Raw genomic sequence first — 64,511 nt, 5'->3', positions numbered from 1 at the left:
GGGATGAATATAACTCAAAATTTATCTGAAGGGAAAATTACTATAAATCAGACAAACTATTTAAGAGGTGTTCTTGAAAAATTTGGAATGTTAAATTGTAAACCATCTAAAACACCTATGAATAACAATTTTCATCATGATTATTTAAAAAGAGTAAAATCTGAAAATTTAGAGATAGAAAAGAGATGTCGAATGGCTATTGGGTCGCTTATGTATGCAATGCTTTGCTCAAGACCCGATATATGTGTATCTATTAGTATACTAAGCAGATATCAAACTTGTGCAAGTTATGATCTTTGGAAAGAGATTAAAAGAGTGTTAAGGTACATTCAAGGCACTATTGATATGAGCTTGGTATATCAAAAGAATAATAATTGTGAATATTTAATTGTAGGCTATTCAGATTCGGATTGGGCAGGTGATTGTACTGACAGAAAGTCTACAACAGGATATGTTTTTAAAGTTTTCAATTGTACAGTATCGTGGGCTTGTCGGAAACAGTCATCTGTTAGTCTGTCTTCAACTGAAGCTGAATATATAGCCTTAAGCCAATCTGTTAGTGAGGCTTGTTGGCTTAGATATTTATTTTATGATTTAAACATATGTGAAAACTATGTTACAGTGTTAGTTTTTGCTGACAATCAAAGTGCTATTAAAGTTTGTAAGAACCCTGAGTTCCATAAGAGACTGAAACACGTGGACATTAGATATCATTTTGTTAGGAATAAAATCAAAGATAATGTAGTGATGTTAAAATATATTAGTACTCATGATCAACAGGCGGATTTGTTTACAAAACCATTAGGTTTTACACAGTTTAAAAAACTTAGAGAAAAGTTAGGTTTAGATTGTGTAGAATAGTTTAAAAATTAAGAAAAAATTTGTTATGTATTTAAAGGAAAATATTGTTAGTCAAATGTTTAGTAAATTTACCATTGAGGGGGGGTGTTGTATACGCCATCTATTGGGGCAATGGTAAATTAACATAACCCATGTATTTACGGTTGGTAGCACTAAGAATAGGTTAGTAAGTTTGTTTTTATAAGGTTCCTAGTAACAAAAAAGAGAGTAAGAAGAATATGGCGGCAGCATATTCAGTTTGTTCGTTTTAGTTTTTGTTCTTGTAATTGTTAACAGAAATAAAACTCGTGAAGAGTAAAAAGACCTGGTTTAATTAAAAAGTAAATTCACGGACCTCAAAACAACACTTTATGTTTTATCTTTTTCTCTTTAGAACGGAGATGGTTTGTGTCGTAGAATACATTACTGTATTTAATATCGTGTACTTTGATATTCTTTTCTTAATTTACTGTAATTTCTTGTTTCCTATAATGCCAAATCTTGACAATATGGTGAAGGTTGAGTTTTGATCTTATTAGTTTTATTCTTTTATCAAAGATAATTCTACTACTTGTGTTAACTAACTTGTGTATATTCTTTGGTTTTATACCTATGTTTATACAAGACCAAATTAAGACTTAGTTAGTTTGTGATTTATATTAAGATCTTTCTTATAATATTTGTTATGTCTTAATCTTAATACTATATTATGCTTTTGTCTGGAAAATAAATGTTAAAATATCTTAATTTTGCATATCCTATTCCATATCCTTCCATTAGAAAAAATATGGTTTATAAATCATATATGCTAAGAAAATCACATAAATTACTTGTAAGGTAAGAATAGAGAAATCTTAAGGTAGCAGAAAAATAAATAATAAGCAGAATTAAACAAGGTAACTGTTAATTAATGTTGCTGAAGCTGATTGTACAATTTTAATTACGGAGGCTAAAAGGTCTTTTAAGGCCTCCGTAGTTTTGATGTAATGTTAAAAAAACCTATTATGAACATGACATGGAGCTACAGCATTTAAAAATTAAAAAAATAAGAAAAAACTTGGACACGTCCTTTTTAATTTCCCGAATTTTTAATAAAACACTTTTTAAACGTAGCATAATAATCTAGAGCAATTAGATTAATTATGGGAATCTAGAGTTTTATTTCTATATAATTTTATTGACTATGAAAATACATAATAAGCGTTCACGTGTTGTGCGAAATATTAAAATAATATACCGCGTACTATGATTGAAAAAAAAATAGCGTCAGCAATGACTATGAAATGAAGATCGCTGTCATTTTATGGAAATGTCCTCAATCGTCATTTCCCAGCCAACTGGACGCCGTTTTTTCGATCATACGGTATATATTGACAAAAAAAACACTAAAAAGCACATATTTGTTTTCTACTGAAAATAATTCCAAAACAACTCGCAATCTGGCAACATCGAAGATGTGCGCATGCGTAGTGTCTGTGACTATATGCAGCAAAAACTCGTTTCAAGGTCAGCCACCGGATCCACACCATTACCCAAAAAAATATTAACTAAAAAAACATTCAATTTCCAGGAGTGCACTAAAATCGAAAAATCTGAGCGCCAAAATATAGAAATGGATATTTTCGAACATGCGTCGGTTAAGTAGAGCTGTAGCATCGTAGAGACTAAAATATTCAACAAAGTAACTTAGAAATTAATTCAACTGTATCTGTACAATATTTTATTGAGTTAAATTGTTTTTGCGGTCAGGTTTCCCGGACGCTTTTCCAAATTCGGGCCTGACCGCCCTGGACACTTTAAAGATCCGGGTAAATCCGGACGTATGGAAACTCATAACTATGTCATCTCTGTGATATAACTATTTATTTACTTCATAGATTTACCTTCAATCTACTAATATACCTATAATACCTATACATACAGTACGGCTGCCGGATCTGTGTCTACGAAAGAAATGCAGACAAAAAACATTTAAATAAGCAGCAACATATTTTATACGTCGACTTGACGAGTACATCATCGCAAATCGCTCCGCCCACTCATTTTATTCGCTACTTGCAAATTTGTCGAATTTTTATTGATGGGACGCGTCGCCGAATTTTTTACGAAAAACATCGATAGAAGATTGTTTCCCCTCTCACGGATACCCCGTAGCTACAGAACGGACAGACGTACCACGTACCGTACTTTATTTATTATTTAATAAGGTTTATATAATATTCAATGTTATTTTTTTTCAGGTTCACATAAACCTGTATATGCTCACAATTTTTTCCAATACAAATTGTGGTTCTCCATGAAGAGCCCGTGTAGATGAGATGCCACCCCCCGTCTAGGGTAAATCAAACTAAGACCCTCAGCTAGGACCGTTGATTGAAAGCAATGCTAGGGGCCTAGGCTAGGACCCTTAAATTTTCTAGGTTACTTTTCTTTTCACTGTCAAAGTGTACTTGGATTCTAGGGAAATATAAAATTAATAATATTTATAATATAAACATTGTTCAACATTAATGTCTAAAACTAATTCAATTGTTAAAAATTATAAAGAAATGAACACTAAAATATAATGTTTAAAATATTTTATTATAATAATTACAATGAAAACGGTCGATAATTATTTAGCTTATTGGAAATTACAAATAAAACTATAGATATAACTACATTATACATACTATACTTATATGTTTCTACTTATATACAAAATCTATATTAAAATAATTTTAAAACTATTTCAAAATATCACCATGCAATTATCATCAACAAATTATTATGTAAAATGAGTACTATTAATTGTTGATAAAAATCGCATTAATTTATAACTTATAAAGCATTCCACGATTATTTAATATTGGGCACATAATTTAGACTAGTATTTTTGTATGAAAATTTTAGAATAGCAAAATAAAGCTCTAATACACCACAAATAAAAATGATGCCTCACAAGGAATGTAAACATTTGTATGATAATTCCCACACAAAAAAATAATAGTTTGTCATGGTCTCAAGTCTATAATAATAAACACAAATTCTGACTTAATAGAAATTATTTTGAAAGTTAAATACACAAGGAAATTTAAAACACTATATGTAAAACATTACGAAATTCACCAAAATCCAGATTTTGGTGATATATTTCCATATTTCCTTTTATACAGGGTGGTCCAAATTGTATTCGGGATACTTCGGCAGCATATTCTGGAGATAAAAATAAGTAAAAAGGTTCGTATAAATTTATGTCCTAAAATGCTTCGTTTCGGAGATACAGAGTGTAGAATATTCATTTTTATTTCTCCTTTTTCCAAATAGTTTCTGACTAACGTCGATATATGGATAAATATGGTGGGAGTTTTTTACATGAGAAATTTTATTTCAATATCAATATGACTCCTACTTGTAGTTTACCTACCTATTGTTTAATTAGTTGGAAGAGTAAAAACTTTTTTGTCCGTACCTGTATAAAACTACTGAGTGAAGAAATATACAATTCCGCCATTTTTACCTAAAACAGGTCTCTTGGTAAAAATTGCTACAAGTTATTTGGAATCTCCTACTTGTAGTTTACCTACCTATTGTTTAATTAGTTTGAAGAGTAAAAACTTTTTTGTCCGTACCTGTATAAAACTACTGAGTGAAGAAATATAGAATTCCGCCATTTTTACCTAAAACAGGTCTCTTGGTAAAAATTGCTACGAGTTATTTGGAATCGAAATAATCAATACATCTTTGACAAAAATTGAACATGTTGACTGGATAGTTATTAGACCGAAATCATAAATCAGATTTTTTTGTACCAAAGGTTCAACAGAAACTGTTTCATTATAATTTTTTCTAGAAAAATTATGATTAATTTAAAAAAATAATAAGTTCCCAGATTTATCATTTCATTCAAATAACTATCTAGTCAACATGTGGCATGTATTGATAATTCACATTCCAAATATCTGGGGAACAATTACTTATACCGATATTTACCAAGAGACCTTTTTTACGTAAAAACGGCGAAAATGTATATTTTTTCACTCAGTAGTTTATCATGTCAAAAAACACTCAGACACCAATGTTCATCCAAATATATACGTTAGTTCAGAAATTATTTGGAAAGCATCGAAATAAAAAAGGAACTTCTACACCCTGTATCTCCGAAACGAAGCGTTTTAGGACATAAATTTATACAAACTTTTTTACTTATTTTTATCGGTAGAATATGCTGCCAAAGTTTCCCGAATGTAATTCAGACCACCCTGTATTATAGTAATTTTAAAGATGATTTTTTAATTTTTATTCGCGCACATTCAATTTAGTACTTAAAATGGGTCTAAAAAATTAATTGAAACAATATTCAAATTTATAATTAATTCTTAAAAACTTTCATACATTTCAATAATCATTATAGCGGTCGGTCATGTCTATGTTTTATGACAAAAGAAATAAAAATTATTCACTAGCGTTACCTAAAAATGCCTTTTAATAAATCATTATTAAATTAATATTCAACGCATAAATCGCATTTCAACTTATCTAGAATTTTTGATTTGACATTTCTAAGAAGATTTCTATTTGAAAGAAAAACAAACAATTTTTTAAGCCCTATTTCACTTACAAAAATAATTTCGAAAAAATCAATATTTGATTAGCACGTTGAATTCACCTAGCGCGTTACATTGGTCCCTCGATGATACTCACCTTCATACAATAATAATAGCAACTGCGTATGAGGAATATAATGGTGAATAGGAAGGCCCCTATATATGCGACGTACATGCCGCCGTGCGTTTTAGCGTATCCGTATGTGCCTACCGTTACTCCAATTCCAATGGCGAGGCATATAATAGTCAGGAAAAAGAAGATGTTACCACGACCTCGGGAATAATCCGGACCGACGGATGACACGTTGCGACAGTGGGGACAACGGGCCAGAGCGTTATTCAACGTGTTGAACTGTAAACGGAATAAATGAGTTAAATAAATATAAGAAACAAAATGGTTTCAAACTAATAAATATGAATTAAGAACAAAATAACTAACAGTAAGCAAGATATAAAGATTGACAAAGCACGGTTCAGACGTTCCTCTTAGGACGTAATGCAGAAATTTACTTGTGTTTTTCACACAATGGATTGTGTCACAATCACGTCACAATCCGTTGGATAAAACCAGTGACTAAAGAATTGAAGGATAAATAACACCCGAGAGCAAATTGTTACGATGTCACCAAACAGTGCCGTGGCATATATTTTTCTTAATTTAGCTGTTTGAAGAGATATTTATATTTTTTGATAATTGTTTTAACTACGCCTATACGGTGGTATCATACTAATCAATTACGAAAAAACGTACTAAAATTGTCGCTGATGACTCATTCGTCGCCATCAAAAAAATGGCGTCTAATGTCACAAATTCTGCTGCAGCCCGTATATGGGCGTTACATGTCCTTATATTCTTTAGCCATTGGATAAAACCGTTTTAGGGAGAAATTTAGACACAAATACAAATGTTTTAGGTTAGGGATACTTCGAGATGTAATTTATACTAAACACATTTTGTGTTTATGTTCTATTATACCGGGTGCCGGCTGTGTTTTAAAAGTGGCGCACCCCCTATAACTTTTTTATTTTTTCAGATAAAAAAACGAGATTTGGTATGTTAGTATATGACATAAATTAGGATTTGATTGACGTATTCGATTGTTTTCGGTCACTTCCTGTTTCACCAAAAATGACTACAACTTTTGATTTTTAAATGGCACGGTATTCGATATTATACGGTATTTTTTACTTTAATCAATAGAAAATGACACTCTGAATAGAAAGACATATCATATGTCAGCTTTTGACATTAATAATAGTCAGGAAAGGAGTGCCATTTAAAAATGAAAAGTTGTAGTCAGTTCTGGTGAAACAGAAAGTGACCGTAAACAATTGAATATGTCAATCAAACCTAATTTATGTCATATAGTAACATACCAAATCTCGTTTTTTAATCTGAAAAAATAAAAAAGTTACAGGGGTTTGAGACGCACTCGGTATAAACCTACATTTAAAAAAAAAACTGAAACTCGAAATTTTGACAACGTTTCGTGCGCTACGAAACCCAATCATCAATGAAACAAATAAAAAATCGTCCGATTTAAATGTAATTTGCTATTCGATAGATTGGACCAAGGCCAACTTGATCGTTTAAGACACGTGTCACTGTAACAGTTAGTTTTGACGTAAGAAACGTCAAAAGTTGATGTCGTCCAATCGCGACCAAATTTGGTAAATAGGCTATGTGAGCCACGGTGCTCACGGTTCCACCCTGCAAAGTTCGATACGAGGTTTCGTTTGCATCTTCATCAGGGTGGGACTAACGATTTGATATTGAAGAAAAATGATGGTCGATTTCGGCATAATTAGGAACGGGCTACAGGATGACGCGCTCGACGTTTCAAACCGATGACTCTAAATGGACGAAACCATCAGGATTTTTCCTAATTATGTATCAATTGGAACCAAACTCGGAACGCGAATAGAGGTAACCTAACCTAACCCGAATGGAGTCCTCAGACGGACAGACAGACAGACGAAAGTAACTTCAAATATGCGCACATAGTGTACACCCAATTTTTTTTCAATCATACGGTATATGTATATAAAATGGACCTTTAACATCTCTACCCCACACTATATTACATATTTTAAAATGTGGATCAACCTGCTCTCACTACCGGTTTCGGGGCCCTACTCCATCATCAGGTGAGCTTGGATCGATTCCACAAAACGACAAACACAGCGCAGAGTACCTAATTCCGAACTTGTCGGAAAGTAGCGGTTAGATATTAAGTGCCGCACGGGAGATAGAGGCCTGCGTGCAATGGTAGTACTTTCGTACCACCGAGGCGCAACTATCGATAGTAAGAAGATGGTAAAAAGGCTTTTTTTCAGGCAAGCCAAATTATAAAATGGAAAATAAATTTCTTGCAGTATAGGTATATAATAAAATTATATAAGAATTCTTGCCATTCATGCCAGGTTGATCCACATTATGACAAACACAGCGTGGAATTAAATTTCTATATCAGCAGTTAAGTGGCAAAAATTCTTATATAATTTTATTACATATTTTAGTAATATTCATAAAGTAACATTCATAAGGTCAGTATTACAAAATCTTTTCTTATTTTTTTTTCAATATTGACTGTCCTTGATGATATACACATAAAATAATTTATTTGCATTTGATGAATAATCTTGCATATGTGTAAAATTTAAACAAATACAGTAGATTCCCTTATCTTAACTTGTTCTACTTACATATAAATAAATGCATAATCATTTTATTAATAATATTATTTTTAGAGTGGCAATTTTAATTGGAAATTTGAACTGAGCGAGAAAATACAACATACCTACCATTTAAAATTTAACTTATAATGTAAATATAAGCTTGAGGGTGCATCCACACTATCCTAAAAACGGCGTATCCTAAAAACGGCGTATTTGAATGGCGAAAGCCTCATGGACTGGTCAGACGAGCACAACCTATACCTCGTATTTAACGCTAAAGATCCCGGTACTTTTAAGTCTGCAGCATGGAAACAGGATCATAACCCAGATTTGTGTTTCGTTTCTTCAGATAGCAATGAACATCCGCTTCCAACTATACGAACTGTCCTGGATGATTTTCCACATAGCCAACATCGCCCTGTGTTAATAGAAATTGGGTTGAGTATCCCTTTAGTAAAATCTTTTCCCCGCCCGAGATGGAACTTCAATAAAGCAAATTGGGAAACATTCTCCAATAATCTCGACAAATGCATAGGTTGGATCCCCCTCTAGGGAGAAATTATGAAAGGTTTGTTGGTGCTATTATTAGCACCGCCAAGAAAACCATACCTAGGGGTTATAGAAAGGAGTACATCCCGGGATGGGGCGAGACTAGCGAAAGGCTATACAGGGAATTTCTAGAATCAGGTGACCGCGAAATAGCTGACGAACTTCTGCACAGTTTAAACTCTGCGAGACGCCAGAAGTGGACTTAACTTAGTGGAAAGTCTAAACTGTTGAAAGTTTAGACTTTAGAAAATCCAGCAGAAAAGCTTGGGCATTATTACGAAAACTGGGTGGAGATAATCAAAGAACAAGAGTGGACACTCCTGTGACTCCAAACGAAATCGCCTCTAATATTGTTAATACCTCAAGAGCACCAAGGGACCGTGCAGACACAATCGAAATCAAGCGACAATTAAAACAGCTTAAATCATCCTGTGCTGAGGAGACAGCATACTCCCAGCCTTTTACCTTCGAAGAAATATTAGCTGCATTATAACATATTAAGGCTGGCAAAGCTCCGGGATTTGAGGGCTTCCATTCGGAATTCCTTCTGAATTGTGGTGAATTTACAAAGCGATGGTTGATGCACTTTTTGACTGACATAATTAAAACAGGCACTATTCCACAGTCACTAAAAAGCGCTAAAATCATTGCCATCTTAAAGCCTGGTAAGCCTAACGACCAGCCACAAAGTTATCGCCCAATCGCACTGCTGAGCACAATCTACAAGCTTCTGGAGAGACTAATCTACAACAGAGTAAGCCCAAAGATAATAGAGAGTATACCGATTGAACAGGCTGGCTTTCGTCCTGGACGTAGCTGCGTGGATTAGGTTCTGTCCCTAACAACTTACATCGAAGCAGGATTTCAACGCCAAGAAAAAACATCAGTTGCTTTTATTGACTTGACCGCGGCGTACGATACAGTTTGGAGACAGGGACTGATCTGTAAGCTAGCTAAAGAAATCCCCTGCCGAAGGACCGTCAGCCTGGTCGACGATATGCTCCGAAATAGACTCTTTCAGGTAAAACTGGGAGAGAAAGAGAGCAAAAAGATGAAACTTAATAACGGATTGCCACAAGGTTCTGTCTTAGCTCTATTGCTGTTTAATTTATATATCGCTGAGATGTCTGCTACTTCAGCTAGAAAATTTGGGTATGCGGACGATTGGGCGATAGCTACAAGACATAAAAACCTCGAGGAGACAGAGGCTGTTCTTGCGGAAGACCTGTATTCCCTGGGAAACTACTTCCGCCAGTGGAGGTTGCAACCGAGTGCGGTAAAGACGGAAGTTAGTTGTTTCCATCTTAACAATAAATTAGCAAACCAAGAACTTAACATAAGGTTTGAAGGTAACTGGCTGTCCCACAACAACACCCCAAAATATTTAGGCATTACACTAGATAGGACCTTGTCCTTTAAGAAGCACCTCACACAAACTGCAGCTAAGCTCAACACTCGGAATAATATCCTCCATAAATTATGCAGCACCACGTGGGGGTCATCCGCGAGTACCTTGCGCTCCTCTGCCTGGGTTTGGTTTACTCTACTGCTGAGTACTGTGCCCCGGTGTGGCTCAATAGTTCTCACACAGGAAAGGTGGACGTCCAATTGAACAACACAATGCGTATTATATCAGGAACAATAAAATCAACTCCCACCCAATGGCTTCCTATTCTAAGTAATATTCCTCCACCACATATACGCAGGCAGTATGCACTTTTTAGAGAATACACTAAAATTACTAACATGCCGCAACTGCCGATACATTTGGATGTCCATGACCTGGATAGGAACAGACTTCGTTCAAGACGTCCAACATTAACAACCGCAAGCAGCTTACTCCGGGACGGTTTTAAATTAACGGAGAATCAGAGTTACCAGACCACGCCGGGAACATGCCGGCTATAACTCAGAACCCACCAGGCTTTGACATGCCACGTAAAACATGGTCTGCATTAAACCAGATAAGGACAAATCATGGGAGGTGTGCCGATTCTATGTTTAAATGGGGAAAGTCAGCTTCCCCAGAATGCGACTGCAACACCGGCAGACAAACTATCCGGCACATAGTAGAAGCATGCCCGTTAAGATCCTATTCCGGTTCCTTTGATGATTTCCTGGAAGCTACAGACAGTGCAATCGAATACATCCGTAATTTAGATGTTTGTTTGTAATACTTGTTATATGTATATTCGTTTGTACATTTTAGACTCTTGTCAGACTATTATTATTGTTTGCACACATACTTGTTTCCTGCTCTTTACTTCTACAGTGATTGTAATTCTGTTTTGTTGTGATGTTTAGCCATACGATAGATAGATAGAACGGCTTATCGGCGTAACGACGTAACGACCTTGAATAGATTTCCAGTAATTCTATTGGCTGAAAAATTCATCTGTCAGAAATTTTATCTGTCAAATTCATCTGTCAAAAATTTCAGCCAATAGAATTACTGGAAATCAATTCAAGGTCGTTACGCAGTTATTCCGATACGCCATTTTTAGGATAGTGTGGATGCACCCTGAATCAACCTGTACGATTTCCTAATTTTACGTCTCTATTACACATAAATTGTATACTTTCTTGAAGAACTGAAATAAATATCTTAAACAGAAAGGTATTATATTTTTTTGGAAGCAACCAGTTACACAGTATAGTAAATATTGTGCATTATAATAAAATGAGTAAAAAATTTTGTTTCACCTATTTTTTAAGCCATAACAGAGCAAAAAATCTGTATTCACAGTAACTTAATTAAAGGTTGAGTCATAAAATGTATTGGGATTTATTGAAGCACAATAATTTAAAACATAAATTCTTTATGTTTGTAAACTATATATAATCTTACCAAAAATGTATCTCGACAATGTCCACATGTCACTCTACACATTCCAGGCATAGATGGAACGGGCGGTGTTACAGGACTGGGGGCCAAATTGATAATGCGCTTACAATTTGGCCTAGGACAAGCAATGCGCTGAGATGAACTCTTGCAAATGAGAAGACAATTGCAAGGACATCGAACATATTTCTTACCAGGTGGAGCATTTCTAATTGGCTAAAAATGTATAACATTAAGACAAGTTCAAAAATATTAGATAAAATAAGATATTTAATTATTTATATATGCTTGCCTCAGATTACTAAAGAATAATCACAGAAAACACTTGTCTGGCTTATGCATATATTTATTAGTACCTATTACTTATAATTACTACATATTACCATCCAATTTAAGAATACATATTATATAGTTAATTAATATAAACAGATATTAATAAACAATAAAACTGTTCTCATAATCTTGATAAAAAACTTGACAACTCTGCAAGATCTAATTACTGTCTCTATGTAATTATGAGATTTAAAATTTCTGTCTCTCTGATTTTACAGTAATAAGATATAATACACATATTACCAAGATTTCAGAGACTTAAGCCACAAGTTAATATACTGAGCATCATAGAAATGTATCATCATTGGCAAAACTTTAATGAAAATGAAGAATTGTTTTATTAAATAATCTTATCTAAATAACAAAAAATGTTGAAATAATATCAGTGTGTATGGTGTATGTATGTAAAATAGTTTATACTTACAGTGGCTTCATTGCATTGGGCACATTTCACCACATGCTGGTCTCTTTTGCCAGAGATATCAATCATAGCTTGACAAACTCTGCAAGTTACCATAGGGACACCGCCACTCTCTGAGGGCTGGTAAAATGGTGGCGGCAACTCATCGGGCCCAATTGGGCTAACGGTTGCTTGTTGACCAGCTTAAACATATATTAAATTATTTAAATTTATGTAAACAAACCATCTTAAACAGTACAATTAAAAAGATATTTAACAATTTGATATACAGATATTAAACCAACTTAGAAGGTTCTTTAAAACATGAAGAAAAACATTCAATGAATACCTACTTAAGTAAGATTACCCACACATAAAACTAGAAATAAATGTTCGAGAAGGCTAAATATTAAATTTATAATTTTATTTGTGTTGTCTACAAATAAATGAGTAATGCAACTTTAACAAAAAACAAATAAAATAAAAATTATAACAATAATATGAATGGAATAATTATTCATTCAAAAGAAATATATTTAATATATTTCGGGACCCATATTTCGAATTTGAAAAATCTGACATAGTAGGTTTATTTACAAAAAATAGTACTTGACAAAAACATTCATAAGATGAAACCACTCCTAACAAAGAGATTATTATTAGACAATTTAGTTTACTTTAAAGAATGTAAATATGCAGGTCTTTAGCTCGTTTACATTTTCAATGTAAGGGTTTTAATTTAAGGTAACAAAGAGTGAGTGTAACAAGTATATTATTATTATCAAAATATTTTCTTTAATTACGAAGATCAAATATTTATAGGAAAACAAATCAAAAAACTATATACATTAGAAATATGACGCATACCTGTAACTTCCCCATTATATGTAGTATTTTCCTGGCTAAGGAGAGGCTGTTTTTCATTGTCGTTATTGTCTCCCATCGCAAAAGAAACTTGTTAATAATCTTTTTTTTACCGATAATTGCTAGAATTGGTAAACTATTGACAACAAAATACCTATGCAAAATACTGACAAGGACAAGTGGTAAGTAGTGACAGGTGACAGCCACAAAACACATACACAAGGAGAAGTGCGAGCGCCTTGCTAAATATTGGAAAGTGAAATTGACGTTTAAATTTGACACTGTTGACAAGTCTACTGCTACTAGCGCCCCCAATATCGCTTGTAGGAACTACGGACTAGACTGTCACGCATGGCGGGAAGTTTTAAAAAATAAAAAATTTTAACTCTTCATTTATTTTTAATTATGACATAGATAAAAACACAAAAAATACACCATTTTTTAAAAATATGTTTAATATCAATATCAAATATACAACAGAAATTAATTTCACCACAATAAATTAATAAAATTAAAAAATAATGTTACAAGTAGATCAAGAGACAAAATTAATTCAATTCAATAACAAAACTGAAAAAAATGGCGTCATAGATGGCTTAGAAATGACGATATATATCATAATTTTGAAAGTAAAATTATATAGGAAATGTCATCGATCATCATTTTGAAGCCAACTGGACGATTATTTCAAACATACAAGCTGAGTTCGTTCATAGTGCTCTGAGAAATCTAGATAAACAAAGAATAATAAATTAAAAGTATTCCAGGGAAAACGAGAGGAAAAACCTGTATCGTCTCTGATATCTGTCAGGGTTTTGTTGAAAGTGTCATCTTTTTGCTCGAAGTTTTCAGGTCGATTAAAAAGATGACATTTACACCAATACTTTGCCGTAACTTTCACAAATATCAGAGAGAGAGTACAGGTATTGCCTCTCTTTTCCTCTGGGATGCTTTATATCTGTTCTTCTTTGTTTACCTATATTTCTAAGAGCATAATGCCAAACACGACTACAGTATATAATAATTTCAATATCCTAAGTGGAAAGAAAAAGATCACCTTTCTGTTTTGTACTATGGTCCCTTTCTTCCGATGGCTCATCTCGTTGATATTTAGGAAGGTATCCATAAAATATATATTTTATTATCGGTCCTGGGATGAAAAAATATAAAATTCAATTTCATTTGATGATCCTTTTCTGTCACCTAAATCAGGAGAATGACAATGAGCATGTTAAGATGAAAAAAAAACTTATTTATCAACACTTACCTACACGTTAGTCCAAGGAGTTTTATCAAAAACCTATATTTGCCTAAATAATTTATGTATTCAATTTACAAAGCAAACTGCAGCGTGTAAACAAAAGAAATAAAATGGCGACAAGTCAACGTCAACGACCCGACAAGGAGAAAAGTGGTGTTCGAATAACAATTTATGGGTTGCAAAAAATTGTTTTTGTCTCCTTTCAACGCACACTTTAGAAAGAAAAAGAGATGAACAGTTATACTGAAAGAATGTCAAGGTTTTATCTGTCACTCTTGTCAATAATTTATCGGTAAGGAAGATTCCTAGAAAATCGCTTGTAGTCAAGTTTTCAACCATTTCCAGTTCTCCCATAAGAAGTGTCATCCACCTGGTGACAGCTGCCAATGGGCGCATTCAGTAAACACACTGGTTAGTCCACCGGTGCAGAAAATTAAATTGAATGCCAATGGTAACTCACCGGTTGATTCACCGATCACTTGAGAGCATCTTGAGAGCCTACTGTATTTTGTTTCCGGTTTATTTACGTACCGGTAACCTTCAAAAACTACGTCTTTTCCCGTTCATTAACTACATTAAAAAAATACGTTAATAAACTATAGGTTTGTTTTCACATGCAGTCAGAAACATGTTTCTGATAGTTTTCAAACTACTTATACTGCGCATGTCATGGAGACAACAAATCCATAACAAGTTTGTGATTTTTGTGGAAACACTGGACTAGAACGTATTACTGGTTGCATAGGCATTCTTCTTCTTTTCATTTGTAAAACTAACCTTACTTATTATTTAAATTTTCGTCTTTTGCTTTTTTGTGTTTATTTTCTTACACAAAATGGATAAAAACAGTAAGTTTATTATAGAAACATCTTTTATATAAAATGATTTATTAACATATTACATTATTTTTTAAGGTAACGTACCTCAAGAATTAAATGAATTTATTATTATTAACGTTGAGTCTGACGATTCATCTGTTTCAAAACAATCAGACTTATGGACCTGGACAACTAAAAATACAAAAAGAATGATTGATACTTATGCTGAACTAAAGCCGAAGTTAGGTACTCATGCAATAAAAAATATGAAAAGATTGTGGGAACTTATAGCTGAAAAAATGAATGGGCCAGTTACACCAGCTCAGTGTGAAAATAAGTGGAGAGTATTAGAAAGAGCTTACAAAAAATATATAGATAATCAAAAAAGTACTGGTCGTGCTAGAAAGTTTTTTGAATATGCAGAAGAGATGGACTTGATATTTAAGGGAAAAAAAAATGTGCAGCCTATTTTATTACTCTCTGACACCACAAAAGATGATCTTTCAAATTTAGTAGAGGATGATTTAGACAGTTTTTGTGAAACTAATGTAGTTAAACCATCATCTTCTATACAAGCTGAACCTGAAGTAAAACAAAAAGAAACACTTTCTCCAATCAAGCACAATCGGGCTAGGCAAAGAAGCAATCCCGTGTTAAATTGGAATATTACTTTGGAGAAAATGAGACAGGATAGAAAAGAATATTACAATGCACGCATTCTACAAGAAGGCGAAAAGATAAATCTCTTGAAAGAAAGAAATGCTTTGCTATCAGAAAAAAATCAAATTTTGAAGAAGGCAAATGTCTAGAACATAAAACTGAGTTTAATGTACCTGTGTAGGTAATACCATGGTACAAAAAAAAACAAGGTATGATTGATAGAAGCAATTACGTCATGCGCTGACCATGTTTCCATAAAAATGATTAGTTTTTAACCAATCAAATAACAGAACGAGAGGAAGTTTCTATGGAAATGTGGTCACCACATGACATTATTGCTTCTATCAATCATACCTTGTTTTTTTTTGTACCACGAGGTAATACCAGTTTGTTGTTATTTGTTACTTTAATTATTGTAATACCTATACTTACATACTTATAGACTTTTTTGTTTTGTTTGTATGTTTTATAATAAAAATTGTTAAAACAAACAGTTAAAAATAACCTTTATTTCAAAAACGTGTAAAAATATGTAATAATAACAAAATAATAATGATTATTATATTATTGCAAATAATAATCTAAGTAAGAATACATTGTGTAGGTTGCACAGGCTTCGAAAAGGCAATTTTTCTTTTCATAACTGATTTTGGCTAAGCGAAAATTTAAATTTACCCGCATTTTCTTATATCTCCTAAAATACTCCTGGGTGGTTTAATAATATAGAAAGACCCTGTACTAGGCCTATCACTTGAATTATTCTAAAGTATTTACAATCATGTTTCTTTTTTGTACAGCATCCTGATTTGCGTGTTCTGCAGCATCTTGGATATCAAATAAATTTACATTATTTTCATTTGCTTCTAAATTATTATCACCTTCTATGTACAGAAAATTATCATTCAGTCCTAAGTTATGAAGTACACAACATGCCCTAATAAAATGAACTATTGTACGTATATCTCTTAACTTAATATGATATAATTGGCGCCATTTTTGTTTTAATAAGCCATTGCAGTGTTCGATACAAATCCTATTGGACGAGTGTTGGACATTATAGTTAATTTGGTTTCTAGTTAACATTCCCCTGTCTGGAAAAGGAGTCATAAGATTGTACATTAAAGGATAGGCACTGTCTCCTAAAATATGGAATTCATTACACTTCTCTTGGAGTGAATTAAATAGGTCTGATGTTCTGAAAACACGTGCATCGTGTACCGAACCTGGATATCCAACAAATAAATTTGTTATTTTTAATTGATGGTCACAGACAAGTTGTGCCTAAAAAAAACTGAATGTACTTTTATAAATTAAGTCTATCTAATAATTTTAATATGCTTACCTGTATTGAGTAATACCCTTTCCTATTTATATAAGAGTCTGGATCCTCCAGAGGCTTGTCTATTCTGATGTGGGTTCCATCTATAGCTCCTATAATTCCTGGATACCCATTTTTTTGGCGAAAATATCTTTCAATATCAGCTTGCCTTTCATTGTTAGGCCATATTATTATTTCAGGCGCTAAATTGCTTAGAAAATATGTCATTCGTTTTACTACTTTATGTAGGGAACTTATGCATATATTAAATCTATCTGCCACATCACGGAAGCTGGCACTTTGATGCCCCGCAAACCATAGAAAAATGTGTGTCTGCTTCAATGAGGTAAGTTTTTCATGTGGTCCCAATTGCCACTTATAATATTCACTATTTTCAAAGCGAACAGCGATGTCGGCAGCAACATCTTTACTTACACGGAAGTGTTCTATGTGTTCTTTATCATTAAACTGTGGTACAATCTGTTCAAAGAAAGTTTGATTTTTAGGCCGAATTCTTTCTTCTAACATAATTTCCAGATCTGAATCTGTTTCAGACATTTGGGAGAATTCAGATGCATCGGATGAAGAAAAACCAGACATTTTTCACTATAACAAAATTAGTGCATTAGTGCGCATAAATAACAATATTTAATATATTTACATTAAATTACCTACCACAAATCACAATAATTGTTTCTTTGAATTGTTTTTTGTTTTAACCTCAAACACAAAGAAAGATTTCAAAACAAGCTTGACTACGCGAATATAGGTACAGTGAGTGTGTTCTGTGGTACAGTGATTGTCAAAATATAGCGAATTGCGCATGCTCCAACTCTTTACTTGGAGATAATCCGCAAACTCTTCTTGCTGCTAGCAAACTGTCACGAATTGATGTGTGAACAACCGATTCTTAGTTTGATAACAGCTAGAAAGTGATGTGTGAACGCAAAAAAAGGTATTGCGCAGAATCTAAACATCAGAAACAAGTTTCAAACTGATGTGAAAACAAACCTTATGTCTATGTATTGATATTATTAATGAGCAGGGTTGCCACAAGAAAATTTTTGATTGTGCAGAACTTGACCACAAAAATGTGTAGCATTGGTCGCGTTCATCAGCAGTGTTTACCAACTCCGGGATTTTATCCCTAAATTTGGGGAGAAAAGATCTATATGGGGATTTTTTTGAGGGGGTAAAATTTTTTGGGGATATTTTTAGGGATAAAATTTCAATGGAATTTTACCGCTACCAAAGAGGGTGCCCGATGTACCATCGATTGGTTGTCCTGTTGAACGTGCTTTTTAGATCAAAATCATAAGTAATGCATATTAAATTGTTTTCACCCATTTTTGGCACAAATCGAGGGGATTAGTCAACCGAGAACAATAGAGAACAACGGCATACGGTCGAGTCGGCCTACAAACACGTAAACGTTTACGTACGCATGCGCATTTCTTATATTTTTTATTTTTTATACACGTAAAAGATTCTTTACGTCTACGTATACGTGCCAGCAGCGGCCGACTTGACCGTATGCCGTTGTTCTCTAATATATTGAAAGTATTAAAATATGTACGCTCAAACGCTCAATAATATTGTCAATAATCCAAAATATTGACAATATTATTGATCGTGTGAGGGCCGCTTTAGATGCCTTTTCTTTTAGTGGCAAACAATGAGTCATCAGCTGGTCACCAATAACAATTTTAGAAATTTTTAATAGTTTGTGTGTAGTGAACTTTGTATAAACTTTATTACAATGCTGATTAGTTGTTCAGCTTTTCAGCTTTCAAATGTAAAAGCAGCAGTGATAAGAAAGAGCCAGGAGTTACGTTCATAGGTAAATAAACAGTCCGCTCCCCCTTTTTAACGTTTTCTTATTGAATTCGATAATTATTTTTCTCATATTATATGTAGGTACCGTATGATCGAATAAAAACGGCGTCCAGTTGTCTTGGAAATGACGATCGATGACATTTCCCATATAATTTTACATATAAAATGACAGCGATCTTCATTTCATAGCCATCGTTGACGCCGTTTTTATTCGATCATACGGTACTTGATGTGTGCTATACGTCTATACTAGTTTTGCATCTTTTGTTAACATTTTAATACGTTTTTTCTTAATTAATTAGTATGATACCTACACTATAGGGGTAGTCAAAACATTTATCAAAAATATAAATATCTCTTCAACTAGATAAGTTAAGAAAAAAATATGGTCACGGCACTGTTCGGTGCCATGGTAACAATTTCCTCTCCGGTGTTATTTGTCCTTGAATTCTTTATGGTTTAAACTTGGTTTAAACCAGGTTTAAACAAACTGGGCCGGTCAGGCGCTGTGCGCTGTGCACAGAGATATGGAAGTGGGAGAATGAGCTTCGACGAGTGCGCATCCAAATTAGTGATGGGATCACTCGAGTGAAAAATACTCGATCATCCGAGTATTCATATCCTCGGTATGTCTCGAGTATTTTTGTCGATCCTCGAGGATAACTCGGCACGCAACTAACATCGGGTGTGGTGTACTATCCTCACTGCTCGCGACGATACAGGCGATTTACGATTTATGCTGAAACCTTTTTTTGTCGATCCCCGAGCATTACTCGGCACGCAACTAACATCGGGTGTGGTGTACCGTCATCGCTGCTCGCGCCGATACAGGCGATTTACGATTTATGCTGAAACCTTTTTTTGTCGATTCCCGATCATTACTCGGCACGCAACTAAAGCAGAGTTTACACTAAAAGTACTATACAACCTTTTGTACTTAATAACACCACTATTGACGTCGTGGACTCTGTGAGATTCTTAGGACTTGTAGACAACTCGTTAAAATGGGACTTGCACATCGAAGCTTTATCAAAGAAACTAGGCGCCGCCTGTTTTGCGCTAATATCAGTTTCTAAGGAACTTAACTCATCAACCTCTAGAATGGTCTATTATGCCCTTTTTGAGTCGCATCTTCGTTATGCCCTTCCATTCTGGGGTACTTGCTGCGCGACAAAATTTGATCGTATTATCAAACTTCAAAAGAGAGCAGTTCGATACTTATTGGGACTAAACAGTAGAACTCACTGCCAGAATTTCTTAAAAATTTCAAAATACTGACTCTTCCTTCCTTATTCATTTTTGAATCCGTTTGCTTAATCCGCAAGCACATATTCTCTATTCCGGAAAGGCCTTCTCACAACTATCCACTTAGGAATGCGGAGCACGATGTTTATCTGCCAACCCCGAGCTCAGAACTAGTTAAGGGCTCAATACTGTACAATGCCAAGAAAATGTACAATCATTTTTGCCTTCGAATATCAAGTCACTTTCATTCTTTCCCGCATTTCGCAAAGCTCTGAAATCATACTTACTGGAGAGGAGTACTATATGCGGTAAACGACTTTTTTGTTGATGTTTAATCATGAACAATTTTGAATTTTAAAATTTTGATCATCTCACAAGTTAAAGGTCTAGTATTTAATATTTACTATTTTATAACTCTTGATTTTATGATATATAACATGATTTTATCCATTTACAGTTTTCCTTTTGTAAAATTTTCTAGATACGCCTGTGTTCTGCAATGCCCATATAAAGTACGTCTGCTGGATCTGTGCCTATGAAAGGAATGCGGACAAAAAACATTTAAATAAACAGCATTACATTTTATACGTCGACTTGACGAGTACTTCACCGCAAATCGCTCCGCCCACTCATTTTATTGGCTACTTGCAAATTTGTCGAATTTTTATTGAAGGGACGCGTCATCTATTTTTTTACGAAAAACATCGAGAGAATATCGTTTCCCCTCTCACGGATACCCCGTAGCTACAGAACGGACAAACGTACTGTATGTTTTATTTGTAATTTTATGACGTAATTTTTTTTGAATTGATTTGTATTGCATGACATTTTTTTATTTTTGTATATTTGTTTTTGTGCTTTTTTGTTTTGTGAAGGCTTTGTCGATGAAGCTGTTTTGGCTTTTTGTACAATAATGCCTTTACTAAGCTTTACGGGGTATTCAATAACCCACCAATAACCCAAACAGTAGGTTACTATGGTTACAGTCATTGCAAGCATAAATAATGAACATAAAGCTTGTAAAGTTTGTTCTAAGTGTCAAAGCCTCTGAATTTATCTTGAGAGTTAAGAAAAATGTCTCAAAATAGTTCGCGTTCTGGTAGTACATTTTCAGTCAAAAGTCCAAATTTACTACATAAAAATCGAAATGATTGTAATAATCAAGATATATCGAATAATAGAGTCGCCAAACATGACAATTTTAACGATGAAGCAGTTAGTAAAGAGCTTATCTTGAACACATTTTTAAGTGGCAGTGAATCAGTTAAATCGTTCAAGCCACCAGTCCCCCTTCCCAGAAAAAAACTTACTGAACTCAGAAGAAATTCTAATTCTAGTACAAGAACGTTTGATGTTACATCTCCAAAAATTTTACATAATAGTGATAGTGTAGGGGATGAGGATGAGCTCTTGTGTATTGTTACGACTAATGTCTCTCTTACAGAAAAAATACATGAAAATGAAGAACAGAAACTATCTTCGCTCGATAGTTTAAGTGAAACATCAGAAATAATTGTTAAAACATCGAAAATTAGAAGCAGTAAAGAAACTAAAGAAAAAATACAATTTGCAGAATCAATTAAAGCACGCAAACATAAATATCGACGAGGAAAAAATAAAAAGTTAAATGACAGACAAAAAATAGCTAAAAATTTAAAAGAGTTAAAATCTTCAGACTCTGAAACAGACAACGACACAGATAGTTCCAAAGATATATTTAAACAACCTACACAGAAAAATAAAATAAAAAAGAAAAACAGGAATGCTAATAGAGAAGATGTAAATTCGATAGAAGAAAATACGAAATCTACTAACAAAAACAGTGATAATGAAAGTGACCAAAACGAGAAAAGTGCTTTTTGTTATCAGAACATAACAGAAATAATAATTCATAAGTCCGATAGGCTATTATTGAATTCATTTGTTATTCATCCGGTTGTGAAAATACACGTGGTCGACATACGCACTGGGAAATATTTCAAAAAAAGCGACAAGAATAGATCGGTTGCTTTTTACTACGAAAACGAGCATAATGATTACATTTTGCCGATTATGACCAACTCATACAATTTACAAGAAAATCGGTAAGTTTCAGCTATTGCTGTCCCAGATGTACAGGGTGAGTCTTAAATAAATGTAAATAATGTCAGGGCTGGTAGATCTCCATAAAAGAAATATATTTTCTCTTAACTGTTTTTCCAATAGGTCCACAATAACCGAGTTATTTTACTTTGAAAATTAAAAAAAAATATGTTTTTGCGTACATTTTGAGAACCACTGGATCCTTTCTGCGGTTTCTTTCTTTTAAATTTAATCTACCAATGTTGCCATATTATCAAGATATTATGTTTTTAACTAAAAATTAAACAAAATTCCAACATTTCTTTTTTTAAAATTCCAAATTTTCAATGTTTTTTGCGAAAAAAACCTCAGACTTTCAGTTACTGGGGTCGAAATATACCATCCCTAAAAAGATTTGCACTCATTTAAGACTCACCCTATATAATTTCTCGGTAGTTACCTAGGCCACTAATTACAATTCGAATAATAGATTTCTGATACTTTTTATTATTCTTATTGCAGAATACCCAAAATAAAGAAAAATGCACTATAAATAGTTGACTTGAAAATGACTATCGATACATATCATTTCCTATATAATTTTACATATAAAACAGCGATCTTTATTTCATAGCCATCGCTGGCGACTTTTTTATCCATACGGTATATCTAATATAGGTATATTTATCTATATATAGTTCTTAAATAATAAATAGCATTATATCAATAACTTATAGGACTTGTTCATAGGAATAATAGTCATAGGCTAAATAACAAGTCTGTTTTATTAGTCTTATAGAGGGTGTTTCAAATAACATCTACCATCTCTCGCGGTGAGGTTCCTCACGTAAAAATAAGATTTATTTTATATATCGACTTAGATCCGATTCTGCTTTGTTTCGTAGCTACAGGGGGTTCGTCTTCATTTTTTTTTCGATTTATTATAATTTAAGTGCTTCTAGCGATTACATTTAGCTAGCTTAACTAGTTACTATAAGTGCGACATTTTTTAAGACGGTTTAAATTAATAAAATTAAAAAAATGTATATATATAATATATATATATATATATATATATATATATATATATATATATATATATATATATATATATATATATATATATATATATATATATATATATATATATTTATTTATTTTCATTTATTACAAAGATAATTACAAAATATGTATTTATTTTTTTTTTAACTATCAACATCCTGTAACTTTAAAACTAAGCATTTCCACACAAACAAGAGAAAAAGTCAGTGGCGCACAGGCTTTTTTTAGTACAATGATAATCCACACTACAAATGATAATCTACACTTTTTTAGCATTAAAATATGTCGCATTTATTATAAGTTTTGCCCTCAAATTTTATTCGAGTCGCTAAAAGCAGTTGGAAGAAAATTATAATATGTATATCGAAAAAAATGTAATCCTCTGTAGCTGCGAAAGAAAGCAGAATGGGATGTACATGTGTTGATATAAATAAATAAATCTTTTTTTTTTGTGAGGAATCTTCCCACGAAAAATGGCACGCATGTTTTTTAAAACACCTTGTATATTATGTATTAACTTCAAATACCTGTAGATCGTTTTATCCAAAATGGGAAGACACCATTCTACTTAACGAGGATTTTGATTATTTAGTTAATGAAAATGTTATCATATTTTTTGAAATTATGGATTTTTCGACAACTAACATTGCTACATTGAGGAAAAATAAAGGTAAGTTGAGATAATCCTACTGCTATACCAGGCTTTTTCAAAGTTCTAAAGACGTCTGCCAACCTTTTGGTTATTTTATTATTAATTTAATCATTGATGGTCATTTTTAAAAATATCTATAAAAAATAAAATTATTGTAAAAATTTGTAAAATTGTATATTGTAAAAAATATCTGTTTAAAGAGTGCCAAAAAGAAAATCATATTCTCTTATTTCAGAGTATGATAAAGGCTGGTATAAGATAGCTTTTTCCTTTTTAAAATTAGTGGGAAAATCCAATGCACGTAATGTTAACAAGAAACTACAACTTCAATTGTATTATAACCAAAATGTCAGTAAAAAAGCTGAGTACGATTCTTGTGAATTATGGGAGTTGTGGCACAAGAAAAAGTTAAAAAAGTACCCTTCTACTCTGTATGTTACTGTCAAGGAAATGATATCCCATAGAAAAATTATAGAAGCGTTTAGGTCGAAGACTCCATTAGAAAAGGAAGATATCAGCCATACGACCAATGATAAAAACGCAAATGATAGTATATCAATTAAGCAAAAAATAGAAGAAGATGCAGATAGCATTAACGCAAAATTAAAGAATTTATCTCGACAACAAAGTTTAATACCACATGACTTCCTTTATGAAATAAATACATTTGAAGATGGCTGCTTTGTATTTAAATTCAGCAACAATGGGAAATATTTGGCTTGCAGTATGAAAATAGAAAACGATTTTTATATCATTTTTTATATGGTTAGTACCTAATTAATATACTATTTTCTTCGTAAATTGGGCAAAAACGCCCAATAAAAATCAGTTAAGTAGAATTTAATTTCACCGTTATTATTAAATAAATTTATTGTGGTAAAACTGCACAACATATCGTGGGCGTACAGCGAAAATCCACTATGTCACATTTTTGGTTGAATTGGATTAAACACACCACTATGTCCAGTTTTTCACGGTCTTTAACATGAAAAACCCATTAAGTCCAATTTCGGCATCCTTATATTATAATTAGTGGATTTTCGCTGTACGCCCACGATATAATAGTGATATTATGGTATGGTATATGATTTTTACATATTTTTATTTATTTTACATATAAAATAAATAAATACGATGATTTTCATTTCATAGTCATCGCCGACGCCGTTTTTTTTTCGATCATATGGTAGTCTTTTTTGTATAATCTTTAAAACGTCTACCTATATTATGTTATCTTAGGTATGTGAATCCCTAGTACCGTATGATCGAAAAAAATCGGAGTCAAAGACGGCTGGGGAATGACAATCGATAATAATTTTAACGAGGTCAGTCTCTAGACGACATTTACTAAAAATTGACATAATACTTAAAATTAACACTGATTATAGAAAGATTAAAAAAGGATAGAACTTTTTCCAGACACACAAACCTATTTTAAAAATACTTTTTCTTGAATTTTAATCTATACCGTGTAAAAATTTACTCTATAAAAAAAATTACAACCTTCTTAAAACGGCCTACACACGTAACGATTTATCGTACTGCATGCAGTACGATATCCATCGAAACTGCCGCATTAACGATAAATCGTAGCATGTGTAGGGAAATTGGATGGTTTGCAGTATGCAGTCGTCAAATCGTTTGCAGTACGGAGCTTCCGTAAAATATCGTATCAACGGGTCGTGTCTGGGGTGGGGTTTGAACGCGTGGAGTGTATTCCCTGCCGCAGCGCGCAGTTACGATATAATTTTTATTTATTTTTGGTTTAATCAATATTATGGATTGAAAAAATAAGACGTTCTGGGAAGACTTTATTGATTTATATAGAGAAAATAGATGCCTATGGGACGTGAAATCAAAAGATTATGCAAATAAAATGAAAAAAATATTCTTTCTCTCCAGCAACCACTTTTTACACCATTTCGCTTTTTGATTTCTTTTTGTTCATCATCTTCATCTATCAGCAATACCGCAGCTACAAGCACGGCAGCTTTCTTCTTCGAAATTCTTGACATAACGGTAGCCCTTCTCGACGAAAAGTGAATAATCTGAACTGCGGCAGTACAATGTTTGTACGTGTGTACAAAAAATGGCTGTAGGTACTGCAAGCCGTACGATTTTCTTTACGATCTGCAGTTCAACGCGCAGTTCGAAAAATCGTTACGTGTGTAGGCCGTTTAAGACCTACTGGCAATAAGCGCCATCAAAAAATAAAGAAGAGTACGGGCCAAGTAAATATATAACGTCTAGAGCTTGCCCTCGCCAAAATTATCATTCGATGTCATTAATCACCCCATTTTGGCGCCTTTTTTTGATCATATTGTAAATATTTATTATTAACTTAATTTAAATTGTTATAATGTCTTGGGAGCAGGAATTTCACGTATGGCATTATATTAAAATAAGCTACATATATGGAGACTATATATTTATAATTTATTACGACTTAAGTCACAAATAATCTTCTATTGATTATAATATATTTATATATTTTTTTTAAATATTTAAGACGGACGACTTTGAAGAAAAACGCAGATATCAAAGCCAAGAAGGCTTGATTTATAATATAGTTTGGTCAGCTGACGACAATTATTTGGTCACTTCTTCTGCGGATAATACCGTTGCCATTTGGGATTTTACAAAGAGCACCTTTTTACAAGTAAGAGAAATATTAATTTGTTTAGCAACTTTTACTTTTTCTGATAAATGAATCTCGTCGTAACATTTACTGCCATCTATATTTTTCTTAAAGAAATATGTCGTTACAGTTTAGTTCAACGGAAATCTCTTTTCAGTTATAGAGTTGTTCCATTTAGAGAACTTCTTATTTTATCGAGAGATGTTGCTACGTTCGCTAGCGCTCTCTGGCAATATGTTCGAATTGCCCTGTAGAGCCATGTCATTATTTGTATACCCTGCTGGTCATCCAATTTATGTGGTCTGGATTTTAATGCGTATGACAGAGAATAATATAAATGACCGGTTGACAGACAGAGAAACAAAATCAAAGGCGGCATACAGTGTTGCCAGTTTTTTACGTTTGTAGCAAAATGTGACAATATTCAGAGACAGTGTCCTGTTAAAAACTCCGTAATGTAATAATCATAATGTTGTTTAAAGTTATATCAAGAAATAATTTTTTCGAAGAAATTTCTTCGAGTATCTTAAACCGTTGGACGATTCTCATTCCAGGTTACGGATGGAGTCTTCCAGGTTCCTGAGTTCTGTTTTAAGGTGGTTTCCACTTGGGAAGCAGAGTTCCAGTTAGTAGAGTGTTCGCTCCTTTTCTATATAGCTAGACCGTTAGCTTTTTCGTTACCTTTGATCCCTGGGTGGGTTGGCATCCAGAGTAGGAAGACTTTGCCTAATTCGTTCAGCTTCTCTAGGGATTCTTTGACCAACTTCGAATTGATGGTTACTAAGTTGATCGCTTTTAATACTGCTTTACGATTGGATTTTTGTTATATGTATTTTATATTTAAATTATCTACTCAGCTATTTGGAAAAATTGGTCTACAAAACAAAATAGCTATTTTTTTTGTAAAAATTGCTGCGTTAATCCCTTAGATTAAGAATAAAAGTTAATCCAACGGAAACTAATTGTCAGCAGTGGTTTACTAATAAACAAATTTGCCTAACGGATAAAAAAATGCTTAAGGTTTCGGAAAGTATATCTCTTTCCATCGTGGGAAGCAAAAAATACAAAGAACAGAGAAAAAAAAAACTATTTAAAATACCTAATAAATGCAACTATTAGAGAATACTTTAGTTTTTTTTTAAACAGATACGTCTACAAAAACCCTTGACATTAAAAAACGACATTACATATATCAAGTTAATCTTCAAAATTAACAATTACTTCCTGATAACAATTACTTAATAAGGTAAAACCAAAAAACTCCAAACTTTCTGTATGATTTTTAATTTGTTTTAAGTTTTTATATATGTTATGTTTATTTATGTTATGTTCCTTTAAAATCAAAGAAGCGATTGCCATACATTATACTAACATCTACAGATGCATGAGCAATACATTTATTTTGATTAGATATTGTATTAAAAAAGCCTCTTTATTTTTCTTTTTGGGGCTATCGCTTCTTTCATTATAATTTTGCCTTGTTAAAATCTATTCTGTGCCCTGTGTTTCATGAATGCTGAAAACCTTAAATTTGTGAAAGTCGCCCTTTCTTAATTAATCTTTATGTTCTTTAATTCGAACATTTAAGGCTCTAGATGTTTCACCAGTAGAAAGTTTATCACATTCACATGGCATTTTGTGTATTACATTTTTAGTTTGTTGTCCAGTGTTCATTGGTTTAGTGTGTGTTAAAATGGATCTAAGTCTATTTTGTGTTTTGAAAGATGTTCGTATGTTCACAGATTGTATATATGTTATATTGTTTTCCTATCTTTATTATTTTTTCCGAAACGCCTCGTATGTATTTTAACATACGAGGTGTACGTGTTCTCGAATAGTTGCATTTAGATATTGAAAATAGTTTTTTATCTCTGTTCTTTGTATTTTTTTGCTTCCAACGACGGAAAGAGATACACTTTCTTCAACGTTAAGCACTTTTTTGTCCGTTAGGCAAATTTGTTTATTAGTAGACCACTGCCACTGCTGACAATTATTAGTCTCCGTGGGATTAACGCAGAAGTGTACAAAAAAATAACTATATTTTATTTTGTAGATTTTCTTACAGTGGAGAAATACCCATAGGATAGGACTTTTTGGAGAGATGAATCCATAGATTTAAAAATTAAAATATGAATCTGTCACAGAGGTATAGACATTTTTTTTAAGTAATCCGTTAATGAGCAGTCGAGTTTTGGGATATCTAGAATCTTTAACGGTTACTTAAATTTAAAATTGAACTTTTTTCTCCAATTCGCGTCTGATAAGTCTTACAAATTTAGTTTAATCTTTAATAATAGAATTACATTTCAGATATTACCTCATTCGTCTTTTGTATATGCCTGCGATATTAATAATGAAAATACAATAGCTTCCGGATGTTACGACAGGAAAATATCACTTTGGATACTCAACAAAAGTGCTTTGAGATACGAACTGGACGCGGAGCTAATGAAGCACAGTGGATTAGTAACAAGTGTGTGCTTTACGAAAAAAAAGTTAAATTTTTTATATTCCTCCGATTCTTGTGGAGAAATCATTGAATGGTATAAGGAATCTGATGGGCAATGGAATTTTAGTAGGTAATGCATACATTTAAAAAATGCTTATATGACATAATTTACATATACATGTATGTATGTGTTATAAGTAATAAATTAGCACATTAAAACAAGTCTGACCAAAAACTTGCACCGTTGTTTGAAAAAATTGGGAACATACGCCACCTAATGGGCAAATTCGTGACAAGGCTGATTAATACAAGGCTAGATTTCCCCTTACGTCTCCAGTGCTGTACGGTGGTGACACCAATCCTTCTGCGGCCAACGCATAAAACACTTATTATTTTCTCAAATTCAGCTAGCGAAGGCATATCGAAGACGGTGTGGATCTGAACAGTGTTGTCATATTAAGATGTGTAATATATCTGTCATACGGTTTGACGAAAATATCTTTTTATGAAAAATCCCCGGTGTGGGACTGAAAGCGACAGTGTTACCATATTAAGATGTATATCTCTCTATACGTTACGAAAATATCTTTTTATAAAAAATCCCCGTTTATGTATTGAAAATTTATTCGTGTTAAACATAGAATAAACAATAAAAATAAAAATTCTTTTATAGATACCAAAATGAACTGATTAATCGAAAAAAGTTGTTTAGTTGGCTTGGAAATGCCGATTATTGATATTTACCATAATATTTTAGATATGAGATAACAGAGATCTTTATTTCCAAGCCAACTTTGACACCGTTCTATGTTTATTATGATATTGTATTAAATTGTTTAATGATAGAAAATCCGTATTATTAAGGTACTGTACCGATTTATCAGTAGGTCTGGCAACACTGTTTCCGGCAACCACTCACTCTGTCGATTGAAATCAAAACTACGGTACAGTATTCTTTATCAGCTGTGCTGTAAACGACTAGCAGCGCGCAGCGGCCGCGGGCGCAGAGCTAAATTAAATCTCGGACAGGCTGACGGAAACGCCAGCTACATCTCGGACAGATTTTGTGCCACGAACTCGCCCATAAGGTTGCCCATTCTCTTATTTCTTCAATCAACATTCGCACTTAGCCGGCTCGGCTAGTATATTATAAATTACGGGAATATTTATTTCATTTATTAATTACTTTTAGGAGCATAGATATTGTTGATATCAGGGGAACCAAGATTAATGAAATTCTATTATTTCCAAACGAGAAAAAAATGTTGATTCATTCTAGAGATTCAGCTCTCAGAATAATATCAATAAAAAACAGTTGTGTAATACAATGGCTACGTGGATCATTAAACGTGAGGCAAGTATGGCAAGTACAGCGAATTATTTTATTTTGAAGAAAAATAAGTTGGGTCCTTATTATTTATTTCGTTTTTTGATTGTTTATTATACATATCTGTTATTTGGTTTCATGTTATTGTTTTTTTTTAGAGTACAAACATTTTGTGGAATATCTTCTAACGGATTTTTGGTGGCTGCTGGAAGTGAAAACGGATTGGTACTAATTTGGGAAGCGAATAATGCGAAGGTAGTTAAGGCTTTAGAAGGTTTCTCTACAGCATCTAAAACTGTTCACTGCGTAAAATTTAATCCGATAATGAATATGCTAGCGTACTCTCATTATGGATCTAGAGAACCAGTTGTCATTTACGGATCTGATAAGGCTAACAAGAAAACTGATATAAAAAATGATAGAGAAACTACGAACTTGCGTTCAAAAGATGAAAGTAATATGGAAGAGATATGCGATTATAAGAGAATTTTAGAAAGGATGGAAAAATTATTTATACAGGGTGAGTCTCTTAAATAAGTGCAAATATTTTTAGGGCTGGTATAGATCTCGAAAAAAGAAACATACTTTCTCTTTACCGTTTTTTAAATAAATCCAAAATAACCGAGTTATTTTACTTTGAAAATTTCCAAAAAAAAATGATTTTTTGCTAAAATTTTGGATGGAAAAAAAATGGATTTTCTTTCTTGTAAATTTAATCTACTACCACAGCCAGTTCTACTACCACAGACAGTAATGTTGCCATATTATCAAGAAATTATGTTTTTTAACAAAAAAATAAAAACATTTTCCAAAATCTTGTCAAAAAATTTCAAATTTTCATTTTTTTTGCGAAAAAAACTCGTAATCATGTATCTGGGGTCGAAATGTATTATATGTATATGTACCTGTAAAAATATTTGCACTTATTTAAGACTCACCATGTATAGTTATAGGTATCTATTCATTAAATGAAATGTTTATGATAAAACAGGCATTGGACAATAATAGGTAAATATCGGTTGTCCAAGGATAAACTATATTTGTCATAAAGTGTTTGAAAAGTTTGTATGTCTCGTATGCTATATGTTATCTTATTGAAATCGTCCCTTCTCTGGGTGAATTACCTTTTATATATGGGAAATTGCATTAGAACTGGTTTTAACTGATAGAACCCAATATACCCCACGGTATATACCGTATGATCGAATAAAAACGGCGTCAGCGATGGCTATGAAATGAAGATCGCCATCATTTTATATGTAAATTTATATGGGAAATGTCATCGATCGTCATTTCCAAGCCAACTGGACGCCATTTTTATTCGATCATACGGTCATACGGTATTTAATATACCTATGTATTTAAAAGTAATTATGAGCATCAAATTTAACAGATACTATGATATATCATAGGATTAAATAACTCAATGGATTAAATATATTTGTATTTTGAGAAGGCTATCGCATTTTTATTTCTACTTGAAAGGAACTGGATAACGGATTAACTGGATAACCAGTTTTACAACCACCACTAGCACAAGATAAATATATAAAAAATATAAATTTACTTGCCAAACATCAATTTTGGGTACAGAATAGTGCTTAACAAAACAATTATATAAAATATACATAAACAAAAGATGTTATCGTGGGGCGACTATAATAAAAAGAAGAATGAAATTTTTGGGCAACCTACAGTAAGATTAGCCATGAAACATGGCTAAAATACGACTACCCGTAGACACTTAGTGTTTCTGCCTTCCAGCTTCATCAATACGGGAGGAATCAGCAACGATGAACTAGCGATCCTGAAAAAAGAAAAAGGGAAGCAAACGAGGCACTAGGCACCATTTGCAACCTGGTTAAGCAGTAGCTCACAATTCGCAAGCGTTACTACCAAAAAACCGCTGCGGTGGTACTTCCAGAGACCTCGCCAGAGAAAACAATAAACAAAAGATGTTATCGTGGAGACTATAATAAAAAGAAGAATGAAATTATTGGGCAACCTACAGTAAGATTAGCGGCGAGGTATGTTGATGTACCTCCGCAGCGGTTTTTTGGTAGTAACGCTTGCGAATTGTGAGCTACTGCTTAACCAGGTTGTAAATGATGCCTAGCGCCTCGTTTGCTTCCCTTTTTCTTTTTTCAGGATCGCTAGTTCATCGTTGCTGATTCCTCCTGTATTGATGAACCTGGAAGGCAGAAACACTAAGTGTCTACGGGTAGTCGTATTTTAGCTATGTTTCATGGCTAATCTTACTATAGGTTGCCCAATAATTTCATTCTTCTTTTTAAAATATACATATATATTTGAAATATTGGGGAAATTAATAGGTTTGACACACCAGTTTAAAAGCATATAATTTTTTGAGGTTTTACAATTTTAAGAAAACTTTTAACTGTGGATAATAGATGGTAATTTATATTATAAACAATCTTTATACAGGGTGTTTCAGAAAACATATGCCATCTCTCGTGGGGAGATTCCTCACGTAAAAATAAGATTTATTTTTCATATCAATATAGGCCCGATTTTGCTTTGTTTCGTAGCTACAGGGTGTTAAAGTCTTAATAATATCTTTCGATTTATTATAATATTTTCTTCCAAGTACTTTTAGTGATTCGAATGAAATTTTGAGGGTAAAAGTTACTATAAGTGCTACGTATTTTAATGCTAAAAGTGTCAATAAATCATCATCAGGGACGTGCAGGGAATAAATCATCATCAATTCATCAGGGACGTGCATATGGGTTTTCATTGGAATATCAATAAAAAAAACCGTGCGCCACTGACTTTTCTTTTGATATCAAAATCGTGTAGGCCATTTAATGCCAATTAAAAGTTATCTCTTGGTATTTTGTCGAATTCGGCGACCTTGATGAGATAAACGAAATTTTATTAATCGCAATTAATAAATTTAAAATTAAAATGAAATTAATAAATTATATATTTTACCTAATTTATTATTAAATATTATTACTATTAGTTATTATTACTGTTAGTTCAACCTACAGCAATTTCAAATAAAAAAATAATGGTATTTAAGATAATTACAAAAAAAAATTAAGTTATAGATAATTACTAAGTCTGGTCGTTGGTACGACGCGAAAAAATCAATTCGATTTGTTTTCGTCGCTGTCACTGGAAGCCATCGCAACGCGTCGCCGCGCTGGTCGCTCTCAGGGTGCAGCCACACTATCCTAAAAACGGCGTATCGGCGTAACGGCGTAATGACCTTGAATAGATTTCCAGGAATTCTATTGGCTGAAACATTCATCTGTCAGAAATTTTATCTGTCAAATTCATCTGTCAAAAATTTCAGCCAATAGAATTACTGGAAATCGATTCAAGGTCATTACGCCGTTACGCCGATACGCCGTTTTTAGGATAGTGTGGCTGCACCCTCACTCTGAATGCTTGGATTTGATAACACTAGACCACACACTAGACTGGTGCTAGACTGTTTAACCACTCGTCGCTTCTACTCTGAACAGTTCTTTACACTATTTCGTTAACAAGAAAAAAAAAGTCAGTGGCGTACATGCTTTTTTTAAGAAAAATTTTCCAGTGATAACCCATATGCACGTCCCTGGTGAATATATCGACACTCTTTTAGCTTTAAGATATGTCGCATTTTATAGTAATAACTTTTACCCTCAAAATTTCATTCGAAACGCTTAAAGTACTTGGAAAAAAATTATAATAAGTCGAAAAAATATTTAAGACTCAACACCCTGTAGCTACCAAACAAAGCAGAATCGGACCTATTTTGCTATTAAAAATAATTTTTACGTGAGGAATGTCCCCACCTTAGGTCCCACGAGAGATCATCGAGAGATGGCACATGTTTTTTGAAACACACTGTATATCGTATATATTTGATCAACCTGTATATTAACAAAAAATATAATGACATTGCCACACCTATGATGGTCAGATGATGGTCCACACATTTTCTACAAATGAATGTTAATATAAGTATTAAAAAACGAATCTGCGGTGGGATTCTGTAAGCTCCGTAGCAAGAAATTTCCTGTCTAGCTTATGCTATTTGTATACGATTGATGAGTCACTAGACAGAAAATATGTTTACAGAATCGCTAGCCTGATATTGGATTGGCCCAATATTGGCCTTTACGGGAACAGTTAGCCACCCTGTATAAGTTTTTTTTTTTTTTTTACTGGAAGAAAAAACGGCGCCATGGATGGCTTTGATTTCTTTCTATCATATACTAAAAAGATCATATATATAATTTTGGATTGTTTGTCTCCTGTTGTTGCAAAGTGATGTTGTAGAGCTGGCTGATTGGTTTTCGTAGTTCGAGCCAAATAAAGTAATGAATTGAAAGAAGAAGAAAATGTCGGAAGAAAAGAGAAAAGTGAGGTTATCGTAAAAAATTGAATTGATAGGAATTTAAATATATTTATTTTTAGCAGTTTTTAGTTCTATACAAAACAGAAAAAAATATTGTTTTAGAGTTAAAAGAAATTTACAAAGACCTAATAATTATAAGGAAATGGCAGATCCCGAGCTTGAAGCCCTTAGGCAGCAAAGATTAGCTCAAATGCAATCCCAGTATAAAGTAAAATTAAACTTTAGTCCTAGAGATTCCTAAATATCTGATATAAATTAATTTTAGAACTCTGGCAGCGATGCAGATAATCAAAAGGCTAAAGAGGAACAAGCTAGGGCCCAGGAAGATGCTAAAAATTCAATTCTTTCACAAATTTTGGATCAAGATGCTAGAGCCCGATGTAAGCTATTTTTTAAATTTTATTTAAAGTTAACGTTTGCTTATTATTATAATTTATTTTTTGCAAAATTTAAACAACCTAATGATATATATTTTATTTTAGTAAATACCTTGATGTTAGGAAAACCTGAAAAAGGACAGATGGTACAGAACATGTTAATTAGAATGGCTCAGACCGGCCAAATTATGAAAAAAATTGGAGAAAGTGAACTTATAGGACTTCTTGAAAATGTGAATGCACAAACACAAAACAAAACGTCTGTTAAATTTGATAGGCGTAGGGCTGCTTTAGATTCTGATGACGATTTTTAGTTACTCTTTGATATACACACTTCACTTACTTATAACAAATTATAATTTTCTTAATTAATACATACATTGTTTGCTTAAATTATTAAAGTTAAGTTATTCATTCTTATAACATTTTCATACTTTATTAAAACTGTGCAGTGACAAATGTAAAACCAAGAAAGATCAGATGTTAGTTATGATTATTTATGGGGAATCAAAATTATCTAAAATTTGTGGAAATGATGACTAATCAAAGATATTTTGTGACTAATACTCTTATATGTAGATGGTAAAAATATTGAATTTTAAATGTATGTATATGAAAGACAGAAGTTACTTCAATGTTTTACTGAAAATTATTAGAATATTTAGTTTTCCGATTCAAGTTATTGTAACAAGTTTTACCATTTGATTTGAAAAAAAAGCAAGTCAGTGTTCACTTGGAAATGATCATTAATTTTATTTCTAATATTATATGCGGGATGTTATTAATAATCATTTCTTGCGCACTTGACGCCGTTTTTTTTTCATTTAGAGAATTAAGAAAAAAAAACAAAAAAGCACTATGAATTTTTTATTAATAATAAATATAAAATAAATAAAATTATAATAAATTAATACCCAGATTTAGAAGTAATATGTTTTACTTTCTATAAAGATATTCTCTATATTCTTCTAAATGTTTGCAAAACCATTTATAAACACAAAGTCTCTCAATGAGTGCTAGTATTCATAATTTAAATCATTGTTTCTTTGGCTTGAATTCCAAATTATCATTATATGAAAAAGGAACAGTAGATTGGATTAAAAGTCTGATGGTTTATATTGATTTTTTAAATCCTAGGTTTAATATGGCACTTGATTTTGAAATTAGTAGGTACTAAAATTCCACTAGCGAACTTTATTAATAAATTCCATCTACTTGGTGTCATTTATAGAAGTGAATTGTAGAATTGTGGTTTATCATGAATCTAATAGATTCATTTTCTCTTGTTTTATTGCTTCTTCCAAAGATTTTCATTTATGGGATGTACCAAAGAAGGCTTACATGGTCAAAAATTAAGATATCCATACTTGCTAATCTAGCTATGGAATTATTGCTTTAATTTTTATTGGATAAAACTAATTAAATGAATTTGTTTAACACAATATTGATCCTAATATATAGTTTCATAATAATAAAATACTACTTAACAACTAATGACTAGATATCTTGTTTATTCTTAATTCAACGATGTTTATTCATTTTTCTCATGGTATAAGAGCTCTGAAAAATAAGTAAGTATTAACATACCAAAAAATTACCTAAATATACAGACAGTGGCGTAGCGTGGGTTAGGGGCGCCCAGGGTGGAGAACCACTAGGAGAGAGGTTTGCTGCCCCTACAGAATCAGTCCGCCGCCTTTATAACAATTTTTTGTCGCCCCACAGGTACTTGGAAGGTCGCCGCCCGGGGCGGCCCGCCCCCGCCTTGCTACGCCACTGTATACAGAAGCGACACGGACGATTTTTCTTGGACTGTGGACTAAGCGAACCACTTAATATTAATATTAAGAGCTTAAACTTTCACAGTATTTTTTTTTTCATTTCCAACATTTTCAAAAAATAAAATAAAGCGCGTTCACACCGGCCGGCTGCCCCGCTCCGTGCCGCGTCGCGCGAATTATTTTTTTAATATACGCGCTAAAAAATACACTTCAAAAGTAATGTGACTTCACAGCCGGTGTGAACGCATCTTAATGTTCAATTTTTTTGAAACAGTCTAATGTATACTAAACAGAAATAGCCGGAGAGCTGGCGACATATTTAGAGAACATATTTTAGTTAGAATAACAAAAAAAATGAACTTTAATAACTTGTGAACCCAAAATCCTAAGTCTGGCTGGGGGGTTGGGGGTATTTCGCTACTGCGCAACTCATCACATTTGCAAAAAAATAAATCCAAAAAACATTCTTTAGGCAACTTGAAATTTGTTTATTCTTAAATTTTAGCATCTATTTAACCTAGAAATAAGTATGCCAGACTTTTTTTTCGGGTTTAAAGTGTAACCCGACCGTTCCAAATATGTTTAATTATTATACCTGGAAAACATACTTTAGGCATTCTAAAATTTTTACAGCGTGTTTATTAGATGTTATTAAAAAATATGTGTTAATTGCCAGACGAATTTAATGGGATTTAATACTTGCCAGACGCGAATAAAGATTTTAAATGAGCGCGACAAAAAAGTCTTGTGAGTATCTATAAGCGTGAGAAAGATAGTTTATTGATAGCCGTCGGCAGCCGATGATGAGCCGATGCGGCTGATGTAACAGTATTTTGGAGTACTTCAAATTTTCATAAAAACAATTTTTTTTCGTTTCATTTCAATTATTTGCAGGCTTTTAATTCAGAGATTATTTTGTTGGAATTAAGTTACCATGTACAAATATGTATTTATAAATTAAATATTGACGTGCATAGTGTAAATAGTTTAGAATAATTACTGCAAATAAATATTTTAGTAACTACTAATTTCGCTACTAACTACTAAATCACAATGGATAAAAAAACATTTAAGTTGTGTAGTTTGTAAAAAAGTTACTAGTGACAAAGTTATTGTTTTTGATGAAGGCAGACTACAAAAATGCAAAGAATTTTTAAAAGTGCGCCAACAACATGGTTTAAAATTTAAAGTAGTGGTTTTACCAGAAAACGTAGTCCCGACAAAAGGGTACCATGTACAGGGTGGTCGAAATTGGTCTGTTTTAACAGAGAAACCCTATTTCCTGACTAGATAGAGCAAAACCGACATAGATGTCATGAGCTCGATTTCTGAGACATGTTTAATGGCGTAAACCGTCTGTTGATATTTTCACTGCCAACTGAGATACGGGCTCTTTTTGAGTTTTTTACCATTTTGAAAATTGTCCATAACTTTTTTTATTTCGCGGAATAATAAAATTCTGTAAAAACGTTCTTAAGGTTCTTAAGGCACTTTTTTAAGCACAATCCAGTGGCGTAGTTAGTTTTTTTCTATGTTTGCTCTTTTTGTCAGAAATAATAAAAAATATAATTTTTTAAATGGAAATCATAGTTGGCTATGAACTTAAAAAAATGGTGGCGTTTAACCCTTTCCAACGATATAAAGTTCTATTTCTAAGAATGAGAGAAATATTCGGTTTTTTATCTTCTATATCGAAGTTATTGATTTTTATATTGACCTATTTGCCTAGTTATTTTTATCACAATATATTCTATATTATTAATATGCATAATTAAAGACTTTTGAAAAGGTAAATTAACATACTGTATTAGCATTAGTAATTACAATTGAAATCGATACAATGAACAATGAACAAAACTAAAAAAACGTATTTTTTGAGTGACGAATATAGTTTTCTAAAAAAACCATCAAAGATGTTCAAACAGCACCTCCTTGTTGAATACACAATAAACATCTTTTGCGCACAGAGTTACAGCGATTTATTAGACGAACCAGTGTAATAAGTCCAAAAGTTTTCCTAGAAGCCTTCTGCAATTCTTCTCTCGTCCCAATGGTTCTTCCCTTATATATAAGGTCTTTTAATTTCCCCCATAAAAAAGTCGAAAGGGGTTAAATCACAGGACCTAGCAGGCCAAGATATGGGACCCCTTTTTCCAATCCAATTCTCTCTAAATTCTCCATTTAATAGTTCAGTTATAACCCTGGCGTTTTAATTATAATTGGTTATACTAATATAGAATGTTGATTTACCTTTTCAAAAGTCTTTAATTATACAGATAAATAAAAATATAGAATATTAAATTGTGACAAAAAATAATTAGGCAACTAGGTCAACACAAAATCAAGGCCCGCTTCGATACAAAGATAAAAAACCTAATATTTCTCTCATTCTTGGAAATAAATACACATAACTTTATATCGTTGGAAAGGGTTAAACGCCAGCATTTTTTTCAAGTTCATAACCAACTGTGATTTCCATTTTTTTTTTATTTTTTATCATTTCTGACAAAAAGAGCAAGTATGGAAAAAAAACTGACTACGCCACTGAATTGTGCTTAAAAAAGTGCCTTAAGAACGTTTTTACAGAATTTTATTATTCCGCGAAATACAAAAGTTATGAGCAATTTTCCAAATGGTAAAAATTCAAAAAGTCCCCTATCTCAGTTGGCAGTGAAAATATCAATAGGCGGTTTACGCCATTAAACATGCCTCTGAAATCGAGCCCATGACATCTATGTCGGTTTTGCTCTATCTATTCAGGAAATAGTTTTTCTCTGTTAAAACAAACCAATTTCGACCACCCTGTACAGTGCTAAAAAAATAAGTATTGTGGAATTTTATTAAAGTACCATTGTTAATCTTTCTAAATAGATTCAAAAGTAAGTAAAAGTGCTTTACTTTTATGCTTAGGCGTTAAAATGACTTTTTTATATTGTCAATCAGGTCGCAAAAATTAATAATAATATAATATGTCACAAAAGTATAATAATAATAATTATACTTTTGTGACGTTTGAAAAAAATATATTTTATATTATGCTAATTTTTAAATAATTATTCGTCTTTTTATTCTTTCAGATACAAAATACTTGAATTAAAAAGTTTTCTTATTGAAAGGATTTCAATCATACATTTTTATTAGAAAATGTTTATTTTTTTAATTCAATATTAGGATATTAGTTAGTTTTTTTTTAATTTTTACGACTCCAAAATGCTGTTACGTCAGCTGCATCGGCTGCCGACGGGTCTCAATAAACTATCTTTCTCGCGCTTATAGATACTCATAAGAGTTTCTTATCCCACTTATTTAAAATCTTTATTCGCGTCTGGCAATTATTAAATCCCATTGAATTCCTATGGTAATTAACACATATTTTTTCATTCTAAAAATTTCACGCTGTAAAAATTTTAGAATGCCTAAAGTATGTTTTCCAGGTATAATAATTAAACATATTTGGAACGGTCGGGTTACACTTTAAATCCGAAAAAAAGTCTGGTATACTTATTTCTATGTTAAATAGATGCTAAAATTTAAGAATAAACAAATTTCAAGTTGCCTAAAGAATGTTTTTTGGATTTATTTTTTTGCAAAAGTTATGGGTTGCGCAGTAGCGAAATACCCCCAACCCCCCAGCCAGACTTAGGATTCTGGGTTCACCAGTTAATAAACTATACATTTTTAGTTATTCTAGCTTGCCTAAAATATGTTCTCTAAATATGTCGTCAGCTTTTAGGCTAAAATATCATATACGTATTACTTTTTACAAATATACTCAGGGTTCCCTATTCAACCCCGTGTGCAATTTTTGTGCCGTAAGAAAAAGACAACATAACCCAGCTCCATATTAAAACTGCATAAGTCTATTTCACCCGGATATGGATTGAACTGCGATTGCGCCAAACTCCGATTGATTGTTGTTTTAGTTCTGTTTGGATTACTTTTTATTTGTGCGCGTAAAAGAGTGATTTTGTTTAGTTTATTGTTTCCAACTATTTTTTGATATTTTTCCAACTCCATGATAATGTGTTATAAATAATAAAAATATAAATAAAATTGAAGGTTAGGGGAAATGTCAGTCAACCACTTCCCTTTAAAAACATCGACCAATGAAAACTTCTTCAGGTGAGGCATGCTCAGTTAAATGAATATCTGGGTGAAATAGACTTATGCAGAATTCCATATTGTTCTTTCACTGTTTGGGCTTCACTTTTTGGAGATTAGGCTGAGTATATTTGTAAAAAGTAATACGTATATGTAAAATATGTATACAGTCTGTCCAATGGAAGGATTCTTGACAGTGACAGTTGTGTATGTCATTTTAATACATTAGCAATTTGTAATTTCTATCATTTTTTGGATGTCGTCTGTCGAAATCTTCCCTGAGTCTTTGGACAGACTATAGTAAACAATATGAACTCACCTTCTTCATCCTCCTCCTCTGCATCTAAAAGATCAGAACAACAACATGTGTATACTATCAACATGAAAAATAGAGAAGGCAAAGTAACTACAGAGATAACCATTACAGGATTTCCTTGCCACATATCTTCCAATTCTCTCTTTATATTTAGAATTTTTCTAACTGTATTTACAGCAATAGTATTTCCGCCATAAGCCTAAAAATCATTGTAAAATATAACATATTGCTGTGTAATAATTATATCTTAAACTGTTCTAGATATATTGAGAATTTTATTACTTTAATTATCTGGAAGTATATACAAAAAATGCTAGGATTATTAGTTGGCATCCTAGTCATAGTGTCCTGAGATATTATTATGATGTACCTCAATGACTAAAAATACAAGGACATGTAACGGCTATATACAGGCTGCAGCAAAATTTGTGACCTTTAGACGCCATTTTTTTGGACATAATGGATGAATCATCAGCTGTTCATCAGCGACAATTTAGCGATTTTTAATAGTTGGTTGTGTGTAGTGAACTTTGTATAAACTTTATTACAATGGTAATTTGTTCATCTTTCAAGTGTAAAAGGCGCTATGATAAAAAAGATCCAGGAGTTACGTTTTATAGGGAAATAAACAGTCACTACACCTTTTTAGCGTTTTTTTATTGAATTCGATAATTATTTTTCTGATATTATATGTACTTGATGTGTGCTATACGTCGATATACTAGTTTTGTATCTTTTGTTAACATTTTAATACGTTTTTTTCGTAATTAATTAGTATGATACCACAGGACACACCAGAGGCGTAGTGAAAATATTTACCAAAAATATAAATATCGCTTCAATTGGCTATGTTAAGAAAAATATGTGCCACGGCACTGTTTGGAAGAATGGTCACAGTTTGGTTTTGGTTGCTATTTGTCCTTGTATTCTTTAGTCATTGATGTACCTATTACATGTTAGTGACACCTATTTATGTGTTAACACTTACTGGCGATGTGCTATTTATAATTCTTTCTAGAAACACTTCAATTGCCTGACTAGTCATTTGTACAGGATCATCATCTGGTATATGATGGTGGTAAGTACTAGAGTTAAAAACCAATAGATATGGTAGAGGTAATCTGACCATTGCAATGCTGTTGGCTACAGATGGATTTCCCATCCATCCAAATTGAAAATATTTATGGTAGACATCTCTTTTATTCCTAAAATAAAAATTAACACTTAGGCAATAATTATTCCATATTTAAACTGTACTTACCGAATTAAATTTTCTACTTTACTTCTAAATTCTAACATATCAGGTGGAATTTCATTAATTTTATTTTCTTCCACAATAACCAACACCAAGTATTTTTTAGTTTGCATATACTCATTAATGTTATCGGATGTAATTTTTGGAAATGTTTCAAAACGTTCTTCATTTACCCATTTATATAATGTTTTGTTCAAATGGATGACTTCCTCTTCTCCATTACCTTCCTCAACTAAAAGGTTAATAAGCTGCTATTTTTTTTAACTAACTTTTTTAACTGCTAACTTTAAGAAATGTTTATATAATATATAGAAATTAAGAGTACCTGGATAAAAATAATGTACTCCCTCTTTGTGAACAAATACAGCTGGTAATTCATGAATATTAACATGTTGTTTAGCAACATCTTCACTTGAACAATAAAAATACACATATGGTTGCATATAAACAGCAGTGGTATAATAAACATCCCATAAAGGCCCTAAGCATTAAAGGTTTACTTCTTTTTTAATGATTTTTATCCTTGTATTAAGATTTACCTTCTCTTTTTCCAATGTACATGAAAAATAACTGATTCTCGTTTTTTAGATTATTTAATACATCCGACTTGGTAATTTCCTGTACAGGCGGGAGTGACATTCTAATAGCATAGTTTACTAAAACATCCTTAGAACGATCACCATAAAATGTATGCTCAGAGTCCGGTTTTAGACTAGAATTTTATGAAACTTTGTTACCCAGAACAGTAATATTATGTAATCTTATATAATGATGTAAGTACATATAAATGCACAAAAATCTTACAATTTTATTGTTGGTGTTCCATATGCTTTAAATTCATTGGCAACTGAAGGGAACCTTGTAACATCAACTTTTCCTACCCTAATATTTGTTTTAGCGAGTGCTTGAGCCACATGCATCCAAATAGGTTCGAGTTTTTTACAGTGCCCACACCAAGGTGCATAAAACTGAACTAACCACATCCCACCATCTTTGCGAATTTCTGGAAATCTGTCTGTTAATTCCAAGACTCTAGACGTGAGAATGCCTTGTACATAAATGACTACAAAATATGAGAATAATAAATAAAAAAAATGATACCATAACATCTTACTATAGAAGAAAACAGAAGTATGCAAGTTCATTTCTTCTATCGTTTTGTTCTTCAAGGAAGACAAAATAAACTGTAAATTTTGAAATATAATTAAGATAAGAAGTAGCCACTACTTCTTCATATGGGATCAAAAATATACAAATTTAATAAAGAAATTGTTTAAAAGGCTCTTCATTTACAATATTTATATCATGTTAATATTTATACTTGTCAGACAGTTGTCAGATTTTTAATTTTTAAACAAAAATCAGCTGTCAAAAATTAGGTCAAGCCATAGAACAAAAATGATGAGGACGGCGCCATATTATGTACTTCTATCTTCTATGGGTATATCCGACAGTTGTAGATCATATGCAAAAGAATATACGTATATGATTTTAGACTTGCGTCTAGCCCAGTCTAGCCATACCGTGCAACTGTTCAACTTCAACCCACAGGTCCGATGACGGTCGAAGTCTCCCGATCATTTTCCAATGATGCCCGCCAAATTTAAATCTTGGGCTATTTTCTTGTCTTTTATTATAAACTTGTGTAAAGGTATGGCTTAATGGATGCCTTATTAAAGATTACCAATTAAGAAAAAAGGAAAAGGTGAAAACAATCAAAGGATGGCAGAACATTTTTTTGTTTAAGAAATGTTTTTTTATCTTTCAATTATAATTCTTTTAGCATTTGTTATTATTGTCCCGGGTAATAAACCTACTAAACTAATTTTAACTCGTTTTATTTCCTGCACATTATTACAACTCTAACGATTAATAATTCGGGTTCGACTAGACTGCCTAAATCTCTGATCTTACTATCTATAAAATTTTGATTCAATTTTATGGCTATATAAAAATATTTTTTGGAAACTTCGAAAAGTAAACCGAAACCGTTAATCAATAATAATTAACAATAAATGAGTTTTATAGAATTAAATATACATATTAGAAATACTGTCCTCTAATCCTAAACAAAAATTGGCTAAGTAAACCTCGTCCAACTACCACTTTACACCGGTATACGTTCTCGCATTGCTTCAGTGCAAATGTAGTGTCTAGATTTACTTTATTATGTTCATCAAAGATGTTCATTGTCTCTCTTCTCTCTTTTTACAGCTAAATAAAACTTGGGACTATCCGGTATGTTAGCTTCCATTATTCTTCCTCTTCAACTCAGTATATTATCATATATAGCATAAAGTCCCTGTCGGATTCCATACAGAATTGTTCGCCATCTTGAACAGGAAGAAATTGACCTGCCATCTTGCCATCGTTCACAGTTCACACTGGTTCAGGGTGCAGCCACACTATCCTAAAAACGGCGTATCGGCGTAATGGCGTAACGACCTTGAATCGATTTCCAGTAATTCTATTGGCTGAAATTTTTGACAGATGAATTTGACAGATAAAATTTCTGACAGATGAATGTTTCAGCCAACGGAATTACTGGAAATCTATTCAAGGTCATTACGCCGTTACGCCGATACGCCGTTTTTAGGATAGTGTGGCTGCACCCTCACACACAAACTAGGGATGCACGATTCGAATTGATTTTAATCGAAGATCGATCTTTTTGCCCAAAATATCGATTAAAATCGATCGATTTTTATCAAACGATCTTTTGGTAGAATCGATCTTTTTTCAAAATCGAAGATCGATTTTATTTATACATTTTTACAGGTTTATTTATTTGTTAGAATAAAAAAAACACTTTAGTTTTGCTTGAATAACGTCGTATAAATTTGCTACCTGCAATGTATGTAGAAAATTCGCTCGGCTTTGTATCGAGTATGTCACATTAAAATCGGATTTCAATTTATTTAATTTTAGGATCGCTTGTAACTCGTCACTTGCATCGCTCGTTCATAATCGTGCGATGTCGGTTATTTCAATAATCGAGTACCTACTCGAGCGAATTTTAGGTAGAGTTATCCCATCACTAGTATTAACAGCAGTAAGTTCTTCTCTGGTATTAACTTGCGGTTGTTGAGACTTTTTGAAAATAGATGATTAATTTATTGATTATTCATTTATTAATCATATATCTATATATTTAAATAATTTTGTTACAAATTTTAATACTGGAATATGCATGACCAATACGATTTCCTCTGTATAGTTTTCTACCTTCAGTTTGCAAACACTAAATATCTTTTAACTTTAAAGGAACAACCAAAGACATCTAAATAAAGGGGAACAACCATTTTTTTGCTCGATATATTAACGAATTTTTATTCCTCAAATTTGAGAGTTTTGTTTATATTTCGAAATTAATTTTTCGGTTGTCGGAACTTCAGAAGTTTTTAACTATTTTTCTTGTTTACTCATAAACTCAATTAATAATATTTTCAAAAAGCGATTTTTGTTACCAATGCAAAGTTATAATGTACAAAATTGTGATACGCATTTTCTTGTTGTTTTTTGTTTTTACGAATTTACTTAATGGGAATTAATGGGCAGTTACGAATTTACTTAATAATATTGACTAGATTTAATCCAACAAGTTTTCAATTTTTTAAGTAAATAATTTGAAACCATTTAAACTCAAGGTCTACTAATCCCACTCTAATCTAACTGCTATGTATTTTATCACCAAAAAGTGGGTGTGTAATCTAGGGAAAAGGTAATTATTCGTTAACTACATATAAACTACATCAACTCACTTCGTAATTTATTGTGTAAACAGACAGTTTTTGCATTGCATTTCCTGAAATCCGTTAGAAGTGTAACGTTATTTAATAAATAATTATTTTTTAAGAATGATTATTGATATTAGAAATATATTTTAAATAATGTGCACAATCTGGTATAGTATCCTTGTACCGAATATATACAAGGGTATACTTCTTTAAGTACTATTTTAGTATGCGGAATATGTTTGGAATGTAGAATGAAGAATGTATCGTAGGAACCGTGACCTTACAGATCTATTGCGCGTCCCCCTTTCTTGAATTGTAATGAGTTATAACATGGTTATAACTCATCGTACTGTCTGAGGGCTTTGACAAAAGCCAGTATCTGAGATGGCTTCATAGAGGTTAGTTCTCCATCTTCGATATCAGGCGTACCGAATTTCATGGCACGAATGGTTTGTCGTCTCGTCGCACTCAGTGATTAGGTGTTTTCCCATTTTCCCCACAGAATCTGCATTCGCCGTTGCTTAAATCTATAGAGGTGTTCGTTGAGGAAATAGTGTCCTGTTAAAATCTTTGATTTTTCTGGGTTCTAAGTTCTGGAAAATTCCTTTGAGTGTCTTAGGCCTTTGGAGAATTCCCATTCCAGGTTACGGATGGAGTTTTTCAGATTACATATATATATATATATATATATATATATATATATATATATATATATATATATATATATATATATATATATATATATATATATATATATATATATATATATATATATATATATATATATATATATATTTCTTGCCTTTTAGCTGTGTATTTTTTTTCTAATTTCGAAAAATCGAAAGTAGAGAAAAATAAAAAAAATAAAAAGTAAAAAGAAAATTGTTTTGCTTGTCGTAAAGGGGGGAACCAAGCTCCACTCCCACACAACGGTTTCTGGGCCTACCCTTCATCAGGTGGGCTGTCCAGGGGCTGGTTCTCACCGATACGGCAATCAAAACTTCTTCTATATCTACAGACGATGTCGTAAAGTGTCGGTGAGATATTAGTGCATCTCCCGTCAAAAGATGGTAAAGAGCGTTTTTCGGCCCGCTCAAATATATGAAATGAACAAAATTCTTACAGCTTTAGTGTATATTAATAAATAATATTTTCTTGCCTTTAGCTGTGTATTTTTCTAATTTCTGAAAAAATCGAAAGCAGAGAAAAATTAAAAAAAAAAAATAAAAAGTAAAAAGAAAATTTTTAAAAGTAATTTCTTTAAAGTAAAAAAAAAAAATTATTTTCTTTACTTTTTATTTTTTTTTTCTCTACTTTCGATTTCGAAATTAGAAAAATAGCCAAAGGCAAGAAAATATTAATATTACATACACCAAAGCTAAAGAGCTTTGTTCATTTACATATTGAGCGGGCCGAAAAACGCTCTTTACCATCTTTTGACGGGAGATGCATCAATATCTCACCGATTATTCTTTACGACATCGTCTGTAGATATAGAAGAAGTTTTGATATATATATATATATATATATATATATATATATATATATATATATATATATATATATATATATATATATATATATATATATATATATATATATATATATATATATATATATATATATATATATATATATATATATATATATATATATATATATATATATATATATATATATATATATATATATATATATATATATATATATATATATATATATATATATATATATGAAATGAACAAAATTCTTACAGCTTTAGTGTATATTAATAAATAATATTTTCTTGCCTTTAAGCTTGTGTACTTTTTCTAATTTCGAAAAAATCGAAAGTAGAGAAAAAATTAAAAAAAAAAAAAAAAGAAAATTGTTTTGCTTGTCGTAAGGGGGAACCAAGCTCCACTCCCCACAACCGGCTTTCTGGGCCTACCCTTCATCAGGTGGGCTGTCCGAGGGGCTGGTTCTCACCGATACGGCAAGCAAAACTTCTTCTATATCTACAGACGATGTCGTAAAGTGTCGGTGAGATATTAGTGCATCTCCCGTCAAAAGATGGTAAGAGCGTTTTTCGGCCCGCTCAAATATATGAAATGAACAAAATTCTTACAGCTTTAGTGTATATATTAATAAATAATATTTTCTTGCCTTTAGCTGTGTATATATATATATATATATATATATATATATATATATATATATATATATATATATATATATATATATATATATATAAGCTTTAAGTTGGTTACCACTTGGGAAGCACAACGGTTCTGGTCCAGTTGGTGGAGCGTTCGCTCCTATTCTAGCTAGATCGTTTGCTTTTTCATTGGCTTCTATCTCTTGGTGGGCCGGCATCCAGAGGACTTTCGGTGGACTTTATTATCTTTGTCTAATTTGTTCAGTTTCTCTAGGCATTCTATGACCAACTTTGAATTGATGGTTGCTGAGTGGGTCGCTTTTAATGCTGCTTGACTATCGGATAAGATGGCTATTTCTTAATTCCGATCTAAGATGAGTTGTACTAATTTTTCGATAGCGATTGGCACAAATTAAGAAAAAATACTTACTTGAAAGAATCTATACTAATATATAAAATCCTTAAGTGACTGACATACTGATTAATCATGATGCTGCTCAAACCACTCAACGTAAGAAGCTCAGTTTTAGCATAAAAGTCGATTCTAGGGTGTAGAGGTTCGATAAGAAGGGATTTTTCGAAATTCCAGTTCCAAGAGGGTGAAACCACCCCTCAAATATTACAATATTTTTTATTTAAAAAACGGTCAAGTTTCCGAAAAAAACGCTTAACAAGTATATTTTATTTTGTTTTTTTACATATTTCAAGATTTTTTAAAAATGTATACTGGGTGTTTCGAAAAATCTGGTCATTGATTAATCACGATCCTGCGTAAAGCGTTTGACGTAAAAAGCTGATTTTTGGAAAACAGATTGACTTTAGGGTGTAGAGGTTCGATAAGAAGGGATTTTTCGAAACTCGAATTCTAAGGGGGTGAAACTATCCCTCAAATATTAAAATATTTTTTATTTAAAAACCGGTGAGTTATTCGGAAAAACTCTTAAATATGTATATTTTATTTTGTTGTTTTACATATTTTAAGATTTTTTATAAATTTATACAGGGTGTTTTATAAAATATGACCATTAAGTAATCACGATTCTGCTTAAACTTTTTGACGTTTAAAGCTGATTTTTGGCAAACGGATTGACTGTGGGATGTAGAGGTTCGATAAGGAGGGGTTTCTCGAATCTCAAATTCCAAGAGGGTAAAAACGCCCCTCAAATATTACAATATTTATTATTTAAAAAACGGTTAGTCTTTTGGGGAAAACGCTTGGACAAGCATAATTTATTTGTTTTTTTTACATATTTTGAAATTTTTTAAAAAATTATACAGGGTGTTCCAAAGAGTTGGGTAATTTCTTAACCACGATTCTGCTTAAACTGCTTGACGTAAAAAGCTTATTTTTGGCAAACGGATTTTTCGAAAGTCAAATTCTAACGAGATGAAACTACCCCTCAAATATTACCAATCATTCAAAGGCACCTATATACAATTAAAAATTATTTTTCATGGTAATAGTAATCCATCCATATCCACTCATGGGTACGAAAAACGGATACCTTAAAATTTTGAGGTACTTTAAAGTTTAATATATTTTGTTCTAGTAGGCGTTTTTGATGATTTTTTAAGCAATTTCTAGATAAATTATTTGACTTTTTAGTACCGCTTTTTAAATTAAAAATGAAGTTTCCCACCTGTCCATTACGAGGGAAATAAAATGTTGGTATCTTGGTGAAAGTTTGAACCATCCTGTGAAATATGTTAACAAAGCAAGGTATTTAAAAATCATCTACATACATCTTTATTTATCTTTATTTTTGTTGGAGATATTCGCTTTTGAAGAAGACATTAACATTTTTTTGTAATTTTTACATTAAAATTTGCATGAAATTTCATACGTTTTCAACGATGTATGGTAGATTTGAGCAAATTTTCGAACTTTCTATCCCATTTAATTACATAGCATCTTGTATAGCAAACTCTAAAAGAAAATATGGCAGTAGAAATACTTTTGCTTGTTAAAAAACTATCTACCTATAATATTTATTTGCCGTAAAACACTTTGTATGTCTAGGAATTCCTGTTTACTATTAACTATTATCACTTAATTTGCCATATTTTATGTTTAAAATCATTATACATGAATGAAGGGTATTTTTTTATCGCTAATTGCTGAGATAATATTTGTTGGAAAAAAATAAGCTTATCTTAAAATGCTGTCAATCAGTTGACAGTATGTATTACATGATTTATAAAAAAATCTATTACAACTTTTCTTAATCAAGATAATAGAGAACAACGGCATACGGTCGAGTCGGCCTACAAACACGTAAACGTTTACGTACGCATGCGCATTTCTTATATTTTTTATTTTTTATACACGTAAAGGATTCTCTACGTCTACGTATACGTGCCAGCAGCGGCCGATTCAACCGTATGCCGTTGTTCTCTAATGTTTTACTATAACGTATTTTTATGGTAAATTGATCCGGGGATCTGGGAGGACATCGTCATTAGTCCGAATTCGTTGATTTGGACATTCTAATATTTTCAAAATTATTAACGGGACTCCATCTTGTTGAACGTAAATTTGTTAAAGAATTATCCTTTTTTTTAGAGGTGTAAAATACTCTTACGTACGGAGTGTGGGACTCAATCTCTCCTTAAGTTAACCTAGAAAACAATACCCACTAAACATACTCCTCACTCCTGCCACGTCTACCTGGACCATGCCTGAACCCTCTGGACGCATCTCCTCAAGTAGATGCCGCGCCGGAGTGTTTTTTTTGTTCAATTACCCCAGCTCTTCGCCGTATTTTGCCGCTAGTATATTTTGGGCCAGTTTTGAGATGGCTCAAAGTTTTCTCTTGTTTTTGGTTTGGGGAGATGTTGCCACCAATCGCCATGCGTACCTCGCGTCTTTCCTGTTCCCATCTTGGACAGGCAAACATTGTGTGTTCTGGAGTATCGTTGGGTTCAGCACAGTATTGGCATACCGCGACTTCCCTCTTTCCAATTTTAGACAGGTAACTCTCAACATTTCCATGTCCACTCAATATTTGGGTAAGATAGAAGTTTACCTCTGCATGCTTTCTTTTAATCCATATATTTATATTTGGGATGAGCTTATATGTCCATCTTCCTTTTTGTGATACTTCCCATTCTACCTGCCATTGCTGTACTGAGCGGTTTCTGTCCATCTCTCTGATTGTCCTGGTTTGTACTTCACCAGAAAGAGTCGTCCTCTTTCTCTTGAGAGAAGATGCAGGGGCACCAGACCCAATATAACCAAGGCCTCTTCCGTTGAAGTTGTCTGATATGCTGAGCAGACTTTTGAGAGACATGACTCTCTGTGCACCCTCAAGTCTGTTTTTATTTATTTGCATATTGGTTGCTTCATTCCACACAGGTGCTCCGTACAGGGGTGGATACTGGAATTTATTTTACGGGGGGCCCAAAATAAAAGGAATGCAGAATATGCTTTTTGGCGCGCCATTTTTAACCCAAAAGCTTAATATTTAACCCAATTTACAGGCCCCCATGGGCCCCCCTCTGTATCTGCCACTGGCTCCGTACATAATAATATTCTGGCACGCATATGCTAACACTTATCTTTTTTGGAGTTGGGCCTCGACCGTTTGGCAGTATTGCGGACAACGCTTTAGCAGTTCGTTGTGATTTCAGACACACCTTCTTGATGTGATTATTGCTCATCGTGAGTGCACGGTCTATGTGGAATCCTAGATACTTGACTAACTTTACTGGATTTATTATTAAATCCTTAAAATTATACTTTATATGGTCAACTTTTCTCTTGCGGTTCAGTAAAATCGCCTCAAAAGATTCTCACGACGTGTGTACTTGGAAAGTATGCCAATATTTGCGGATTTAGCAAGTATACTATCTTTGTAAACAACATTTTTAGACCTTCTGAAGATATCAAAATATTTGTACATTAGTTGTTTACGATATTCTCCGATGGGGGCAGCACCGGCAGAGAAAGTACCAAGCCTATATTATCAGTCACGGCGTGCTAATAAAAATTATATTTTAATGACAAAAAAAATAAATAGTGAAATCAACGAAGACTGATATAAAATATTTTTGAGAAGCTCATGGTATTTAGTGAGCCAGATCCGAGGCCAGATCATATAATTTATAAATATACAGGGTGATTTAAGAAAACATAACTCTAGTTCATATCTTCAGAAATATTCTTTTCGTAAAATAACAGACTATGCCACTTTATTTTACGTAAATAGTTTTACAGAACTAAAAACAAACAATTTTCACCTTCTCGATACCTTTTAGAATAACAGAGATGAGCTCAGTAACGAAGAGGGCTATGAAAATTTTGTTTATAGCAACTTTGATTGACAAAAAGTGGGACAGCTTTGTACAAACCGTATCCTTCTATCTTCACTAGTAACAGAAAACCGTAAAATTTCAACCAAAATAGGACACTCTGTACTTAGTAGCTATTCCCACTTTATTTTTAATTTTTTTAACAGTTGTTAATTGGTACTTATATTAATATAACTATGAAAATATAACAGGTAGTGATTATTTGACTAACTCCGGCAAGTGAAGTCGAAGCCACGGTCGAGAGCAGAATCTAATAAAACTATACTTGTTCAATTATGAATAAAAATAATTGGATATAGTAGGTATGTACCGGGTGGCCAACTCAGAATGGACGCCGGCTGTATCTCAGAAACTACTTATCGTATAACTATGGAAAAAAAATTCTAATAAATAAATCGACCAAGAGAAATCGCTGGAAATTATTTTCAAGTTCGAAAAATAGCCGCTAGGGGCGTTTGTCTTATAGCCAATTAGAAAACAGGGTTTTTCTCAAAAATATGCAGGTGAACAGGTATTTTAAATATTACTATTGTAATCATCGAAAAATTTGTAATTTTTTTGATATAGAATATTTTGCTATCACAAAATAAAGTGGTGGGGGAAGGTTAAACTTGCTTTTATTAAAAATAAGGATAACTCTGGTTTGGGTTAGCCGATTTAAACAAACTAGGGCTCGTTTAAAAGAGCTTTTCTTCCTTAATGATCTCCAATATAAATTTTGTTTCCATAATTCTTTTCGTGGTAGCTAGAGGGCGCTGTTTGACATCATAACAGATGTTGCGCTTTTGCATAAAAAAATTTCTCCTATTTAGGAGGCTATATTTCTTTATGCAAATTCTTTTTAAAATTGTATAATATAAAAAAATATTAATATATAAAATATATCTACTATTAAGTTAAGCAAAAATTCGAAGCGCAATTTGGAATAGAGCGAACTTTCTTCAAGGGACATCATATAAAATTATAATAACTTCTATTATTATGGCACAAAGTTATTAGCGATATAACGTTGCTCTTTATAGACAAAGAGTATATAATATCCACTACGTATATTACTAAATATCCTGATATTGAAAATTCCTGTTGCAATATCCGACCCAAGTATTAATTTTATTAAAACCGTTGATATTAACCAAATAATTATTAAATTTTTACTGTCATTAAAATTGTTAGGTACATTAAAGCATATCACACAGTAATAGTGTTTACTATACATAATATATGATATACCATATGATTGAATAAAAACGTCGTCAGCGATGGCTATGAAATGAAGATCGCTGTCATTTTATATGTAAAATTATATGGGAAATGTCATCGATCGTCATTTCATAGCCAACTGGACGCCGTTTTTTTTCGATCTTACGGTACTTGAACACTTACTATATTATACAATAAGAAATATAACCAAATTTAGTTATTAGAAATATATCAATTAAAACTTAAGTCCTGTTATTTTACTTTGAAAAAAAAAATATTTTTTGTTAAAATTTTGAGTATATGCTTAATTCTAGGGTCAGCCATTTATTAAAATCGCACTGATTATCAGGAAATTAATAATAATTAATAGATTTTGTAGGAAATATATTGAATAAATTTTATACTAAAAATAAACTTTACGAATCGAGTTTCTGCATTTTTCTTCAGGATAAGAGAAATAAAACTGCAATACATAGATATCTATAAAACGATTAACATCTCGGAGCTTTTAAATCATTTAAAGACAGTTTTTCCAACGAAGACGATAACGCTAAACTTTAAATATTATTGAGATTTGTCGAACGAGCCAGGGAAATTTTACAGACGTACTAGAAAATACATATTTTTTTTTTCAAATGTTTCAAAAGTATTAACTTTTACGACGTGATTGACGATAAAAGTAAAGCACTTTTACCGCCTAAGCACAAAAGCACAAATATAATATTATTACCGACATTAACTGTCAAATTCAACGAGCGTAACCATGGTTTCTCGATATATAATTACTTACAAGGTATTACTTTTTATATTACTTTCGACGTCTGAAATGATTTGAAATTGTTTAAAAATATTATTTGAGACGTTTGAAAAAAATAGCATGTTCTATTCGGTGTAAAAATGTACTTTTTGTTGCGAGGTTGTACTCCGTTTCACGTTACAGTAGAATATGTAGAGTCTGTAGGACCTGTAGAATCTGTATATCTATAAAATAATTATTTTTTGTAAACATCGCTCCGTTAATCCAACGGAGATTAACTTTTCAGTGGTATTTGACTAATAAAACAAATTTGCCTAACTGACAAAAAAGTGTTTAACGTTTCGGGAAGTATATCTCTTCTCGTCGTCGGAAGCAAAAAAACACAAAGAACAAAAAGAAAAACTCCTGTGTTCTTTGTGTTTTTTTGCTTCCGACGATGAGGAGAGAAATACTTCCCGAAATGTTAAGCACTTTTTTGTCCGTTAAGAAAATTTGTTTTTTTTCAAACGTTACAAAAGTATTAATATTTGCGACGTGATTGACAATAAATAAAACAGTCATTTTAACGCCTAGGCATAAAAGTAAAGCACTTTTACGCCTAAGCATAAAAGTACGAAAATATATTATTAAACTGACATCAAGTGTCAAATTCAACAAGGGTAACCATAGTTTCCCGATATATAATTACATACAAGGTATGACTTTTAAATCTTTTTATATTCTTTCGAATGTTTGAAATTGTTTAAAAAATTATTTGTGGCGTTTGAAAAAAATAGCATGTTCTATTCGGAGTAAAAATTACTTTTTGTGCCTCGACTGTATGTCAAATGTACAGCCTCGCCACAAAAAGTCCCATTTTTACTGCTAATAAAACAATATACTATTTATTAGTCAAACATCGCTGACAAGTTGGTCTCCGTTGGATTAGCGCAGCGGTGTTTACAAAAAATAACTATATATTTTATTTTGTACAGTCACCACCCCGTCCACACAAGGCCATTGAAACTTTTCCAATATGGCGGAAATAGAAGTGCTGTATTTGGCGCGTATTTCCAAGTAGACGTGAGAGTTAGATTACGTAATATTTCACTAATTTTTTAATATACAGGGAGTCTAAAGTTCTCCACATAAGTATGGCATTTTTTGTATTATTACTTTTATGAAAACATCAGTTAGTTACTTTTTATAAAAAGATCTGCTTTCTCAGAAAATAGGTACTGTTAAAATATTCAAACTTGAGGTAGCATATATAGGGTGTTCAAAATCATCGGAAAAAGAAATCACCAGAAATATATGACAGAAAATAGCAATATAAACTAAATATTCATTTGCAAACACTTACCTACCATAGTTTATAATTTACTGAACGTTTGATAAATATATACTATTATGGACAGTATAGGAAGTTACTTGTCTTAGTAAAAGCTTTGGTAAATGCCCTTGGAATTATAAACTACACTGGCTTAGATCAAAAATATGGAATATTTTTTCTATGTTTTGCAGCATTACACAAATGGGTAATAAATTTAAACTATAATAGGTGAGGATAACTAAAAAATATAATATGTGTTTCAAGATCTTATATAGAAAAAAAACTAAAACCTTTTTGGGGGTTCGTAAGTAAAACTTACGCTTGGCTTAGTTTTCTTTACTCTTTCCCTTTACATAGATTAGAACTTTCTTGAATAGATGAATCCACCACAGAGGTATTCTCGTAGTACTTAAATAATATCCTTTTTTATAACTTAAGGTATGTTGATATTTTCTTGGTTTTGCATTGTTACCTATTCAATTTTAATGTAAAAATGACGCAGTTTTTCTTAAAAACCTTGCTGGACTAAAATTGTTCAAATTAAGCACGTGTATTCAGCATACGCAGACCTTTAAAAAAACATTTTACGACTTGGATTAATATTGGACAGTTCAAAATTTGTATAGGATTTTCGATGTTTCCAACGACGATGCACCACCCGGTATACTATTTTTACACATTTTCACCAAATTTAAATAACTATGATATATTTTTGAAATCAGAAAAAAAACGTGCATGATATTTCTCATTTTATGTCAACTTTGTTGTACAAAACTTGTATTAATTGATAAAATAGCTATATTTGCCAACTACTAAAGTTTATTAAATACGAGAGGTTAAATTATACAATACTTTTCTACGAATTAAACTTCATTTATTAAATTAACCTGTTCGACAGTGAATTTTCATGCATAAGTTCTGGTTCCACAACAAAAGAATGCATAAACATAGCGTTAATTACTTACACCTCCAGCAGCCTTAACTTTTCTATAACCCGAATCTAGGTTTATTATATAGGGGAGGTTACTGCCACCCCGCCTTCGCTAGTATACAGAGTGATCCAGGTTTTCGAAAAAGCTCTATATTAGGTTTTTGGTTTGTGATGTTTATTTCAATTTTTTTGCATAATATGGGGCCAATGGTAACGCACATTTTGAAAAGATTTTTGTCAACTGCAGGGTTATTCAACCATATTTTCAAACTAAAGTTGCATATTTTAAAATAGAATACTGTATATTTTCTAGCTTAGAGGAAATAATGCCATTAAATATCCATTCCAAAAATACCATAGTTTTTTTGCCGAGTGGTTTTTCAAATATAACCGTTCTTATTAAATTTACTGCTTATTTAAAGCTCTCTCAAAATTCTAAATTTGAAGTACTTTGTATTATACAGTATTTATTTATACAATGCTGTATAATAGTGTTTTCTTCAAAGTTCAGTGTACCAATAAATTTTGCAATCTTGTTTTTATATACAGGTTGTTAATTTGTTTATTACTCGCGGCAACAGCTTTATGGTTGAAATATGGCAACCTCGGCCCGCTCGTCGATAGGGACGAGTCGGCAGAAAACCCTATAAGTACATGCGTTCTCAATAGGCAGTGTTGCCATTCGGTTTCCCTATAAGTAACTGTCCAGTTAACAACCTGTATACAGTGTGGGCTTTCTATTACATATATAATAATAAATATTTTTTACGTTTATTTACCCTAACCTTAATTATATTTAAAGGTAGCCTCATCGGAAAATAAGATTTTAGTTAAATTCTTTCTAATAAAAAAATATCAGCTGCTCGAATACAATAAATCATATTTATTAATTCGTCATGTAAAAAATTGATTATTGGGTTAATTAAAAAGCTGTTCTACTTTGCTGTAGATAGGTATGACATTTATAATAATAAACGCCTTCTGTTGAAAGAGCGGAAGCCAAATCTTGTCTCATATTTTCAAAAGAGCACATTTTCTTGTTAAATATAGATTTTAGGTATTGGAAGTGCTTAGTAACACAAAAATATTAAACAAGACTTCGTTCGATTATAATACGAAATACAGAGTGACCCATTTAAAATATTGGAGAAAAATAAAATATTTAGTTTTAACCCATCCTGTGTATATTAAACAAGATTGCAAAAATTGATAGGTTGAGGATTCGCAGAACCTTAAGAGCATTCTGGAAATTAAAAGACAGGGTTTTCTACAATCATGACTTGAGCACAAAAACGAAACTTGCAGTGTACCGAGCAATAATAATCCCCACCATGTTATATGGAAGCGAAACCTGGGGCGCTATTCTGTACAATCGTCGGTATCGGCAAGTTACCGACAGCTATCGGTACGTACGGCCAATGAGCGTCGTGTTGATTGTTGTTGTCATAGTTTTAGCTGTCGTTAATAAGACATATAGCAAATTTGTACCGACGACTCTCGGTATCTCTACCGTGAGGTTAACAAGGGCACGGCACATATCACAAATTTGCGATATCTGCCATAGGACCGATCGGTAACTATGACAACAACAATTAACACATTTTTACTGTATACAAATACGTATCGAGAGCTGTCGGTAACTTACTGATACCGACGATTGTACAGAATAGCGCCCCTGGGCGCTATTCTGTAAAACCGACGAAAAAAAAGACGAAAATCGGTATCTCTACCATGCCCTTGTCAACCTCACGGTAGAGATACCGAGAGTCGTCGGTACAAATTTGCGATATCTGTCATAGGGCCGATCGGTAACTATGACAACAACAATCAACACGACGCTCATTGGCCGTACGTACCGATAGCTGTCGGTAACTTGCCGATACCGACGATAGTACAGAATAGCGCCCCTGTGGGTGCCGTACCGCCGACACATGAACGCATTAAACAAGTTGCAACAGAGGCACCTTAGACAACTCTTTAGAATGAAATAGTTCCACCATGTCTCAAACGTATCGATCCTTGAAAAAGCTATCTTCGAGAGCGTTGAAGTCATGATTACAAAATCCCGCTTAAGATGGGCTGGTTACGTATACAGAATGCAAGAAAACCGCCTACCAAAATATCAGCTATACGGTGAGCTTGTAGATGATAAGAAAAAACCAGGTGGACAACTCAACAGGTACAAGAATATTTTCCACGAAAACCTAAAGGGGATAAACATGCAGAATGAGTGGGAAGAAGCAGCGCACAATAGAATGCAATGGAGAAGAATTGTAAACTCAGTTAACAGCGACAACCAAAAAGAAAAGAGGCAACAAAGCAATGATATTTTTGAATGTCCGGAGTGCGGAAGAGAGATAAAATCGCGTATCGAGCTTTTTAGTCACAGAACAGCTCATGAAAGAAAACGTCTTCTGATGCGTGTCAAATACTCGTCAGCGAGTAATGGCATCAGTATTTATGTATAAATATTGATAGGCTGAATTTTAAAGAAGACACTATTATATAGTACCCCCGGCTGAAAAATGTTAAATTCTTGAGATAGCTTCAAATAAAGAGTAATTTTAGTTTAAAAACGGTTATATTTCAAAAATTACATTATGGTATTTTTGAAATAGAAATTTAATGGCAAATACACTGAGCTAAAAATATATATAGTACTCTATTTAAAAATTGACAAAAATATTTTCAAAATGTGCGTTACCATTGCCCCTACATTACGAAAAAAAATTGAAATGAAAATCACAAACCAATATCCTGTATAATATAGAGCTTTTTTGGAAACCTAGGTCACCCTGTATGTTATTGAGGTAAGGACGTCTTCACGCAACTTCTTCACTGGTAGAAGGCGCAGAACGCATGCGTGTACTTCCTCCCGTTGGCGGCCAGCCCAAAACTTCGAAAGTTGCGAGCGCGTCCAACAGTTTGTCGTAGAGTTGCCGTCTACTTGCGAAGAGGTAAGTTTGGAATTGTCGATCTTGTGTGTAAAATAATTTAACACCATGTATTACATTTTTTTTGATACTAGATTTTTAAATTTTTCATAGCATGCAAATAAAAAAATATTTAAAAATAAAATTACAGAATTTATAATACTATCAAAAACATAGAATATAAAAAATGCACCGCAATTCTTCCACTACAAAAAGTTGTAAGATCTCATGTAAAACCAAGTCAGTTTATTTTATTTAGTTTCTATTGACGCTCTTATTCAAGAATTTTGTTCTAAATTGTTAGTATCAATATTAGACATCTTTAATTCTGTAAGAATTATAATGACTTGGCAATTGCACGATTTAATTGTGATTCTATTAGTTAAAAAACTTTATTAAGTGCACTCTTTAGATCGAAATGGTAGATTATTCTTTTTAATTATGGTGCCTTGCTATTGCCAAGTTATTATAATCATTACAAAAATAAAGATGCTTTTTTAATATTGATACTAACAATTTATTACAAAATTCTTGAATAGGTGCTTGAATAGAAATTAAATAAAATAAACTGACTTGGTTTTAGATGAGATCTCAGAACTTTTTGTAGTGGAAGAACTCCATTGCGAGACTTGGCATTTTTTTACATTCTATGTTTTTGATAGGATCCCATTTCTTTTTGTATGTCATCCTCTTATTTTTTCTTGGGTAATACAGGGTGAGTCTTAAATAAGTGCAAATATTTTCAGGGGTGGTATATTTCGACCCCAGGAACATGTCTATGAGGTTTTTTTGCAAATAAAATATGTTGAAAATCGTGCATTTTCTTTTAAATTTCCCTGTATATTTTTGCGAAACTTTTTAGAACTGCCTGTTCACCGCAAATTTTCCCACGGTATAATTTCTTAATCTCTGATATTACCATAGTTACGGCTTTACTCTATGGTTACGGCACTAAAAGGGATGCAATTACAGAAAAAATCCGGTGGCTGTAAAAATTTTTCAAAAAAAAACATTTTTTTTTAAATTTTCAAACTTAAATAACTCGATTATTTTGGACTTATCTGAAAAATGGTAAAGGGAAAATATGTTTCTTTTATCGAGATCTACTAGCCCCGAAATTATTTGCATTTATTTAAGACTCACCCTGTATATTTTTCAAAATAATATTTATAAAACATAAAGTTTGACTAGCGATAATTCATAAACTTTGAATTATTGTTTTTACATTTATATATAAATAAAATCAGACAATATTAAATCGATCAACTCTAGTTTTCTAACTTTTTGCCGACTGAAAAATCAGTTACCGGTAACGGCTAGACACCTAACTTTAAATCCATACGGATATTTTGAGATTTTTTCAGATTTCTGTTAATCATTAAATCATAATATATTGTATTTAAATTATCTGGGGCTGATGAATAGATAACACAACATTAGGAGCATTATAACGCATTATTTATTTATTACAAATTATTTCCTAAGTTTTCATTTAAAGTTACTTAACAAAAGGCGGTAACAAGAGAGTAACAGGAAAAGCATTCACCCATATTGAAAAAGTGGAAAAATTGCAGATAATCTGCTTCTATAGTAATAATTCTCCCATAAAATTTAATTATTCTACGGCTTTTAATTTTTAATAACTTAAAAATATTATTTTTGTCAAGTTATTATAATTATTACAGAAATATTGAGATGTCTAATATTGATACTAGCAATTTATAATAAACTTGCTGAATAGGCGCTTTGATAGAAACTAAATAATGTTATAAACTGACAACTTTTTGTAATGAAAGAATTGGGTTGCGCAACTTAGCATTTTTTATATTCTATATTTTTGATAGAATATTATTTATTTATATATACAGAATTAGTCTTCTGTGCGTAAGGTGCGTTCACACCGGATGCGCCGCTCCGTGCAAATCATTTTTTTAACATATACTTTTGTGCGCGCTAAAAAAATACACTTTAAAAGTACACGTTAAAAAAACGATTTGCGCGGCGCGGAGCGTGCAATGTTTTTTTGCAAATGCAAATATTTTCAGGATTGGTAGATCTCGATAAAAGAAACATTATTTTCTCTTTACCGTTTTTCAAATAAATCCAAAATAACTGAGTTATTTTACTTTGAAGATTTCCAAAAAAGATGATTTTTTGCTAAACAACTAAAAAAATTTTGCAAATTTTTTTTCAGAAAATCCCAAATTTTCAAAATTTTTTTTTCGCGAAAAAACCTCGTTACCGCGTTTTTGGTGTCGAAATATAGTACCCCTAAAATATTTGCACTTATTTAAGACTCACCCTGTATATAGGATAATATATTATTATGAAGAATATTTTAATTTTAATAATATAAAAGATTGTTAGTAAAAGTTTCGAATCAAAAATGACAAAAATAAACACACTTAAATATTTGCCTATTTATATTGCATTTATTCAAAAGCTCCAAATAATCTGCTGACAAAATTGTTTTATAAATATATTCCGGGAGAAGACATATATATGTGAAGTTTAGCAAGAAAACATAAAATAAAAGCGACAAATTGCACCATATAATCCTAACATTGCTACAACTATCTAGGGAAATTTAGACATACTATTTGTTGCATCATTTTGACAATCGTGTACTTAAGTGAGATATATTTATATCATTTAGTTTAGACAATTTCGAAATAATAGATTTTATAAAAAAATAATATACAATACAAATCAAATAGAGAACGAATTTATATAGGATGTTTCAAAAAACATGTGCCATCTCTCGTGGGGAGATTCTTCACGTAAAGATTGCTAGATTAATGCTAAAAAAGTGTCGATAAATTCATCAGGGTTATGGCATATGGGTTATCATTGAAATATTTTTTATTAAAAATCTGGGGCTATCAGGTTTTTCCCCTATACCCTTCATATATTATTAACAAGAATGTTGTTTTCCATATATAAAATAAAAATCTACTTTTTATTTTTTTTTCCTAATTTTTGAACCAATTTTTGGGAACGGTACATAATCCAAAAAATCTATCCATTCTGAAAAATATTTAATTATCGTCTATACACATATCTTCCTCAATTAACTTCTAATGCTAGAAGAATACAATCGCCGCGCCGCCGCCGGGGCGACCCGAGGCACGACAAAAATTAACGATTTGTACATTATTATTGGTTAAGACTGTCCTTTTTTGTCGCGCCTCGGGTTGCCTCGGCGAGTGTGTACTTCCAGCATGTCAGTACTGATATAGCATTGATAAAATTTGAAAACGGTTAAACTTAATATTTAAAATAAAAAAAATAATCGATTTTTATCTGCATATATACTTATCGATTTTGCTGCCTCAACAGCCTTATCCTTTATGCTGGAAGTACACACTCGCCGAGGCGACCCGAGGCGCTTCCAGCATAACTACTTTCAAAAGCAAAATATTATGCGTAGAAACATCGTTTTCTTCTACCCAGTATAGCTATTTATGTAACTAGTACCTAAAATGATGTTTTTTAGGACGAATCATTACTGTTTGCGGACGAGGCGTTAGCCGAGTCCGAAATAGTAGATGAGTCCTAAAAAACATAATTTAGGTACGTGTTACATACACTATTTTGTCATACGCTTTTTTACAGTTTTTAGAACGCATATTTGCAAATTTTCCATATTTGAAATTATAATGTTTGAAAAAGTTGGCTTATAAATTCATATCTTAGTAACGAGTTTGTTTATTTCATCGCATTTTGACATGTCATTCGAAATTTGTCACAAAATCACACAAATTCATCAACAATTTTAAAATGTTCCAAAATCCCGAACATATTGCTAATAAGGCCAAAGAAATCGTGTTGGATTTACTTCCTGTGAAGTCTCGTGCCATTTACCAGAAAGAATATGATGTTTTTTAATGAATGGAAAGACAAAAATGGCGTATTCGTTGTAAATGAAGATGTATTGCTAAATTATTTCCACGAAAAAGTAAGTACCTAGGTACCTATTTAAAAGAGGCTTTTAAATTAAAATATTCTTAAATTACAGTCACAAACATTCAAACCATCGTCAATTTGGTCGAAATATTCCATGCTGAGAGCAGTGTTAAGTGTTAAAGAAGATATTTATATTGACAAATTTCCAAAACTTATTGCTTTTGAAGAAGAGAATTCGGTTGGTTACGAGCCTAAAAAGTCTAAGGTTTGTCCATAAAAGAGATCGGTGATTTTTTGGCCACGGCTAGTGATGAAACTTATTTACTTACTAAGGTAAGTTTGCGATAATGATTTTAAAATATATAGATGGTTTCTTATTCCATTGTATTTGATTTTTAGGTAGCTCTTGTCATTGGCCTTTGTGAGCATGTAGAAGAGAAGAATTGTACTCTCTACGAGTGCAAGACATCATAGAAAAAGACAACAGCTGCCTTTTAGTTACCCTTGCGGATACAAAAACTAATATCAAAAGAGTGTTTCCGGTGGTGAACGAAGGGAACGTTGTCAATCCAGTTGAGTTGTATAGAAAATATGCTTGTCTTAGGCCAAAAAATGTACCACATGATTATGTCTTCATCTCTTATCGTAAAGGAAAATGCACC

General features: G+C 32.3%; 7 protein-coding genes across 8 annotated transcripts in view; 4 read left to right on the top strand and 3 right to left on the bottom strand.

The window, feature by feature from the left end:
• Positions 1-4,632: 4,632 nt before the first annotated feature.
• Positions 4,633-13,312, bottom strand: LOC115877178 (type 2 phosphatidylinositol 4,5-bisphosphate 4-phosphatase). Its single transcript, XM_030893339.1, has 4 exons — positions 13,097-13,312; positions 12,254-12,432; positions 11,503-11,712; positions 4,633-5,778 (listed from the first exon to the last, which is right to left on the bottom strand). Exons 1-4 carry the CDS (start codon positions 13,170-13,172, stop codon positions 5,497-5,499), a joined length of 747 nt encoding a protein of 248 aa, XP_030749199.1. The 5' UTR covers positions 13,173-13,312; the 3' UTR covers positions 4,633-5,496.
• Positions 13,313-15,189: 1,877 nt separating this feature from the next.
• On the top strand, positions 15,190-16,248 carry LOC115877256. The gene is made up of 2 exons (XM_030893408.1): positions 15,190-15,202; positions 15,269-16,248. The coding sequence occupies exons 1-2, from the start codon at positions 15,190-15,192 to the stop codon at positions 15,979-15,981; spliced, it is 726 nt and encodes a 241-aa protein (XP_030749268.1). The 3' UTR covers positions 15,982-16,248.
• A 76-nt stretch (positions 16,249-16,324) lies between these two features.
• LOC115877177 (putative nuclease HARBI1) lies at positions 16,325-17,926 on the bottom strand. 2 transcript variants are annotated; one of them, XM_030893337.1, is made up of 3 exons: positions 17,826-17,926; positions 17,175-17,756; positions 16,325-17,113 (listed from the first exon to the last, which is right to left on the bottom strand). In XM_030893337.1, exons 2-3 carry the CDS (start codon positions 17,748-17,750, stop codon positions 16,589-16,591), a joined length of 1,101 nt encoding a protein of 366 aa, XP_030749197.1. In that variant the 5' UTR covers positions 17,751-17,756; positions 17,826-17,926; the 3' UTR covers positions 16,325-16,588. The 2 variants fall into 2 exon arrangements, with proteins under 2 accessions (XP_030749197.1, XP_030749198.1); XM_030893338.1 differs by having other exon boundaries at positions 17,812-17,910.
• Positions 17,927-21,095: 3,169 nt separating this feature from the next.
• On the top strand, positions 21,096-31,038 carry LOC115877176 (jouberin-like). Its single transcript, XM_030893336.1, has 7 exons — positions 21,096-22,315; positions 23,888-24,024; positions 24,242-24,771; positions 26,516-26,665; positions 28,955-29,223; positions 30,286-30,447; positions 30,579-31,038. The coding sequence occupies exons 1-7, from the start codon at positions 21,306-21,308 to the stop codon at positions 30,955-30,957; spliced, it is 2,637 nt and encodes an 878-aa protein (XP_030749196.1). The 5' UTR covers positions 21,096-21,305; the 3' UTR covers positions 30,958-31,038.
• Positions 31,039-34,789: 3,751 nt separating this feature from the next.
• On the top strand, positions 34,790-35,588 carry LOC115877175 (programmed cell death protein 5). The gene is made up of 3 exons (XM_030893335.1): positions 34,790-35,003; positions 35,061-35,175; positions 35,278-35,588. The coding sequence occupies exons 1-3, from the start codon at positions 34,938-34,940 to the stop codon at positions 35,484-35,486; spliced, it is 390 nt and encodes a 129-aa protein (XP_030749195.1). The 5' UTR covers positions 34,790-34,937; the 3' UTR covers positions 35,487-35,588.
• Positions 35,589-35,733: 145 nt separating this feature from the next.
• On the bottom strand, positions 35,734-43,980 carry LOC115877174 (protein disulfide-isomerase TMX3). Its single transcript, XM_030893334.1, has 8 exons — positions 43,740-43,980; positions 43,430-43,688; positions 43,165-43,337; positions 42,951-43,106; positions 42,632-42,857; positions 42,359-42,575; positions 41,374-41,569; positions 35,734-36,732 (listed from the first exon to the last, which is right to left on the bottom strand). The coding sequence occupies exons 1-8, from the start codon at positions 43,768-43,770 to the stop codon at positions 36,704-36,706; spliced, it is 1,287 nt and encodes a 428-aa protein (XP_030749194.1). The 5' UTR covers positions 43,771-43,980; the 3' UTR covers positions 35,734-36,703.
• Positions 43,981-59,934: 15,954 nt separating this feature from the next.
• Positions 59,935-64,511, top strand: part of LOC115877173 — a 128,967-nt gene continuing 124,390 nt past the window's right edge. Inside the window, exon 1 of the mRNA XM_030893333.1 lies at positions 59,935-59,967. The gene's annotated coding sequence lies outside the window, so the exon portion shown is untranslated. The remainder of the gene's footprint in view (positions 59,968-64,511) is intronic.

Source organism: Sitophilus oryzae, unplaced genomic scaffold (genome assembly GCF_002938485.1).
Source record: "Sitophilus oryzae breed Bouriz unplaced genomic scaffold, Soryzae_2.0 scaffold_1442_pilon_pilon, whole genome shotgun sequence".
NCBI lineage: Eukaryota > Metazoa > Arthropoda > Insecta > Coleoptera > Curculionidae > Sitophilus > Sitophilus oryzae.
This window is presented reverse-complemented; position numbering and strand designations above follow the sequence as displayed.

Coding starts and splice junctions, on each gene's coding strand:
- LOC115877178 (XM_030893339.1), bottom strand. CDS start 13,172: ATGGGAGACAATAACGACAATGAAAAACAGCCTCTCCTTAGCCAGGAA. Junction 12,433..13,096: donor ATATAATGGGGAAGTTACAG/GTATGCGTCATA, acceptor TATATGTTTAAG/CTGGTCAACAAGCAACCGTT. Junction 5,779..11,502: donor ATTGTCGAGATACATTTTTG/GTAAGATTATAT, acceptor TTCCGTTTACAG/TTCAACACGTTGAATAACGC.
- LOC115877177 (XM_030893337.1), bottom strand. CDS start 17,750: ATGTCTGGTTTTTCTTCATCCGATGCATCTGAATTCTCCCAAATGTCT. Junction 17,114..17,174: donor AAGGGTATTACTCAATACAG/GTAAGCATATTA, acceptor AGTTTTTTTTAG/GCACAACTTGTCTGTGACCA.
- LOC115877176 (XM_030893336.1), top strand. CDS start 21,306: ATGTCTCAAAATAGTTCGCGTTCTGGTAGTACATTTTCAGTCAAAAGT. Junction 24,025..24,241: donor TACATTGAGGAAAAATAAAG/GTAAGTTGAGAT, acceptor CTCTTATTTCAG/AGTATGATAAAGGCTGGTAT. Junction 24,772..26,515: donor TTTATATCATTTTTTATATG/GTTAGTACCTAA, acceptor TAAATATTTAAG/ACGGACGACTTTGAAGAAAA.
- LOC115877175 (XM_030893335.1), top strand. CDS start 34,938: ATGGCAGATCCCGAGCTTGAAGCCCTTAGGCAGCAAAGATTAGCTCAA. Junction 35,004..35,060: donor AAATGCAATCCCAGTATAAA/GTAAAATTAAAC, acceptor AATTAATTTTAG/AACTCTGGCAGCGATGCAGA. Junction 35,176..35,277: donor TCAAGATGCTAGAGCCCGAT/GTAAGCTATTTT, acceptor ATTTTATTTTAG/TAAATACCTTGATGTTAGGA.
- LOC115877174 (XM_030893334.1), bottom strand. CDS start 43,770: ATGAACTTGCATACTTCTGTTTTCTTCTATA. Junction 42,858..42,950: donor AGTACATTATTTTTATCCAG/GTACTCTTAATT, acceptor TTAACCTTTTAG/TTGAGGAAGGTAATGGAGAA. Junction 41,570..42,358: donor TTATAAATAGCACATCGCCA/GTAAGTGTTAAC, acceptor AATGATTTTTAG/GCTTATGGCGGAAATACTAT.